The 58,373-nt window shown below is 43.1% G+C and overlaps 1 protein-coding gene across 1 annotated transcript; it reads left to right on the top strand.

Annotated features, from left to right (window-relative positions):
- Nucleotides 1–16,724: 16,724 nt before the first annotated feature.
- On the top strand, nucleotides 16,725–45,587 carry Remo (Remoulade). Its single transcript, XM_080275179.1, has 10 exons — nucleotides 16,725–16,783; nucleotides 27,302–27,465; nucleotides 30,857–31,142; nucleotides 33,084–33,220; nucleotides 35,105–35,244; nucleotides 35,287–35,629; nucleotides 39,259–39,499; nucleotides 39,874–40,121; nucleotides 40,164–43,397; nucleotides 45,496–45,587. Exons 1-10 carry the CDS (start codon nucleotides 16,764–16,766, stop codon nucleotides 45,585–45,587), a joined length of 4,905 nt encoding a protein of 1,634 aa, XP_080131305.1. The 5' UTR covers nucleotides 16,725–16,763.
- Nucleotides 45,588–58,373: the final 12,786 nt, after the last annotated feature.

Below are 58,373 nucleotides of genomic sequence, written 5' to 3'. Positions count from 1 at the left end.
AGGAGATGCAATAAAGGGAGGAAGGAAGAGAAGAGGGTATAGAAGGGAGGAAGGGAGAGGTAGGAAAGATGGAGAGGTTGAGGAGAGAAAGGGAAGAGGTAGGGAGGAAAGATTGAAGAAAAATAAAGAGGGAGAGATGAGTAAGGGGGAAGGAAATGAGGAAGGGAGAAAGGGAGTGATAATAGATGGAGAATGGAAGGGAGAGAGACAGAATGGAGGGAAGGAGGGGGAAGGGGGAAAGAGGTAACTAGAATGTGTTGTGAGAGTGAGGTGTGTGTGTGTGTGTGTGTGTGTGTGTGTGTGTGTGTGTGTGTGTGTGTGTGTGTGTGTGTGAGAAAGAGAGAGAGAAAGAGAGAGGGGGTAGACACACACACACACACACACACACACACACACACACACACACACAGCAGAGAGAGAGAGAGTAATTACGAGAGAAGACATAGAGGGTCAGCTGTAGTGACAACCTCATTCTGGCTGAGGAGGAGAGACGGAGGAAAGTTAGGAGGGAGGGAAGGAGGCAGGGAGGAAAGTTGTGAGGGAGGGGGGAGGGAAAAATTAGGGAGGAGGAGGAGAAAGAGGATGGTGATGATGATGATGATGAAGGTGATGATGATGATGATGAAGGTGATGATGATGATGATGATGACGATGATGATGATGATGATGAGGAGGAGGAGGAGCGAAAATGTGAAGGAAAGAAGGAGGAAGGAAGGAAAAATATGAGGGAGGAGGAGGGAAGGAGGGAGAAAAGGAGGAGGAGTTTTAGGAAGGAGTAGGGAAGGAGGGAGGGAAGAAAGCAAGATGTGAGAGAGGCCGAGGAGGAGGAGGAGGAGGGAACATGACGAGGAAGGAGAAAAGAAGGAGGGAAGAAGGAAAAATGTGGAAGTGGTGCATGGACAAGAGGGAGAAAATTGGAGAGAGAGAGAGAGAGCTAATAGGGATGAAGGTGTCTTGGGGCTAATATTGACCAGAAGGGTGACTGGAGAGAGAGAGAGAGAGAGAGAGAGAGAGAGAGAGAGAGAGAGAGAGAGAGAGAGAGAATTAACTACAAAAGATGCTAATTAAAGGAAGGGGAAAATAATTTTGAAGAAGAAATTTAGAGAGAGAGACAGACAGTCAGAGAGAGAGAGAGAGAGAGAGAGTTAATTAAATTGCGCTTCGTTCGATGTCTGGCCAACGTCATTTGGAGCTATTATTATTATTATTATTATTATTATTATTATTATTAATTTGTGATAGTTGAGGGCGCTCACCATCCACTCACTCGATGTAGTACTGCTCTCGGGTGCCTGCCCTTTCCTTCTTCCTTCCTTCTTTCCTTCCTTCCTTTCCGTCTATCTGTCTTTCATTCTTCTCTGTTCCCTTTGTCTCCGGGTGACTCTACACTGAGTGACAAGCCAAATGGTTTCCTGTACACCAGGAAACCATATACTACGCTGGGTGGTAACCATATAACCAAATAATTGCGCCTGGTGGTTTAGTGGGTCTTGAAGGCGCTCCAGTCGGATTGAGCCGGTGTAGGTGTATATCCAAGGTGTGGATTTGAATGACATTTTGTGGATATGTGGGTCAGTGGCCAAGGAAAGGGTGTTAAGATTTTAGTGGTGATATCAGTTGTCTGGTGTGGGCGGTGGCGGAGGTATGCACTCTGTGAATACTCTAATATTGTTTACTTTGTTATTGTTGTTGTAGGAAAAATTGAGAGAGAGAGAGAGAGAGAGAGAGAGAGAGAGAGAGAGAGGAGGGGCACAACGAAATCAAGAGAGCAAATTGGGAAGGAAGGGAGGGGAAAGGGAGGAGGGGAGAAGAGGGAAAAAGGATAATAAAGAAGTAATGTTTTCTCTCCGTGTCTCGTTAGTCTTAAAGGAGAGAGAGAGAGAGAGAGAGAGAGAGAGAGAGAGAGAGAGAGAGGATGGGAATGGATGGAGAGGTAAGGGAGGTGATGTAAGAGAGAGAGGGGGGGGGATGGGAAAGGATGGAAAGAGAGGTAAGGGAGGTGATGTAAGGGAGAGAGAGAGACAGACAGAGACAGGGAGAGAGAGGATGGAGGGAGAGGGAGGGAGGTGATGAGAGAGAGAGAGAGAGAGAGAGAGAGAGAGAAAGAATGGGAAAGGATGGAAAGAGAGAGGTAAGGAGGTAATGTAAGAGAGAGAGAGAGAGAGAGATTAGGTAACCATTTACGCTCTTCTCTTCAGTTTATACAGCTCACGGCAACCCATCCAACTTTTATACGTAATGGCGCCCTACACATTATATCACAACGAGAGAGAGAGAGAGAGAGAGAGAGAGAGTAAAATAGATAGATAGATAGAAGGAAAGACAGGTATAGCAGGTGTGATTTAGGTAGATAGATGGTAGGTGGATAGATAGATGAAACCTTGGATACTGTAAATAGAGAGAGAGAGAGGGAGGTATGGTATATATAAATGAATAAAAAAAACTGAAGGATATTTGTATGAAAGGGAAATTTGTGTGTGTGTGTGTGTGTGTGTGTGTGTGTGTGTGTGTGTGTGTGTGTGTATGTATGTGTGTGTGTGTGTGTGTGTGTGTGTGTGTGTGTGTGTGTGTGAGAGAGAGAGAGAGAGAGAGAGAGAGAGAGAGAGAGAGAGAGAGAGAAAAAAAAAAGAGAGAGAGAGAGAGAGAGAGAGATTTGACAGGCATTTCCCCTAGTCCACACCAGTTTATTTTTTAACGTGAAAACACTCTGTACATTATGTCAGAACTCGTGTGTGGAGGATTTATATCAAAGTGGTTGAATGGAAGAGGGGGAACGGTGTATGTGTGTGTGTGTGTGTGTGTGTGTGTGTGTGTGTGAGAGAGAGAGAGAGAGAGAGTATTCAGTTTCCCGTAATAGCCTAGATATTTTAAGGTCATTGTGCGGGCAGGAGTTGATAATCTTGGGCAAACTTGTGACCTCTTCGATTTTATAAGTTTGTGACCTCAAGAAGTTTGGGTTTTGTTATCTCTCCCCCTCTCCCCTTCCCCTCCCCCCCCCTCATCTCCTCTCCTTCTCGCTTCTTCCTTCCCTCCTCCTTCTCCCTCATTTCAATCTTTCTCGTCCTCCACTTGTTTCCTCTCCTATTAACACCATTTCACAGGAGCTAAAAATGATGAACCCTGTTAACTACACAAGCCACACACGACACAGAACGCCTAAGATGCACAGGAATTTAGAAATCCATTTTACCCGAAGGTGGAAGATGGGGTCGACCATCGTTCACTCACTTGATGTAGTGCTGCCTCCTCCTTCCTTCATGTCAGTCATTCTTTTTCTGTCTGTCCTCCTCTTTTCCAATAGCTCCCATCCTTCCTGTCAGTTTATACCACTCGTCTTTCCACTCACGGTGGCTCTGCTTTGAGTGGCAAGCCAAATGGCTTCTTGCCATTCAGGAAACTTTTTACAATTGTAACCATAGATTCAAGTACCGGGGTAACATGGAGTCTGTTATGGTGCTCATAGTAAATGGTTGAAGAGACGCAAATGCAGCGTCCACCCATGAACAAAACCACGTCATGGCGAGGCGATTTCAGCCGCATGGGAACATAAGTTCACAGCATGGAATGGCCCTGCAGGGGCGGTTGCTTGCATCTGGTTGTTGGGTCTGCTCGATCAGACAGAGTAGCGTAGGACAACAGCAACTACTACTACTGCTACTACTACTACTACTACTACTGTTGTTTTCAGCTATACCATAAGTGGATTTTATTCGATTAGCGAATGAACTCTGACTAAAGGTATAAAAAACAGCTTCCGCCAGCCTCTTGGATACAGTGGCGTTTGTAATTCTGAATACCGCCACACGATTGTATTCACTCCGATATTATGTGAAACCTTTAGGCTGATTACATTCATAGATATTACCGTGGATAACACTAAAAATATTCCCATCACATTATCCTTAAAACAGACCAGTGCCTTTCGTTAAAACCATCCTCCTCTTACACTTCTGAAAACGAGCCGCGCCGAGCCCTGTCATACCTGCCTGTGGAGTGGGAAAAGAAAAAAAAAAAAAAAAAAAAAGAAAGAAAGAGAGAAAACAGCTTTATGGTGTGAAAGGGATAGATATGGAAGATTTAGTAAACTGTGAGTCTGTAGAGATGCACTGGTGCCGAGGTGACCTAAGAAGCTTCCACCTTGATTGTATCTGTCACACCTGTATATTGCGTACCTCGCAGTGAGACCTAGCATGTCATATCCACTGAGAGAGAGAGAGAGAGAGAGAGAGAGAGAGAGAGAGAGAGCAATGGTGGAGTAATATTAGTGAGGTGTGGTGTTGATGGTTGTGATGACAGTAGTGGTGGTGTGGGTGATGAGTTACGAGGCAGGCTGCTGACACAATTGATACTGTGGATCCTGATGAAATTATGTTCACTATAATTATCTCTGTCTATCTGTGTGTCTGTCTCTATGTATATACAGTATATATATATATATATATATATATATATATATATATATATATATATATATATATATATATATATATATATATATGGTAGTGGGTTGGTGAGGGTAGGAGGGCGTGGCTGAGGGGACTATTTGTGTACCAGTTGGCCCTCTCACCTTTAAACGGTTCCTCCCTCTCTCTCCTCTCCTCTGTCCCACTCTCTCTCTCTCTCTCTCTCTCTCTCTCTCTCTCTCTCTCTCTCTCTCTCTCTCTCAGATTTTCCTTCATTCCATCCTTCCTTCCCCAGACCCACACTTTCCCACTCCCTTTGTCCATCTTTTCCCCCTTCATTTCCTGTCCCTCCTTCAATTTCCACTCCCTTTCAATCCTTTCCCTCCCCTGTCGGCTTTACGTGACCCCTCCTTTCAGTCCTTTCTCACTTCCTCTTTTTCCTATTTTCTTTTCTTTTATTCCTTCTTCCCTTCCTAATTCTTTCCTTTCTCCATTTCATCCTTCTTCCTCGTCTCTTCTCCTGTTTTCCTTCTCCTCTGTTTCTTTCTCCTTTTTCCCTCCTTCCTTTTCTGTTTTCCTATCTAGTTCCTCTTTCACCTTTCTCTCTCTCTCATTTTCCTTCTCATTATATTCTTGTCCTCTTCCCTCCTTTCTCTTCCTGTTTCATTTCCTCGTCTTCACTATTCTTATTCTTTCCTTTGTTTTCCCTCTTCCTTATTTTTCCTTCCTCCTCTCTTCCTCATTTTTCCTTCCTCCTCTCTTCCTCATTTTTCCTTCCTCCTCTCTTCCTTATTTTTCCTTCTTCTTCTCTTCCTTATTTTTCCTTCTTGCTCTTTCTTATTTTTCCTTCTTCCTGTCTTCCTTATTTTTCCTTCCTCCTCTCCTCCTTATTTTTCCTTCTTCCTCTCTTCCTCATTTTTCCTTCCTCCTCTCTTCCTTATTTTTCCTTCCTCCTCTCCTCCTTATTTTTCCTTCCTCCTCTCCTCCTTATTTTTCCTTCTTCCTGTCTTCCTTATTTTTCCTTCCTCCTCTCCTCCTTATTTTTCCTTCCTCCTCCCTTCCTCATTTTTCCTTCCTCCTCTCTTCCTCATTTTTCCTTCCTCCTCCCTTTCTATTTTCCTTCCTCCTCCCTTCCTATTTTCCTTCCTCCTCCCTTCCTATTTTCCTTCCTCCTCTCTTCCTTATTTTTCCTTCTTGCCTTCTTCCTCATTTTTCCTTCCTCCTCCCTTCCTTATTTTTCCTTCCTCCTCCCTTCCTTATTTTTCCTTCCTCCTCCCTTCCTTATTTTTCCTTCCTCCTCCCTTCCTTATTTTTCCTTCATCCTCCCTTCCTTATTTTTCCTTCCTCCTCCCTTCCTTATTTTTCCTTCCTCCTCCCTTCCTCACTTTCCTTCATCCTCCCTTCCTTATTTTTCCTTCCTCCTCTCTTCCTTATTTTTCCTTCCTCCTCCCTTCCTCACTTTCCTTCATCCTCTCTTCCTTATTTTTCCTTCATCCTCTCTTCCTTATTTTTCCTTCCTCCTCTCTTCCTTATTTTTCCTTCATCCTCTCTTCCTTATTTTTCCTTCATCCTCTCTTCCTTATTTTTCCTTCATCCTCCCTTCCTTATTTTTCCTTCATCCTCTCTTCCTTATTTTTCCTTCATCCTCTTCCTTATTTTTCATCCTTCGTCTTCATTTTTCCATCTTCCTCTATCGCTTCAGTTTCCCATATCCCTTTTGTATGGTGCTAGAGGGACGCCTTCACGTGGTGGCACTGATATAACGTGTCGGCTCCACTGCCCGGTTATTCAAACGTCCCTCAACTCCCTATCCGCCGGAGAGGATGATGGTGGACTGCAAGAGGAGGAAAACTTCAGCCTGCAGTCCACTGGGTTCACGATCAGATGAGATTGGGGTTACTACTACAACTACTACTACGACTCTACTACTACCGCTACTACTACCACCACACCACCACCGCCACTACTACTACTACTACTACTATCACAACCACCACCACTATTGTTTCTACTACTACTATCACACAACCACCACCACTATTGCCTCTACTGGTACTACTACTACTACTACTACAGTCGTTAGGTGTATATCTCATCATCTGTCCCTACCCTCACTTACCTTCCTTTTTCGTGTACGTATTAGGCCTACCTGTGTCGGCTTCCCTAACACACACACACACACACACACACACACACACACACACACACACACACTCTCTCTCTCTCTCTCTCTCTCTCTCTCTCTCTCTCTCTCTCTCGTGTGTGTGTGTGTGTGTGTGTGTGTGTGTGTGTGTGTGTGTGTGTGTGTTACCTCCATCCTATTTAATACATTTAACACTCTTCAGGGACATATCTTGTTGTGAAGGGGTTAATGAAGACTATTGCTTGTATTCTCCTCAGTTAAAGAAGCTTCCTAACACCTTTTCCATAGCGATTTATTTTAGGATACGGCTGGATCATATGATTTTGCACGTTATATATATGCAGTGTTGTGATATTAGAACGATACCGTATATATAACGCAGAAGAGGAGAGCAAGGTGTACTAAGCAAAATAAATCGCTTAGGAAAAGGTGTTAGGGAGTCCGTATCTAACCCCTCCAGTTCGAAAAGCCTCTCTTGGGCTGAGTAAAAGCGTCTGATGGTAGTAGAAATAAACAAATAAATAATAAAAACAAGTAATCGTAGTGAAGAGGTTACGTTGGCAATTGTGTTGTTGTTGTTGTTGTTGTTGTTGTTGTTAATGGTGATGTTTACCCGTGGGACAGAGGGCAATGTGTACTGTTTATTTGTTTGTTTGTTTGGCCCGAGTTTGTACACATTTTTGCAGCACCCCTTTTATTCTCTCTCTCTCTCTCTCTCTCTCTCAAAGGAAACTGAAGCAACAAAAGAAGGGAATTGAAACTCGAAATAGCCTCTCTCTCTCTCTCTCTCTCTCTCTCTCTCTCTCTCTCTCTCTCTCTCTCTCTCTCTCTCTCTAAAGAAAGGGGAATTGAAACTCGAAATAGCCCCCCCCCCACCCAGACCTAAGCCGGACCCTCCTTCGCCCACCGATAGAATACTAAGTGGGTGGACGTGGGTGTGGGTGTAGATGGGTGAGTGTGGGTGTGGATGTAAGTGTGGATGTAGATGTAGGTGGAGGTGTGGGTGTGGATGTACGTGAGTGGGGGTGTATGTGAATGTGAGTGTTGTTTTGGATGGACGTGGGTGGGTGTGGATGTGGAAGTGGGTGTGGTTGTAGGTGGGTGTGGATGTGGATCAGGGTTTGTGTGAGTGTATATTAGTTTGGGTGTTGATGTACGTAGGTGTGGGTGTGGGTGTATGTGGGTGTCGGTGGACGTAGGTATAGCTGTGAAGTAGGTGGGTTTGGGTGTAGTTACGGGCGCATGTTTTTAGGTGTAGGTGTGCAAATGTGTGCTTGGACAGGTGTATGTGTGTATTGGTGAAAAGTGTGGCGTTTTTAACATGTGGTCTAAGTCTTTTAAATCTTCGGGGGATAGGGCGACATGGAGGCGATTTGTTTGTGGCCACCCATTACGAGATTAAGGCGTCTGGCAATAGATAGACAGAATTAAGGCACTACAGTTCTTTCACCTTAACCTGGCCTAGGTGTTCGTCCTTTCGTCGCTTATTTCGGTTAAGTTTGTGGCAGAAAAATATACTCTCGAGCTAAGTAGATTTCACGGCACTTCCTCGTGACTAGCATCATATTCTGGCGTTAGTTTTTTCCCACAACTCAGCATTGAAGATGGACTGATAGCAAATTTAGTCCAAGTTAGAGTAAAAGGTGTATAGATTTTGACCAGTTTTTTCAGTACCATTACGACTTATTCTTTTTTTTCTAAGTGTTCTTGTAAATAATCACCCGTTAATTATTTTTTTCTCGGGTTAATTACCGTACTGATAACCTCTTCTAATATTATGCATCGTGTTAATAGTCTGTCTCTTCCGCAGTGACCTAAAGAAGAATGACATCAGTGTGATCGAAACGGGAGCCTTCCTGAACCTCACCAACCTCAGGCGTCTGTAAGTACCTAATATATCACTTCTGTACATCGTCTATCACTTATGTACTATTTCGCCTGTGTACTTTATCACTTCTGTACTATTACACTCTCAGGGTCATTTACTTTCATCAATTCGTTTACATTTAATTTCCACCCATCATCTCTTTAAATTCTACCCTTCATCCCTTTAAATTCCACTTGTCATCCCTTTAAATGCCACCCATCATCCCTTTAAATGCCACCCTTCACCCCTTTCAGTGCCACTTTCATCCCTTTAAACGCCACCCATCATCCCTTTAAATTCCTTCCTCCATCCCTTTAAATTCCACCCTTCATCCCTTTAAATGCCACCCATCATCCCTTTAAATGCCACCCTTCATCCCTTTAAATGCCACCCTTCATCCCTTTAAATGCCACCCTTCATCCCTTTAAGATCCGATCCTAACACCTTTTCCTCAGCGACTTATTTTCTTAACTACCCATTAATATTTTTTTGTATCGCTTTAATATCGACATAGAGTGCATGAATAACACACAAAAATATATTAACGGAGCAGCTACAAAAATAAACCGCCGAGGAAGAGGTGTTAGTATGCTTCCTGACCGCACTACAGCACTTCGATTCTCCTAGGCTTTACCGTCCCCATAGACATCCCTTTCCCGTTCGTACTTCACCAGCATGTGGAAACGATACTACGGTAACACTCTTCCTTTGAGAATATACATACTTGCATTGGGGTTAATATGGATTTTTAGTTTATTTAGAGGTCCTTGTGTTATATGGATAGATAGATAGATAGATAGACAGACAGACAGACAGACAGACAGACAGACGGGGTACAGTGACAGGGAGCGTGGGAGGGTAAGGTAGGGTACACGGAGAGAGAGAGAGAGAGAGAGAGAGAGAGAGAGAGAGAGAGAGGAACAGGAAGGCAGAAAAAAAGGAAAAAGAAAGGGAGAGAAGGAAAAGAGGAGGGAGAGAAGGAAAAGAGAAGGGAGAGATGGAAGAAGACGGAGGGAGGGGAGGTAGGAAGGTAGAGAAGAAAAATGGGGAGAAGAGAGGGAGGGAGGAAGAAAGGAAAGGAAAGAAGGAAAAAATAGGGAGTGAAGGAAGAATGCAGAGGCGGAGGAGGAGGAATGGAGGGAAGAAGAAGGAGGGGGAAGGAAACGAAAGAAAAAAGGGAGGGACGAAGGAGGGAGAGAAGGATGGAGGGAGGGAAGAGAGAGAAGGAAAAAGGGAAGAAAGAGAGAGCAGGAAGAAGGGAGAGAAGGAAAAAAAGGAAGGAAGGAAAAAGGGAGGGAAGAAAGAGGGAGGGAAGGGAGAGAAGGAAGAAGGAAGGGAAGGAAAAACGGAGGGAAGGGAGAAGGTGAGTAATTAACTTTGCCTGACATGAATTAAAAATCCCTCATTGACTAGAAAGCAACCCCACTTCCTTCCTTCCTTCCTTCCTACCTTCCTTCCTTCCTTCCTTCCATCCATCCATCCATCCATCCATCCTTTCTTCCTTCCTTCCTTCCTTCCTTCCTTCCTTCCTTCCGTCCTTCCTTCCTTCCTACCTGCCTACCTACCTACCTATCTGCCTACTCCTACCTACCTACCTACCTACCTACCTACCTACCTTCCTTCCTTCCTTCCTTCCTTCCTACTCTTCTCTCCACCATTCCTTCCGTCCCTCCTTCTCTCTTCTTTCTTCCCCATCTCTCTGAGTTTCTCTTTTCCTCCTTATTTGCCCTTCTTCCTTCAGTCGTTCTTTCTCTCTCTCTTTCCTCTCTTCCTTCGTGTCCCTCTTTACTTCATTCCCCATCCCTCCCTCCCTTCCTTCTCCTTCTCTCCTTCCTCTGTTTCCCTCCCTCTTCCTTTCTTTCTTTCCTTCCATCCTTTCCATCTTGCCCTACTTCTCTTCTCTTCTTTTCTCTCTCTCTCTCTCTCTCTCTCTCTCTCTCTCTCTCTCTCTTTCCTTAGCAGCTGAAGGAGGCAGTTAGGGCGGGTTATGAGTATTGGAGAGAGAGAGAGAGAGAGAGAGAGAGAAGAGAGAGATGAAAGGGAGAAAATTGTGTTTAATAATAGAGGAGGAGGAGACGAGGAAGAAGAGGAGGAGAAGGAGAACGATGATGGGAAAAGTAAAGAAGAATAAGAAAGAAGAGAAGAATAAGAAATGAGGAAAGGGGTCGAGAGAGAGAGAGAGAGAGAGAGAGAGAGAGAGAGGAGCAAAACAAGTCGCTCACATGATTGATCAGCTGATGAAGTGCTGAGAGGATTCCGTCATTCCTCCCTCCCTTCCTTCCTTCCTTCCTTCCTTCCCTTCCTTCCTTCCCTTTCCATCCGTCCTTCCTTCCTTCCTTCCCTTTCCATCCGTCCTTCCTTTCTTCTTTTTCCGTCCATCCTTCCTGTTTTCCTTTCTTTCCTTCATCTTCCTTACCTCCCGTTAGTCTTCCTTTCTTCCTTCCTTTTTACCTTCCTTCTTCCTTCTTTCTTTCGCTTCTTGCGTTTCTTTCCTTCCTTCCCTTTTTTCACTTTTCGTTCCTTCCTTCAACCCTTCCTTCATTTTTTTCGCCTATTTTTTCTCCGTCCATCTTACAGTCTTTCTTCTTTGTCATTCTTCATTCATTCTTTCCCCCTTTCCCTCCCCCCCTCCCTTTCTCTCATTCTCCTCTCTCTTTTTTCTCTCACTCTCCCTCCCTCCCTCCCTCCTCGCCTCCCAATATCTCATTCTCTTTGATATAGGAGGAGCACAAAGCCTCTCTCTCTCTCTCTCTCTCTCTCTCTCTCTCTCTCTCTCTCTCTCTCTCTCTCTCTCTCTCTCTCTCTCTCTCTCTCTCTCTCTCTCTCTCTCTCGCCTACTCTCCCATTTTCCTTCCCTCCTTCCTTCTCTCTTCCTCCATTTTCTTCCCTTCCTTCCTCCCTTCCTTCCTTCCTTCCTTTGATTTCCCTCTTTTTTTCCTTCAATTTCATTTCTCACTTTCTTCTTCCTCCCTCAGATTCATTTCTCTCTTCCTTCTCTCCCCCATATTCTTTCATTTCTCTTTTCTCCCTCCCTTTCTTTCACTTCTCCCTTCTCACCCTCACTCTTGTTTCCCTTCCATCTCTCCTCCCTTTCCCCTTTCTCTCGTCTCTCCCTCCCTCCCTTTCCCATTTTTCTCTTCTCTCCCTCCCTCCCTTTCCCACTTTTCTCTTCTCTCCCTCCCTTCCTTTCATTTCTCTCTTCCTTCCTTTTCCCCTTCCTTCCTCCCTCCCTCTCATTTCTCTTCCATGTCTCCTCCCTTTCTCATTTCTCTCCTCTCCCTTTCCCCTTTCTCTCCCCTCCCTCTCCCATTTCTCTCCTCTCTCCCTCCCTTCCTTTCAGTTCTCTCTTCCTTTCATTCCTCCCTTCCATCTCCCCTCCCTTCCTCCTTCTCTCCCTCCCTCCCTCCTTCCCTCTCTCCCTCCCTCTCCCTCCTCCACACCTACTCAATAGTAATGTTTTTCCGACAACCTTTCGTTTGGGAATGGTGGTAGTTGTGGTGGTCGTTTTGTGGTAGTTGTGGTTGTTGCTGGAGTTCTTGACATCTGGGTGAGGGTGACTTGTGGTGGTGGTGGTGGTAGCTATGGTAGTTGTGGTAGTTATGGTGGTGGTGGTGGTGGTGGTGGTAGCTGTGGTTGTGGTGGTGGTGGTAGCTATGGTAGTTGTGGTAGTTATGGTGGTGGTGGTGGTGGTAGTTGTGGTTGTGGTGGTGGTGGTGGTAGTTGTGGTTATGGTGGTGGTGGTGGTAGTTGTGGTTATGGTGGTGGTGGTTGTGGTAGTTGTGGTTATGACGGTGGTGGTGGTAGTTGTGGTTATGATGGTGGGGATGGTTGTGGTTATGACGGTGGTGATGATGGTGGTTGTGGTAGTTGTGGTTATGCTAGTGGTGATGGTTGTAGGTGTGATAATAATTAGTAGTGGTGGTGAGAGCAGTAGTGTTTGTTATGATTATTATTAACCCCGCCATCGAAGGTAGGGAGGGTTGTGTATTCACCCCTGTCTGTCTGTGTGTCCACACGGAAGGTTAGATGGAGTTATTTTTACCTCATTCGGTACACAACGTCTCCTAAAAACTGAGTATGAACAACTGGAGGTAGTAAGGAGGAGGAGGAGGAAATGAAGATGAGGAGGAGGAGGAGGAGTAGGAAATGAAGAAGAAGAAGACGACGACGTGGAGGAGGAGGAGGAGGGGAAACAAAGGAAATAAGAAAAAGAAAAATTGGAAGAAGGAGGAGGAGGAGGAGGAAGAAGAACAGGAGGAGGAAGACAAAAAAGAACGAGAAGAAAAGAGGAGGAGGAGGAGGAGGAAAGAAGAGATTTAAAAAAGTACATTCAGCCAAGGAGAGACATCGGATAGCGGGGGACGATTTTACTCGTCCAAGGAGAGACATCGGATAGCGGGGGACGATTTTACTCGGCCAAGGAGAGACATCGGATAGCTGGGTACGATTTTATTCAGCTGAGACATCGGATAACGGGGGACGATTTTATTCAGCAGAGGATAGACATCGGATAGAAGGGATTATTTGTAGCCTTCATTAACCAGCTTTGTGTGTGTGTGTGTGTGTGTGTGTGTGTGTGTGTGTGTGTTTCACCATCAGACGGTTTCTTTTTCAGCCCAGGAGAGATTTTTGGACTGAAGGGGTTAAGTATAGTTCTAATTTATTTTATCTTGTGGTTAAAACAGAAATATTACAACGTTACTAAGGTGCGGAAAATTCTCTCTCTCTCTCTCTCTCTCTCTCTGTGGCCGTGGGTTACGCCTCTCTTCCTTCCTTTGCTTAGTTAGGGAGATTTGCATACCCGTGATTGAAGAAGGGAGGGAGGAGGGAGGGAGAGAAGGAGGGAAGGAAGGAAGGGAGGGAAAGAAGGAAGGAAAGGAAGGAGGGTTGATGGGAGAGGAAGGAGAGAAGAGAGATTGGGAACGTGGATGGATGGATGGAGGAAGAGAAGGAGAAAGCAAGGGAGAGAAGGAAGGAAGGAAGAGAGGGAAAGAAGGAAGGAGGGGAGAGAGGGAAGGAAGGAAAGAAGGGAGGGAAGGTCGATGGGAGAGGAGGGGGAGAAAAAAGGGTGAAAACCTGGATGGGACAGAGAGAGGGAGGGAGGGAGGGGAGCAGGAAGGAAGGAATTAAGGGAGGGAGGGAGGGGAGTTGATGGAAGAGGAAGGAGCAAAATAATAGGGATCGTGGATGGAGAGAGATAGAGAGAGAGAGCGAGGCCCGTGGGAGTGAGAGAAAGTTAGGAAAGCGCCCCTAGTTGGTCTAATGAGTTAAGAGAGAGGAGCAAAGTTAGAGAGACAGGGAGCGAGGAGAGGAGGGAGGGAGAGAGAGAGAGAGAGAATCTGAATTACGTTAAATGCAAATAGTATGAGAATTTCGGTGTGTGTGTGTGTGTGTGTGTGTGTGTGTGTGTGTGTGTGTGTGTGTGTGTGTGTGTGTGTGTTTTGAGGGGCTTTTGGAAACCTACATATAACCCCTCCAGCCTGGAAACCCCCTCATAGGCTACAAGGGACGCCGTAGTAGTGAAGGGGTCGATCTCTGGCGGTAGTGAAATTTGGCTTGACCTCACCGTAGACTTTATTTGCATTTATTTCTTTGTTTATTGTTGTATTCAGACGATTTTCTTCAGCTTAGATTCTGTTGTGGTGAAGGGGTTAGGGAAGGCTACATCTTCAGTTTAAAATCTTTCCTATTCTCTCTCTCTCTCTCTCTCTCTCTCTCTGGAGGATAGACTGTGGTGTCCGTTGACGTGGGGTATTATAAGGTCAAAGTGTGAGGGGGATTGGGTTAGAGAGAGAGAGAGAGAGAGAGACAGGAGGGGTGGAGGTATGAAGCTGGAAACTGTAGTTGGAATAGCTGCAACAGAGGACCTCTATTCCTTTTATTTATATTATTGGTTTGCTGGGGGACTGGAAACAACACTCTCTCTCTCTCTCTCTCTCTCTCTCTCTCTCTCTCTCTCTCTCTCTCTCTCTCTCTCTGTATGTATGTATATATGTTATATCTATATCTATCTATCTATCTGTATGTATATATATATATAAGGATATAAATACACACACACACACACACACACACACACACACACACACACACACACACACACACACACACACACACACACACACACACACGTTTTTTGCTCTCATTCTGAATAAACATGGGATTAGACGCCTACCCACAGAATCCGGACCTCTTAAAGTGCCACTAAGCTGTTTACATTTCATACCTCCTCAAGGGTCACTCATGCAACCCCTCGCACACACCCCCGTTCAAGCGCTCACCCACACACACACACACACACACACACACACACACACACACACACACACACACACACACACACATCATCCTTTGATCTGCCTCTGCGTTGATGTGAGTGTGTGTGAGAAGAGAATGAGTGTGAAAGAGTGTGTGAGAGTAGGAGTAGGTGTGTGTTAGGGTAGGAGTGTGTTGAGACGTAGTTGCAGTCTTTTGCAGTGCCGTGTGCTGTGTTGAAAAGAAATGGTGAATGCGCTTGTCACTCACTCCCCCCCCCCCCCGTATTTCTACCTTCCCTCCCACACTACCCCACTCCCTCCACGCTCACCTCCTTCTCTCTCCCTTCACCCCTTGCTTAAACCTTCCCACCCTTCTCACTCCCCATTCACCCCCTTCTCTCTCCCTCCCTGCACCCCTTGCTCAAACCTTCCCACCCTTCTCAATCCCCAATCACCCCCTTCTCTCTCCTTCTCCCTACGTCACATCCCCTCTCTCCTCGTCCCTTATTGACCCCTCCCTCTCCTCCACCCCTCTCCTCCTGCCTCACCCCCTCCACTCTCCCCCCTCTTCCTCCCATTCCCTCTTCTCACTCTCCCCGTCACCTCTCCTCCCCACTCTCTCTCCCTCTTCCTGCCTCACGGATTTTTGTGTTCTTTCAAAGGAAGTAAAAAGCAGAAGTAATGTGAAGAGCGGAGAGAGAGAGAGAGAGAGAGAGAGAGTTTTAAAATCCCTTCAGATCGAAAGGGGGTTAATTTTACGCTGCCTCCAGACGATTTTATTCAACTTAAGGAATTACACCAAATACTGAAGGGATTTGTTGCAGTTCCATCTAACCCTTTTAATTGGAAAAAAAAATCCCCCTAAACTGAAGAAAACCGTCTGAAAGTAGAAAATAAAAAATATATATAGGAAAATAAGAGCAATGTAGTATTCTGTACCGCATTTCTGTAACCTGTACGTAGCGCATTTCTGTAACGCATTTATTCTCCTCTTTCAGGGACCTCAGCAGTAACGCCATCACCAGTCTCAACGCCTCTCAGATGTCCGGCCTTACCAGACTAAAGCGACTGTGAGTACAAACACCCTTTTTTTTTGGTGGTTTAGTGGGATTAGGCGCCCCAGGGTGTTAGTCTGTGTGTGTGTGTGTGTGTGTGTGTGTGTGTGTGTGTGTGTGTGTGGTTTAGTGGGTTTAGGCGCCCCAAGCAATCAATATCAGCCTTTGTTTGTGTGTGTGTGTGTGTGTGTGTGTGTGTGTGTGTGTGTGTGTGGTGGTTTAGTGAGTTTAGGCGCCCCAAGCAACCAATATCAGCCTCTATGTGTGTGTGTGTGTGTGTGTGTACAGTCATGCTGCCTTATGGCCGTTATCAATATCCCATCTATCCCTTATCCAGTCCAGCGGATAGGTCCGGGACTAGACTAATCAGTAAAGAAACCTAGGCAAGTGACCAGTTGTTCGTTCCTGAGCGGCAAAACCTGAAGAAGCCCCAACCACCAATATGACATAGGCCTGTATTCTCGTCGGGTAAGGAAGCTCCGTAGCACCTCTTCCGTAGCGATTTAGTTTTGAATGTGGCTACTTAATATCCCTTTGTACGTTATTTATGCTGAGTATGGCGATATTGGAGGGATTTATTTAAAACAGAATAGGGCAATAAGGTGTAATAAAAATAGATCGCTTAGAAAAAAGTGTTAGGGAGCTTCTTTAACCAACATGGACCCCGGTAGACCACATTATTTGGAGCACCGTGACCCACTAGACCACCAGGCGCTTATAAACTGTATGAGAGAAACGGGACTGAAGCATTACATCAGCACACAGCACGAAGGCCTAACTGTAGGTGAGAATGAGGGTTGGGGTGAAGAGCATTGCAGGTAGTGGCAGTGGTAGTGGTGGTAGTAATAGAAGTGGTGGTGGTGGTAGTGGTAATAGTAGTAGTACCATTTATTATTATTGTTGTTGTTGATGTTGTTGTTGCTGCTGCTGTTGTTGTTGTTATTATTATTATTATTATTATTATTATTATTATTCTTGTCTTACAGGAAGATAGGGCGTAACCCCCTGGCCAGACTACAGGAGGGCCTTCTGCAGGAGATGCCTCAACTTAAATTCATGTGAGTACCATCAGAGTCGCGTGTCTGTGTTAAGGCGCCGCAACACCTACGCCTTTACAGTGTACCTTAGTGTGTGGCGCCTTAACCCTTTCACCACCGTCACATTTTTTTTTTACATATCTCATTCTGTTTTATATATCATTCTGTTATTTAATTCTGTTTTTATATATTTCATTTATTTTTTATTTCATTGTGTTTTATATATTTCATTTTTTTTATATATCATTGTTTTATATTATTCTGTTTTTAATATTTTTCATTTTCTATATATTCCATTCATTTTTATATTTCATTGTGTTTTTTATCACATTCTATTTTTTCATATATTTAATTCTGTACTTGGAGTTTTTTCATCTGAGGGAACTGGACCACTCATATAGCTTCAGTACTTAGTCATGGTGGCGTGAAATTTGATAGGTCTTTAGTTTTGAGAAGTGAATCTCCTTGGTTACTAGTCAAATTTACCCTCCAGTCTGACTACATTTGGCCATAAACGGAGCTGAAAGAGGTTAAGGATCTTTGCCAGGCGAGTGTAAACAGGGTATAGAAATCAGCATACCATTTTAATCTAGAGACATAGTGAAGAAATAAATACTCTGGCTCTCCTTGTTACTCTCTCATAAGCAGGTAATGAAGGCTGTATCTACCTGTCTAGTAAGCCACAGAGAACAAGTAGAAGGCAAAGAGGTGTATTTTAAAACATATAATTTCCATCAGTATTTTCACGTAGAATTTTAAGCTGTTTGTTGTTATGGATTATTAATAGAACACTTAATTGATATGTGAGAGAGAGAGAGAGAGAGAGAGAGAGAGAGAGAGAGAGAGAGAGAGAATATTAATGTGTTAGAGACGAAGGACGATAAGGCAAAAAGAGTAAGATGATAAATGAATTTGAAAGAATACGAGAGAGAGAGAGAGAGAGAGAGATTTAGTGAGAGAGAGAGAGAGAGAGATTTAGTGAGAGAGAGAGAGAGAGAGAGAGAGAGAGAGAGAGAGAGAATAGTAGTAGTGGCAGTAGTAGTAATAGCAGTATAATCACTACCCTATTCAGTGTTATCAATTTTCTTATCATTTCCAGGGCTATTTTCTGTGCTCTGCCTCCCTATCTCCCCAATTATCTCCCCTTCCCCCTCTCTCCCCTCATCACCCCCTCCCCCTCTCTCCCCTCATCACCCCCTCCACCTCTCTCCTCCTCCCTCACCCTCTTCCCCTCTATCCCCTCATCACCCTTCCCTCTCCCCCTCCCTCATCACCCGCTCCCCCCTCCACCCTCATCACCCCCTGCCCCTTTCCCCCCTCATCACCCCCTGCCCCTTTCCCCCCTCATCACCCTCTCCCCCTCTCTCCCTTTCTTCACCCTCTCCCCCCTCATTACCTCCCTCACCCCCCCTTCATCACCCCCTCACCTCCTTTACCCCCCATCCCTCTCTCTCTCTCTCTCTCTCTCTCTCTCTCTCTCTCTCTCTCTCATTCGCGGCACACCACACCGCATAATGGGGAAGGGAAATGGTGATAATGGTGGATGATTGCTGAGGGAAGGGGAGGGGAGAGAGAGAGAGAGAGAGAGAGAGAGAGAGAGAGAGAGAAATTAAAGAGAAAAGAGAAAGGGCAGTACTAAGAAAAAGAGAAATAAAGGAGAGAGAGAGAGAGAGAGAGAGAGAGAGAAAGGACGGTACTAAGAAAATGAGAATTGAAGGAAAATGAATGAAGGAGTGAAGGAAAGGAGAGGAAATGAAGGAAGGCAGGAAAATGAAGGATATAAGTAGAAGGAAGGAAGGAAAGAAGCAGAAGGAAGACATTAAGGAATGAGGAAGGAGAAAACGAATGAAAAAAGGAAGATTGAAGGAGAATAGGAAGCAGAGAAGGAAGGAAGGGAGTGGGGAGAAGTGAATAATTGATGGGAGGAAGGAGGAGGGGAAGTGAAGGAAGGAAGGAAGAGGTGAGAAAGTAGCAGATAAAGGAATTGGGATGGAAGGAAGGAAGGAGAGAGAAAGGAGGAGAGAGTAAATGAAGGAAGGAAGAGAGAAAAGGAAGAGTAAATGATAGAAAGAGATGATTTAATGAAGGCAGTGCAGTGAAAGGAAGAAGAAAATGAAGGAAGGAAGGAACAGGGGGTAAGGTAGTGAAAGTGTAGCCTGAAAGGAAGGAGGGAGGGAAGAGAGTAAATGAAGGAAGGAGTGAGAGATGAGATAGTAAGGATGGAAGGAAGGAATGAGAGAGAGCTAAAATGATAAGGAAGGAAGGTAGGAGTGAGATGGGATGATAAGGAAGGAAGGAAGAAAGAGTGATAGATGAGATAATAAGGAAGGAAGGAAGGAGAGATGGGATGATAAGGAAGGAAGGAAGGAGAGATGAGATGAGAAATGAAGGAAGGAAGTGGGCAGAGAGGAGTAAGGACACTCATCATTGATTTCTTCACTCCATTTACAATTTCACACCACGTCAATTCCTTCCCTCCCTCCCTCCCTCCCTTGTCTACCTCCCTTCCTACTTCTCTACCAGTCTACCCTCCTCCCTCCCTAATTCTCTACCAATCTACTTTCCTCCCTCCCTGTCTGTCTGCCTCCCATCTTCCTTCCCCACCTACCTACGTACCTTCTTACCTGTCAGTCCGGATCTGCTTTCCCTTCTTCCTTCCCCCATTCGTACCTTCCTACCTACGTCCCACGCTTCCTCTCTCGCCATCCACCTACCTACTTACCTACCTACCTTCACTTATGATTTCTTTCCTACCTACGTCCCACGCTGCCTCTCTCTTTACCCACCTACCCACCTACCTACCTACTGTACCTACCTTCCCTTATGATTTTTTTTCCTCCCTGCTTATCTACCTCCCTCTCTCCCTTTGTAATTAATTCAGGCCGCTCTCTCCTCATTCAGCATTTTCTCCCTCCCTGCCTCCCTCCCTCCCTTCATTCCTTCCTTCCCTCCTTCCTTCCCTCCTTCCTTCCCTCCCTCCTTCCTTCCTTCCTTCCTTATTTTACCTCCCTTCCTTTCTTCCTTTACCTTCCTTCCTTCTTTTACCTCCCTTCCTACCTTATTCATTCCCTCTCCCTCTTTTTCTCCCCCTCTTTCATCTCTCTCTCTCTCTCTCTCTCTCTCTCTCTCTCTCTCTCTCTCTCTCTCTCTCAGCACGTAACCTACACCAAAGTAACCAAAATCCGACCAGTCAAAATAAATCGAATGAGAATGAGTAAATGAAATACATAAAATTAATTAAAAAAAAAAATAAAACAAATAAATAAATAAAATCAATAAATAACAAGAGTAGAATTTCTCTGAGACCTGCCGTGGGGTTCATATTTCAAACAGTTTGCTGTAAAAAGTAACTAGCCTTAACAGAGAGATGGCGCTAGATGTGAGCTGATGGCAGATTTGAATTCTCCGTGTCAGATTACCTTTCAATGGTACCATTTTTATGTCTCCGAAGGCCTCCTGTTAACGAATCCGCCGGAAGCAGAAGAACGTTGGCCACTCAACTGACCTGCTGGCTATCTCCGCAGGTGAAAATGAACTTGTCGGTGTAAGTAGAGATGAACCGTCCCAAAACCTTGAGACGAAGACAAGCGTGAACCTCGTGTTGTTATGAAGCCAGGGTGAAGGATGGCCCGTCCTCCCCCACGTACCGTCTCCACAAATCAGTCCACGGAGCTCAGAAAAACAAACTCAGTTATTTCCCCGGCGTAACTTGTTATTCTTTTACCGTAATATGGTCCAGATTTGCGTATTTTGTCTTTATGTATTTTAGTTTTCCTTCTGTCACGTAGCTCAGTGATGGAAAACGATAATGCTTCCACTCTCCCTCCTTTCCGTTCATCATCACCAATTTGACAGGTAAACTTCAGGTATGTAGGGGGGGGGATCCAGAGTAAGCTTCCTGGAACCCATTTGTGGTATGGATTGAAGGGAGAGAGAGAGAGAGAGAGAGAGAGAGAGAGAGAGAAAGCTGCATACACCATACCTCGCATTTTTCAGTTACTTCCTTTTTACTTGTTTACAGGTGAGCATTTTTTTCCTGTTTATTTATTTGGCTACTAAGGGAGAGAGAAGAGAGGAGGAAAAAGAGAAGAGAGAGGGAGGGGAGAGGGGGACGAGGGGAATGGGAAATGGAGAGAAGGGGACGAGGGGAAGGGGAAAGGGAGAGAGGGGGACGAGGGGAAGGGTGAAAGGAAGAGAGGGGGACGAGGGGAAGGGGAAAGGAAGAGAGGGGGACGAGGGAAAGGGGAAAGGGAGCGGGGGGGACGAGGGGAAGGGGAAAGGGAGAGAGGGGGACGAGGGGTAGGGGAAAGGAAGAGAGGGGGACGAGGGGAAGGGGAAAGGGAGAGAGGGGGACGAGGGGAAGGGGAAAGGAAGAGAGGGGGACGAGGGGAAGGGGAAAGGGAGAGAGGGGGACGAGGGGAAGGGGAAAGGGAGAGAGGGGGACGAGGGGAATGGGAAAGGGAGAGAGGGGGACGAGGGGAAGGGGAAAGGGAGCGAGGGGGACGAGGGGAAGGGGAAAGGGAGAGAGGGGGACGAGGGGAAAGGGAGAGAGGGGGGACGAGGGGAAGGGGAAAGGAAGAGAGGGGGACGAGGGGAAGGGGAAAGGGAGCGAGGGGGACGAGGGGAAGGGTGGATGGTCGCTCCCTGCCCCTCGCCATTATAAGGAGGGTGCGGCCCCCCAGGCTTCCCGGCCAATTAGTGCGCCTTTACGACCCCACACCGATACAGCGGCGGGGGTTGTTATCAGGCCCCACCGATAACCACACACACACACACACACACACACACACACACACACACACACACACACACACACACACACACACACACACACACACACACACACACACACACACACACACACACACTTGGATATAATTGGACACGCACACATACATACGCGTGTTTAATCTCACACACACACACACACACACACACACACACACACACACACTTGGATATAATTGGACACGCACATATACATACACATGTTTACTACTCTCTCTCTCTCTCTCTCTCTCTCTCTCTCTCTCTCTCTCTCTCTCAGCACTCCACCCCAATATCGTACCTCCCACTTCACCCACATCCACCACAAGACGCTTTGCCTCATCTCCAGTAAAATCTCTGGCTGTGGAGGGGTTAAGGAGGGTACCATCAAAGCCCCCTCGGTCAGTGGGGTATATTGAGTTGAAGGAAATCGTCTGAATGGAGAAGGGATTTAGATTTCAGTAACGCTTTCACTGCTAATCCTTCCTTGGTTAATTCGTCTGGAGAGAGAGAGAGAGAGAGAGAGAGAGAGAGAGAGAATTGGGAAGAGGAAAGGGCAGTGGAATAATGAACCCAACAGAGAAAGAAAGAGAGAGAGAGAAAGAGAGAGAGAGAATCACTTTCAAGCTTGCTGACTGTGCAATTTGAGAGTCCTTTGGGAATAAGAAAGGGAATGTAAAGGGGAGAGAGAGAGAGAGAGAGAGAGAGAGAGAGAGAGAGGAGAAAAATGGAATTGAGAAAAGAAAAAGTAGTGGAATACTGAACGAGAGAGAGAGAGAGAGAGAGAGAGAGAGAGAGTCAATCAAGAGTCTTTGTGTTAGTTTCCGTAATTTAGGGTTGTTACCAGATGGGGGGGGCGTCTCTCCCTCTTCCTCCCATCCCACCATTTCCTCCAATTCTCCCTCCTCCCATTATTTCTCCCTCCCTCTCCCTCCCCTTTTTTTATTTTCCCTCCCCATCCTCCTCCCTCTCCTCCCTTATTTCCTTTCCCAGTCTCCCTCCCCCTCCCCTTCCCATCCTCCCTTATTTTCCTCCCTCCCCCTTCCCCGTCTTCTCCCATATCCCCCCTTATTTTCCCTCCCCTTCCCTCCCCCCCTTGGATATCTTTTCCTTTTCCCACTTTGCCTCGCTTCTCTCTCTCTCTCTCTCTCTCTCTCTCTCTCTCTCTCTCTCTCTCTCTCTCTCTCTCTCTCATTTTTCAAAAGATCATTACTGTATTTGCTCCCATTCTTTACCTGTAGGAGAGAGAGAGAGAGAGAGAGAGAGAGAGAGAGAGAGAGTTAGCACAAATAATTACAAGCCACTACAGATAATTAATGACACCCACTTAGTCTCTCCACATCACTCCCATTTACCATTTTTTATCATTTATTTTTGTCATAATTTATCTCATCAATCTGTATATGTATCACCATTATCCTTGTTGTCACTGTCTTTTTATCTATCTATCTATCCCTTCACCTATCTATCTGTCTATCTATATTATTCAATTGGCTTTTTATCCATCTCTTTGTTCTTTCATTATTTCAGTTTTATGTCCATCCATTTATTATTCAACTTTCATTTTTATCAGTCTATATTCAATCATTTTACTGTCTGTCCATCAATCTATTCATTCGTTATTGCATTTCTTATATTATTTCACGTTGCCCCACTCCCATTTCTTACTGTATTTCCATTTCATTTCATTTTACTTCCCTTGTTTTTGTCTTTAATCATCCCATTCGTTCACCTTCCCTTACATCTCTGGTTGTTTTAGCTGAGTCATAATTACTATATTCCCTCATTTATCACCCAAACCTGTTTTTCATACTTCTTCCCATTTATTGTTTTTGTTTATCGTGTAATGCATTTTCTTCTGCCTTATTTTCTCACTTTATCAAACTCTGTCACCTCTTATATTCCACCAAATTATTTCCCATCGATCTGTCCATCCATCTCACGTCCAAACACCCTCGCACATCGGCAGTACCTTCTTCCCCTATCCCACCCCAACAAAGTTCCATTTATTCATTGTATTGTTTCTCACTTTCTACTTAGCCATATTTCCTCATTTTATCATATCTCTCACCACGTCTCATGTTTTAGCATCATATTTTCCAGTCTATCCATCAGTCTCACGTCCAAACTCACCCACTGCCTCATCAATACCGTCCCCTCTCCCGTTCTGACATGTTCCCGCCAAGTGAGTTTGTTTACATTGAACGGCCAATCAGCGAGCGCCATACATCTCCTCTCTAGGCTCCCAGGCCAATCAGCATGAGGGTACCATCTCCCCCTCTCCCAGGCCAGCCAATCAGGGGTGTTTACCGCGTCATCCATGTGTGTTCGCGTGTCCATCCCAAGTTTATTGTTGTGTGGATGAAGTTATTGATTACGAGGGGGCCATAAAAAGTGTCGGTATGAAAGGGAAGGCCAGGTGATTACAGGCGGGGATAATGTAATCGGTCGGCGGTTTATGGGAGCATTGTTTTTAATCACCCCGTAGGTGTTTTGAATTTTGTGGGATAATATAGAGAGAGATTAGCCGTTATAGTCACAGTCACTCTTTCGCTGCCACGGACGCGTCATTTTTTTCAGAGAGAGAGACTGAAAGCAGCTCGATCATTTCCATATGTGTACTATGTTTGCAATTACGTCTTCCCTTCTGATAATATTGCCAACGTCGTCTTGTCATAATGGAACTCCTCTTGGTGCGTAATTGGCCCTTCGCACACAGTTTGGTATCTCGTTGCTGTTTGTGATGAGACGCTTGTTGGTAGAAGTTATGTGTGTGTGTGTGTGTGTGTGTGTGTAGTTAATCTCTGTAGCACCCCACACATCGACACCCACGCACTCTCACTTCATTTACTGTGAAGAATATGCTGTGTGACTTTTTATAATTAATGTACTTCAACCAAGCGTCCTCTCTCTCTCTCTCTCTCTCTCTCTCTCTCTCTGGAGGGTTTTCGTCAAAGGATTTTTTCAGTTTTTTCTTTCATTCTTTTTTCATTTTTTCCCCCGTCGTGAGTGGAAGAGGTTCTGGTTGGGTTCGGACCAATGCCTGAATGTTCTTTTGTCTGGCCACCACTTACAGGAGACAGAGAGAGAGAGAGAGAGAGAGACCAGCGGAAGTCTTGGTACCAGAGAATGATTTTAGTGAGCTTGGCAGATTCCTTGAGAGAGAGACAGACAGACAGAGAAGAAAATCTAGAAAATTAAAGAAATGTTGTAGTATAGGAATTAAATAAACTCAAATTTCGGAGCATAAATTCAAGGACACGACTGTAAGGCAACGAAGTGGAATAATGAGTATAATATTCCTAACGCGTATAATATTCCTAACGAGGCACCATTACTAGCTCAGAATGTCATAATTGGTCAGGGATAATATCAAATGCCAATCTTTATAGCGGTATTTAACGCAGCGAGAATATTGTTTTTACTCATTGGCACTTCTTATTAGGCTACTCTTTGTATTGGTGTAAACTCATTCTCCCGCTGTTTCCTGTTTATTGTGCTGTTAGACCAAGGGCTGTAAATCTCTCTCTCTCTCTCTCTCTCTCTCTCTCTCTCTCTCTCTCTCTCTCTCTCTCTCTCTCTCACACACACACACACACACACACACACACACACACACATCTACCAGTACGTGTTGCCTCTCTCTCTCTCTTTCTCTCTCTCACACACACACACACACACACACACACACACACACACACACATCTACCAGTACGTGTTGTCTTATATTCTAACAACCGCCCTGGGATTAATTCAGCGTATGAAAAACCTTCGTTAGTTATTGGGTTCATATTTTACAGCCGTATGAAAAACACAGTCAGCAAAAGATACTGCGATGTTTTGAAAGAACTTATTTGAAACTGTTAACTGTTTAATTACCGGTATTTTCGAGCAGATATTGTTGCAAAATTGAATATTATGTAGAGCTGAGAAGATAGTCTGAAATGGTAAATGGTGTAATTTTTTTTTTAAATAATAATTTTGCAGTAAATCCATAGCACCCTACACCAAGCGAAAAGTTAATAATTATATGTCTTACTTCTTATGTTGATTTCATTTCGATTTTTAAAAACAAGGCAAGTTATCAATACTAAGTAGTGAAAAAAAAAAAATAATAATAATCCGGCACAAAAATCTTACATGCCTGGTGCCGGGGCTCAAAATATTTCACTAAATTTTAAGGAGGATTGGTAATTTAATTTTTCGTGAAAATTACCTGAAAATACAAATTATTCAATAAATTTATTCATTATTTTCTTAAAAATACCCTGCATATACTGACGTTAAGAATATTAAAAGTAATATGGTTTCCCATTTTATTTTATTTTATTTTTTTTTTACCTGAGTGGTTTTGGCTGCGAGTAAATTTCAGAAATACGTGGTCCTCTTGAATCGTATATTTTTCTCTTATCTGCGAGGGTTTTTATCTGCCAGGTTCTTTGCCGTTGGCGCTGCATAATGAGGCTTGCGTGTGTGACTGCGAAATTTTTCCCCTCGTGAATGCCTGTTAATGATATGAGGTGTTTGCGCTGGGCTGAGTTAGGCTTTTCTGTGTATTCAGGATTTTCCACGGTTAAAAGGAATCGTCGTGGGATAGCAAGAATGAAGGAGATTGTTAACTTAGGCTTCCATGTGTCGAGGATTCCCCGTAAGTATATAAAATGGTCCTAAGGCGGCAGGACTAAGATAAAACCACCTTGGAAATTTAATGATAATGTGTGCGCTCCGGTTGTAATGGCTTCCGCGTGTGTTAAGGAAGCCTCGCCGCAGAAATAGAGTTTCTGTGATGTACTTTGAACGGAATAAAAACTATATTCAAGGTTTCTCTGCATTAAAAACCTCCGTAGCTTAATAAAATCGTCCGGAGATAGCAAGAAAAAAATCATCTCACTCGTGTTAGGTGTCTGTATATTAATCATCATCTCTAGGAACAAAGGCGTTTAGAGGTAGCGACAATAAATGCCTCTTCTGGGTTTACTAGGTTTCCCGGGTTTACTAGGCTTCCTCTGCGATTGGTTTAGGCTTCTGTGCATCCAGAGCTGAGTAGGATTGGCTGAGGTTAAAGAGAATCGGATCCCTTGGTGGTGTTAGGGGGGGATTGTGGCGCAGATCTGTTGCGGTTGTGAAGATGGTCCCAGTCGTTCCCAGGGGCCACATACCATAGAGTCAGGGGTCGTGTGTGTGTGTGTGTGTGTGAGAGAGAGAGAGAGAGAGAGAGAGAATCACACAATTTACCATCCTCACTCGTAACATTTTATTCTTTATACGTTTCTCTCAACAGCAAAAAGTTTCCATTCGCTTTCATGCTTGAACTAATACCACGATTCGCCTCTTTCCATTACCGAATAAGCTGGATCTTATTTTTATCGCTGTGAAATGGAAGATTATAATTTTTACCTCTCCCCGAATGAGTTAATTCTTGAGACTGCGGAGTTCTGTGTAGAGTTTTAAGATGATTTGGTTATCAGTAAATGGTGTGTAACTGCTAACGTTATTATTATTATTATTATTATTATTATTATTATTATTTTACACACGTTAATATTACTGTAGGAGACGTAGTTTGTGTGTGTGTGTGTGTGTGTGTGTGTGTGTGTGTGTGTGTGTGTGTGTGTGTGTGACTTTCTCTTCATTAAGTTCTTATTCCTCCCAGAGACGTGGTTCGTGCATTACTGTTATTATGATTATTATTATTATTATTATTTCCCATTGCATTTTAATCAATATCCACCTATACCCATGGCCTGTTATCCTTTGGCCTTCCTCCCGCAGTGACCTGACGCAGACGCAGCTGGTGTGTGACTGCGGGCTGACGTGGCTGGCGAAGGCGGTGGGACGCAAGAGGCTACGTGTCAGCAGTTCATCCCGCTGTTACCGCCCCCGCGCCCTAAACAACACCCAGGTCAAGAAACTCAGGCCCTCACACCTCCTTTGCCGTGAGTACAGTTTAAAAGTTAGTATGTTTGAAATCGGGAAGTGGGATGATGACTCCAAAATTTTGCTGATGGTTTTTGAAGTACGTGACAATAATGGAACGTATTTTTTCCTTCCTTAACTCCTATGCCGTGAGTACAGCTTAAAAGTTAGAAAATATTTTGAAATCGGGAAGTGGGATGAAGACTCCAAAATTTTGATGATGATTTTTGAATTATATGACAATAATGGAACGTATTATTTCCTTCCTCGACGGTGATATTTGAAGTACAGTAGTTGACAATGGCCGAACGTTATTTGGCTTTCCTGTATGGTTGCTGACTGCCTTGTGTTGTATGGGATGCAGGCTAACCATACGTAATAACCACAGTCGTTCCATAAATGACCGTGATTTCTTTCTTTTTCTTTTCTTTTTTTTTAACGCAAAGGATTTCAAGTTTATCAGTCTATGCATAACTATACCGTACTCTTTTTTCTCTAACTTGGCCTAAATTTACCACCTCTCTGCCTTGAATGCTGAGTTGTAGCTATAGATTAACGCTAGAATATGGTGCTAATCACGAAAGTGTTGTGGAAAGGATGTAGAGCTGCATTGCCGTCTTTTCTGCTACAGAGTTACGTCAGATAAATTACAGAATGACGAAAATCTTGGCCAAGTTAGAGTAAAAGGAGTATAGTAGTTCCTTGATAGCTTCATGTATTCCCTCCATCCCTCCACACCCTCCCTGCCTCCCTCCACACACCCTACACTGTCTCCTTCTCACCCTCCCAACCTCTCTCCACATTCTGCTTTCCTCTCCACACTCTCTACCTCCCCCCTCCACACTCTCTACCTCCCCCCTCCACTCTCTACCATTCTCCATGCCTCTCTCCATACTCCCAACCTTCCTTCCACTCTCCATACTCTCTCCATCCCCTCCACGGTGCCATCCCTACTTTCTCTAGTACCTCCCTCCCTCCCTCCTCTCTCCAGTATCTCCCTCTCTCCCTCCTCTTTACTCTTCCCCTCATCGTCCCAACCTCCCTCTCCATTACCTAACTTCCTCCCTCCTGCCCGCCTATTGACTGCGTAAATACCCACATAACAAGTTCGTAAGCTTCACCTCTCAGCCGCGTTGGGTTTCCGGGATGTGAATAATATCGTCTGTATTTAATGGGAAGAAAATGTCAAGTTCTTTATTAACAGGGACCTTTTTATATGTTTATTTATGTATTTATTTTTGTCCTGACTTCGGTTTCTCATGAGGTAAATTACTGACCTTTGTAAGTGACTTGGATTCTCTCTCTCTCTCTCTCTCTCTCTCTCTCTCTCTCTCTCTCTCTCTCTCTCTCTCTCTCTCTCTCTCTCTCTCTCTCTCTCTCTCTCTCTCTCTCTCTCAAGTTCCACAGAGCGTCTTCAAGTTTGCTTATTAAGGTGATCAAATGAACTTCCAACCCTGAGCTCCTTAACGGGAAGGGAGAAGAGGAGGAGCTGGGAGGAGGAGGAGAGGGAGATGGAAATAGTAGGGAGAAGGAGGAGAAGTGGAAATAGTAAGAGTACAAAGAGGAAATAGGAAGGGAGGAAGAAGAGGAAGGAGGGAGGGAAGGAAGATCAGGAATAAGAGAGAGAGAGAAGGCAGGAAGGAAGGAAGATCAGGAATAAGAGAGGAAAGAAGGAGGGAAAAAAGGAGGGAGGAGAGGAAGGAAGAGGAAGTAGGAAAAGAGAGAGGAGACATGGATGGAGGAAGAATGAGAGTTCAGTAGAGAGGAGGAGGAAGAAGGAAGGGGAAGTGGGAAAGGATGGAGAAGAAAAATGAGCAGGTAGGGAGAAGAAGAGGAAGGAGAGGGAAGAGGGAAAGGAGGGAGGAGAAGGTGATGGAGGAGGGAGTAGGGAAGGAGAGAGGATGAAATGAAACTGGGAGAGAATAAGAGGAGGGAGGAAGAAAATGGCAGATGAGGGAGTGAAGTAGAATGTAGATGAAAGATACACAGAGGGAGAAAAGGAAGTGGAATGAGACAAGAATGAAAGAACAGATGAGAAGAGCCGGAAGGTAAGGGTGAGGAAGGAGGAAAAACAATAGGAGAAAGGAAGGAAGAGGCGAGAAGGGAAGGAGAAAGGGAGAAAGGAGGAATAGGAGGAGGAAGCAGAAGAATAATAAGAAGAGATGAATAAACTGGAAAGAATGGGAGGAGGAGGAGGAAGAAGTAAAGGAAGAGCAATGAAGCAGTAGGAAAAAGGAGGGAGAAGAGGATACAAGAAAAGAAATGGGGAAAGGAGAGGAAGAAGGTGAAGGGAGGATGGTGATGATGATGAGGAGGAGGAACAAGGGTAATTATGAGGAGGAATGAGTGAGAAGATGAGAGAGAGAGAGAGAGAGAATTAGGAAAGTAGATATAGTACATTGAAAATCCTACTCTCTCTCTCTCTCTCTCTCTCTCTCTCTCTCTCTCTCTCCCTCCCATGTGTGCCACCCAAGAGACAAAAGTTTTGGGGGTTCAGGTCACGTAAAAAAAAAAAAGAAAAAAGAAAAAGAAAAAAATGTTGAGGACGAATATAAGGGAGAAACTAAAAATAAACAACCAGAAATCACACTAATCCATCCTGTACCAGAGGCCACCCTTGTGCTAAATAAAGACATCTAGGTATTAGCAGGAATGATAAAAGGATGCCATTGTCTTGAAGAAATTGCATGGAGATTATGTCTACCCTTTTACCATGTTATTCCTAATATGGAGAAAGTAATGTGTTGTATGCAGGAATATAATATAATCCATCATGGTAGTGAAGGAATTAACCAGGTTGCTAGTTAGATTCATTGATTAGATTGTCCTTTCCCTAAGACCCAGCAGTTGTCCTAACCCCCCACATTGAGGTGGGGACTCTAGAGCTGAATAAAATAGTCTGGCATTAGCTAGAACAGCAGGATAGATGTACTAGATATGAAATGGTTTTACCCCTTCAAATCAGTTACTTTTTTGTAGTTAATTTTTGCCACTTCCTAGTGATTTTGTTCTACTAGGGAAATTCTTCTCATATTACATGGGAAGATATATAGCTGTATCTGTCATCCTAAGCTAAATATAGTTGTCTAGTGGTAACAAGAGCATGCAAAACAAGACATCAGCATGTCCCATTAACTAAATCAGAGTTTTTGTTAAAGGGCAGTGGTACATTGTTGAAAGAGGTGTCAGTACTGAGTAGAGACAGAAAAGCATGGAATTTCTTTTTTCAAGGCCACTCTTCACAGGATGCAGTGTCGGGCAGTGGACGAATAATTATTTGCGGTTACTGTGCTGCACTACTGACACCTTTGTGGACAATATGGCCATGAGTTGACTGAATATTAACATTTTCCCTGCCATGGACTGACTGGTATTTTACTCAGGGTAACTGTAGATTATTTTATTGAACAGATGGGCCAGGGTTGTCTGTGGTGGAACTGGAGCCGGGGCTGGATCAGGTTGTGTTTGCGGGCGACTCTCTGCGCTTGCGTTGTCGTGTGACAAGCGCAGAGGAGGGTGGACACCGAGTGTGGTGGTCACGGGGGGATGCCCTGCTGCAGCCCCGTCACCCACCACCATCCACCTCACTCAACCACAACCGCACCTCAGCAGCAACCGTCACTGGCTACCTTGACCAGCACCACCAGAGGGAGGGTGCTATTGTTACCTACACCTATATGCCTGAGGCTGTTGAGAGGTGAGGAGTAGCTCATTCACCTTAACTTGGCCAAGATTTATGTCCTTTTGTAGCATATTTCCTGTTGCTCAATGGCAGAATAAAACATTATGGCTGTACATCCTTTCCATAGCACTTCTTTGTGAGTGGCATCATAATCTAGTGCTGTCTCATTTTACAACTCAGTATTCAAGATGGAGAGATGGTAAATTTTAGGTTAAGTTAAAGTGAAAAGAGTCTAGTAGTGCTGATGTAAGAAAGAGGTATAGCAGGGTGAGGTAAACGGACTGCAAGGTGAGGTAGAGGGAGAGCAGAGTAAGGTAGACGGGTATTAAGGAGTGGCAGAAGGATAGCAAGGTGAGGTAGAGGGATGGGAATGTGAGGTAGAAGGATGGGAATGTGAGGTAGAAGGATGGGAATGTGAGGCAGGAGTGTAGTGAGGTGAGGCCAAAGAAGGTGAACCAAAAGTGTTAAGTAAGGCAAGGGTATAGCAAAGCAAGGTAGACAAATAGCAAAGTGAAACAAGGCATAATGAGGTGAGGCCATTGACAGGTGATTCAACAGGAGAAGGAGGTGAGGTAGGCATTTAACAAGGTGAGATGGAGTGATAGCAAGGTGAGGCAGAGTGATTGCAGGGTGAGGTAAAAGGGATAGTTGAGTTAAACATGAAGTATAGCAAGGTAGGCAGCAGTGTAAGGATGTAGGGGATGGAGACATTGAGGTGTGGAAGTAGTGTAGGGGAGTGAAGTAGAGGAAGGACAGTGTGGGGGGAGATAGCAAGGTGAGGAAGAGGAATACAGATACTGAGGTGAGACATGAAGATACCAGGGAGAGGCAGCAGTGTAGGGAATTACTGTAGTTTTTATTATAAGTTGCATTTTTTTTTTAACATTCTTTTAATTGGTATCATTGGAATTAACAGTGTAATACATTTACAGAAAAATTGCTTGTGAAAGTTCCAGTACCCCTCAATTTACAGTACCAGTCATACAAAAGTAAGAAAGAATGTGGAAGGAAACTTATGCCTGAATCAAACAAAAGAAAGCAGTTAAAGCTAAAAAAGAATACTTTGTGACAGAAGCAAATTAGGAAGGTTAAATATTTGTTCCTTTGCTATTGAAAGCACAAGGATGTTTGCAACACAAGTGTTCAGCTGCAGGATTTCTGCATTGCTACACCAGTACTGCAACACTGGTAGAACACAAGAGATTAGTTAACCTCAGGAATTTTGAAGATGTGGTTTTAGTTTATTCTTGTTATTTCCAGATTTTATTCAACTCAAGAAATATTTCTCATATGAAAGGGGTTAATGATTAATCTACCTCACTCCTTCAGTTTGAAAAGCATTTCCTAAGCCAAATAAATGCATCAGAAAGTAGCAGGAATAAAATATGCAAGGTGTCTTTTGAGTGAAATGGTTAAAGGGGTAATTATAATCCCATACTTCAATACCTTAAATTATTTTGCATTTCTGGCTAAAATGGTTACTTTTAAGCTGTACAAGGAAGGTACAATTCTGTCCACTGCAGTGGGTGATGTTACTTCCTGTTCTCTCGGATTTCAATAATCATGTAACTTAACCAGAAGTTACCAATACTGCAGTAAGTCCTCAGTGTAGGTCAGATGCTTTCTAAAATAATTTTTAACAAAAGTTTCACAACTTTTGTCATACGAGTGGTATTATGAACTGGGGGAAAGTGGTAAATGGGCATCATAGGCACCAGTGGAATTTCAACAGGCAGTTTTATTAATTTATTTGTCCGTCCTGGATATAATTCTGTCTCTTTATCAGTCTGTTTGTCAGTGGATATCCCAGAAGGGATGAACACAATCAAATTGTCCATATCACCCTGTCCGCTGTCACCATGTTGCCCTCTCTTCATCTCATAGTCTCCCTCTATCATATACCTCTCCAAAAGGGGCAACTTATAATGAGAACTTACATTGTTTATCTCCATGCAGCATGTTGGAGATCCGTCAGCTGAACGGGAGTCATAGTGGTGACTGGTCGTGTCTGGTGCAGGGGAAGGCCGGCAACCACACCCGTACCGTCAGCATCTACGTCATCAATCATGACACCAAATACTGCCCAATGAACTGTAAGACATAGAAAAAGCTCACTGTAGCTTCTTTGTTCTAACCTGATGAACATCCCTAACCTCTTTTCAGCTTGGCTGATAGCCAGGTACAGTTGGACTTGAGGGTCCCTTTAACTATAGTCTGACAAATCTAAACATAGGGTTTGGGTGGAGTCTGCCACTGCCTACACTATTGCCATGTTTCCTAACCCTACGATGTATAACGCCTGTGGTTTGTGTAGTAGGAATGATACATAAACATAACTCATACTAATATAACTGTAATGAAAGTGCTGACATGTATCAAGGAAGAATAAAACTATTCTGCATACTATATTATACGATAATAGAGAAACGTGGCATAAAAATTTGGCAGTGTTGCTCTAAAAATATTCTAATTATTATTTACTTCCCCAACACTTCTAACATTGCTAATTAATTTAGCAAGTATAATTGCAAGCAAATTTGAAGGGATAAAAGTGGGAAGAGGCGATCCTTTCATAATTAAAATAAATATATCAAACAGCTCTGGGGTGGCAGCACTCACGCGACACATGTTTGTGTGTACGCTATGGGAGGTCACCAATCCCCTACAGGATTTAGGCCTATTGGGGAAACCTCTATAAAAAAAACGCCCCGTGACTTTTACCTCAAGGGTGGTGCGGAAATAAAGTCAAAATTATAATCCATACATAAAAATGGAAGTAAAAAACCATGGATGACACATAACAAAATCTAGAGAGAGAGAGAGAGAGAGAGAGAGAAATAATAATAATAATAATAATAAAACTTTATTTCCACTAAACAGTGGGTATTCTTATACATTATACAGTAGTACAGCATACAGTATGAAAGTTCTATACACAATATAATACAAGTTGATACATATGGTGGAGAATAGTGACAGAGAGGTAAACGGTTTAAAAGGTGTGGGGACACTTAGGTTAAAAATAGATCAATTAAGGGATTTAGGAACGAAGGCAGTGGGAAGGATTAAGACAGATGGGATTGTAAGATTAGGGAGTTTGAGCAATAGGGTAGAATGTATGCTCTCAATAAAATAGCATAGCAATTATCAACGGCTAATTATTATACAGGTGTTGATGGTGGGGGTCTATATTTATAGGAGGTGTTGGAGGTGGAGATATAGCGGGTGTTGTTGATGGGGTTGTTGTTGGGGGTAGGGGTATAGGGGGTGTTGGTGGCAGGGGTATAGGGGGTATTAGAAAAACGGAGATCACAAGAGGGAAACAGTGTCAAGGTCATCGCTGATGGAGAGGTCACTCGGAAACGTGGCAACAGTGCAGGGATGGGCTGACTCCACCAAAACCCTACGTTTAGATTTGTCAGACTATAGTAACCAGAGGGACTCATTACTACCTTATAACTAAGGGCTGTTGATTTACATCCAGCCATGACTTGATATTCAAATTGTGAGAGTTGCCAGTTCCATTAGGTGAAAACCAGCCAACTATAATTATGTCCATGAACACAGTTGTTGTAAATTTTACTGTTACTGCATATAACCTGTATAAAGTTAATTGTAGATGTATTATACTGCATGGTATTAAAGCTAGAGCACTGAACCCCCATAGTCTGTATGCTTCAACCAAAGTTCCAAAATTTATAAACCTGCAATGCAGAAATTGGCCTCTGAATATTTCTAATATATCCAAATTTTTTAAAGAGTTACATAAGGCATTCAAGGTTGAAGCTGTATATGCATGATTGAGCATGTGTGCGTACCCTCATGCACATATGAAACCAGAATCATGCTTTGTCCTAAATGTAATAGTACCGTAAGTTAGTAGTGTAATTGCCCTAATTGCCAAGAAAAGTAAAAGGTTTTATTACTGTACTGCAATTTTTATTCAGTACAACTGTTTGACAATACAAATTTTTCAGCAACCAGTAACAATCGAGGATCATACGTGTGGCCAAGGACAGTGGCAGGGGTAACAGTGCAGCTGGTGTGTGCCGGCCTTATCCCCACACATCACCACACCTACTCCCGTGGCACCCTCAAGATTCCATCCAAATCGGCAGTGTCCACACACCTATACACCCCACTGAACACAGTTGCACAGATACGCTCAGGGAAGGCACGTATGGCCTCACACGTCTGTACCCCTGATGGAGAATGGGAACACCTGGACACTTCAGAATGTCCTTTTGTCTCAGAAACTACCAAGATTCTAGAGCAGTTTGCCTCAACCAACCTGTTAGCCAGAAAGACGAGTTTGGTGGACAGCACACGCAGTCTTCGGAACTTTACTCGGGATGGGAAGGTGCTGCACGATGCAGTGGATATTGTATTCCTGGCCAAAACAGTAGAGCAGTACACAGGGCTGCTGGCTACCCTCTCAGGACCCAAGGAGACAGCAGCCACACTTGTTGATATAATCAGTGCATCCATGGCAGCTGCAAGAGGTCAGTGTATCTTAACCCTTTGAATCTGAGTGACATCTTTTTTTAGTTTATTCATGTTGCTGCCACATGCTTTTATTCTACTTTGAAATGACCTCTGGTATTGATGGAGTTTAGTAAGGCTATATCTAAGGCTATCCAAAGCTATACATAAAAACGTTGAGGGTAGGATTGCGTGAGGCAGACCAAAAAAGATCCGGGATGAGGTCATAGAATGTGATCTCAGAGGTAAGGGACTGAATAGGGAGGCTGCCAGAGATCGAGCAGCACGGAAAGCCACCGTTGGGTGACCAAGGCTGTTGCATGCAGATGTCGGAGCCTTTATAATTGAAATTATATACATATATATATATATATATATATATATATATATATATATATATATATATATATATTTACACTGTAGGGGGGGAGGAGGGGGAGGGATAGGGGTAGGTGATTTTATATATATATATATATATATATATATATATATATATGTATGTATGTATGTAAGGATTCTGGGGGCTTCAGTGGTGATTAAATGAGTGTCTAGCCAATGTCGGTGAGTACACAGTTGGTAGTTCTCCCAGTACTATGTTTCTGCTTTCCATGCTTTCAAGATTCTACCTCATCCTATTTTTCATTTTTTTTTTTCTTCCATTTTTTTTTAAATTTAAATAAAGGCTCCAACATGCTTGCATGCATCTGCCTTGGTCACCAAATGGTGGCTTTCTGTGCGGTTAGATCTCTAACAGTCTCTCCATTCAGTCCCTTATCCCTGAGGTCGCAATGTACGACCCTTCCCCAATGCTTTTTTGGTCTGCCTCTAGGAACTTTATCCTCAGTGTTCATATCTCTCACCTTCCACACTAAATTATCATCCTCTGTCCTCTCCACATGCCCAGACTCACTCAGTCTACTCCTCATCACATTACTAACACTATCTATATAGCTATCCATCTATTGCCAAATGCCTCAATCCCATAAGGAGTGGCCACAAACAAATGGCCTCCATGTCGCCCTGTTCAGTGCCACTTCACTGCCTTGTTCCCCGCTTACTCCCCCCTCTCTCATGCACCTCTCCACTCCATCTCTCCAGCTCATCCTCGGCCTCCCCCCACCCCTACCCCTCCCCCTCCTCCACCTCACTCATGTACACTCTCCTCATTAGTCTGTCGCTCTCCATCCTCAATGGCCAAACCACCTCAGTGTATTTCTTCTAATGCTTTCAAACACATCCACATCCACACCACAGTGCTCCTTCACTTCCTCATTGTCAGAATGTCTCTCCATGTAACTCCACGTGCTCCTTTCAGATAACTCATTTCTGCTGCTCTTACTCTTGACTTGTGTCCTTGCAACAAGGTCCAAGCTTCTCTTCCATACATTAGAGTTGGTATCACAGTACTTCCATGCTCACTTCCCTGTTTCATATCACTGCTTTCAACGAACCAGCAGCCTTTCTTCCCTGTTGTACCCTTTCAAGCACTTCAGCCTCTAAACTTCCATCCTTACTTGTCACACTACCTAAGTACTTAAATGCACTTACATTTTCCATTTACCCCTTATCCAGCTTCACTGTACACTCAGTGACTTCATTTCTCTCAAAGACCATAACTTTCCTCTTTCCTGCATTCACCTTTCGATTCCATTTTTTACACACACTCCCAAACTCATTCATCAAGCCTTTCAATTTCCCTTCGTCTTCACTTAACAACCTCTTCCCTTCCTAAAACCTCCCTTCTCTTCAACTAATTCCGCTGTTATTTCCCTAACTCGGTCAATAAGTATCCTACCATATACTTTTCCTGTTACACTAATAAGGCAAATGCCGCTGTGATTACCGCACACTTCTTTTCCCCTTTTCCATTGTACAGAGAAATAATTATACCTGATTTCCAATCCTCTAGGACTACCTTCCTCCCAGGCCAGTGTGCACATCTTCCATATCCTTTATACTACTATCTCTCCCCCATGCTTCAGCACTTCACGACACACTCCATCAATTCCTGGGGCTTTCCCTATTTTGACTTTCATCATTGCTTCCACTGCTTCCCTGCTACTGATTCCTTCCTCTCTTCTCACCTTCTTTCTCCTTCCAGCCATTCCCCAGCCACTTATACTCACAATACTTTCATTCTCTGTGTTCAGCAATTCCTTAAAGTGTTCTCTCCATCTGCTCACTTTTTCTCCCTTCTCCACTAGCAATATACCATTTTTATCTTTCACTCCCCTATACCATTTTTATCTTTCACTCCCCGACTTACTTCTTTATCGCCCTGTCTAACTCTCTTTTCCTCTTTCCAGAACATTTTCTTACATTTCCTCCACTTTACCCTCAAATTCCCTCCAAAATCCTGATCCACCCTCTTCTTACTCTCTCTAACTAGTCTATTGCTGTACAGTACATTCAGATTCCATCTTTGCTTTTAGCTTTTCATTCACAATCCTAACCCCTCCAGGCCTGTCATTCAAAGATGCACTACACATCCATCTGATCATTCTCATCCCTGCATGGTGGAACCTACAAATATCCTCCTCACAGTTGCACAGCATTATGCTCCTAACACATGCTGCATACAAGGATCCCTTAGCATAGAGGGAGAAGCCCTCTCCATGTCAGTAGGGGCAGCAAACCCCTAAACTTCTTCCAACCACTCCTTATGCTTGCTACCATACTAGCTCCAATCCCACCTTCAGCACATATCATGTCCTTCAAATAACAAAACACCTCCACGCACTCCAGACCCCCCGCAAGATAATAACTTTCTCACCTTTCTGCCTTTGTATGCTCTCTCTTGTATACCACACACTCAGAATCAGCATTATTTTGCAGCCTACCTCCAATACCACCACATCTCTTTTTGCACCCACCTATCTCAAAACACTGCACAAAATTGAGCATTTCCCTCACCTTTGTGACAGACTGTGCATGGCCATACTCTGTCTTCTAAGATAGTACCACCACCTGCCCTGGATAACATCACCTTTGTTTTATCAATATTTACTCTCAAACCCATGTAGCCCATTCCATCTCTGCACTTTGTAAATCTTTTCCTCCACTACTGTCTCTTCTTTGTAATCAGCACTGAGCCATCAACATAAAACACCTCCCATGGGATTCTGTTGGTAGGGGACAAAAGAAAGTCAGGATAGTGATCAGTAAATGGCATATAGGACATATGATACAGTATTTGAAAAACGTTCTTTCTCTCCTGCACAAAAATTATCCTGCTTTTTTTTTTTTCCCCCGTGCAGTAACATGCACCCAAATGGTTCATGGAAAATGGGGTTAGGATAGTGGTGATGATGTGAAAATTTATAAATATTATGGTAATAATGAAATAATGTTAGGATGATGATGATATGTGATTAAGATGATGGTATTAAGTAACACCTCACCTTTTTCCCATACCTCCTATACGAAGGTGAGGTGATGGATGAGTTATGATGATAATGAAGTATGATCAGGATAAGATAATGATGACAGTAATACAGTAGCACCTCTATTTAGCCAGACCTGTACCAGGCAGAGGTGGTGGATGGGTCTTGTCATTATCTGGTGGGGTACCTGTTAATGCTGAGTGATGGAATATGACATGATGAGGATGATGGTGATGACAATACAGTAACACCTTGCCTTTTCCCAGACCTCCTGTACCAAGCTGAGGTGGTGGATGGGTCGTGTGGTCGTCTGGTGGGGTGCCTGTGGACAGTGGCAGACAGTTTCCCGACACTGGGCCGTGCTGCCGCACCACACCTTGAGCTGCACCAGTTCACACAGCAACCTGCAACGTTCTCTGGCCTCACCTGCACCTGGTACCGCCGCAGCCTACATTCCACTGAACGGCACTTCAGATGCAACACCAACAACTACTCCATGCTGTACAGGTACATGATACATGCTTAGTAGTTGTCTAACTCCGATAGTGTCAGGATTTTCTTGCTTTAACAAAACTGTCAAGCTCAACAGGGTCTCCTTTACCAGCCATCTACTGCAGGCCCATTTGTCTGCCTGTGGGTGACAGGAGTAGGTTGGTCTCCTGCCCTTAAATGTTCTGGGCTAGGCCTACCTAGGCTTGGGCCACTATTCTCCATAAGGGGCAAAAGGGGATTGGCAATCAGTGCTTACCATATTATACTTCAGCTTGCAACAGACTATTACAGCGGCTCACATAAACTCACCATGGTTATGAAATGAAACAGATTTCATAAGACCATGATGTACTCCAGACTAACCTCATACCTTTTTATGCTTGCAGCAGTGAGGATGAGATTATGGATGCCCAGATTCAAGTACCATCCAGCCTGTTTTCCCACCCAATGCTTCACTACACCAACGCTTCTGAAGACACCACTGCCACCCCCACCCCCATGCCTCCTCCGGTGCTCCTACAGTTCTTTGTGTACGATACTGCCAACTTGTTCCCACGAGTCCTGCCAGGGGGTCTGACTTCTGATACCTGGGAAGTCACCAGTCCTGTCATTGGTGCCCGGGTCAGCAAGAGCCAGAGTGAGGAGGAGGAAGAAGAGGAGAGTGAAAGTGAATGGGCAGGTGAAGTACTAGTGACAGATGGGGTGTATGTGACATTACGATCTGCCATCTACAGCCACAGCATTATGCCAGTGTGGTGGCGTACCAATACCTCTGCTGGTCGTGGCAACTGGACCAGTGAGGGCTGCAAGATTGTAAGGATGCTCAACTCATTGGTAGTGTTTCGCTGTAACCGTCTGGCACACTTTGGACTGCTGCAAGACATGGCGGCACTGCAGCGAGGCAGGGCAGGAGTACAGGGAGCTGCCTTTCGCCCTAGTGCCCCAGGAGTGTATGTGGGCAGTGCAGTGTGTGCACTGTTTCTGATGGCGTCTATCACAACCTGGGCAGCACACCACCACCGCATCACCACCACAGATAAAAACAAACATTCACTGGTGAACACGTGGGTGGCATTGTTGCTACTTGTGGCACTGTTTACAGCAGGTGTGCACCAGACGGAGCAGCGACGGTTGTGTGAAGGTGTAGGTGTAGCACTACACTATCTCACCACATGTGTGCTGCTCTGGATTATTGTCACAGTCACCAACCTTTACAAAAAAGTGACCAAGGCACTGCGACCACCACCTCCAACAGATGAGGCTCCACCAGACCTTCCTTTGCCACCCAAACCAATGTTACGCTTCTACCTTGTGGGGTGGGGTATTGCTCTCATCCTCTGTGGCATCTCAGCAGCAGTCAATTTACACCAGTATGCTGGATACAGTTACTGTTTTCTGGCCTGGGGACCTAGCTTAGCTGCTGTTTATGCACCTGCTGCAGCCTTGGTCTTTATATTAGCCACCTTTTTCTTGTTAACTCATTGTACTCTGAGAGGTGCAAGAGGAACTACAGGTGCAGCTGTGGCAGAAACCACAGAATTGGAGCTATTAGATGCAGGTTCACCTAGCTCTGAGGTGGCAGGAGTAGCAGCACCAGCAGTGGCTGATGAAGGCAGCATAGCCTCACATGATACTGCTATCAGTCTTAGTGATGGACAGCACAGTCCACTGACACAGCTGAGGGCACATGTCGTCACACTTTTGCTGTTTGTGTTGACCTGGGCAGCTGGGGCCATTACCACAGCAGCACCCTTTGCTGCAGTCATCCCACACCACACTACAATTTTCAGTGTTGTATATGCTGTGTGTGCCAGCAGCCTTGGTATATTCATCTTCATTTTCTTCTGTGCAAGCCGTGGTGATGTGTGTGAGGCGTGGCGCAGCTGCTCCTGTCTGATGAAGCACAGTGGTAAACAAGAGGAAGAGACACGCTTGACAACACCTGCCAACAACACCCAGGTGTGTGGCGGTGGTGCTGGCAATCGTGGTGTGGGTGGAGCTCCAAGCACACACAGTCTGGACTCCTCCCAAACTCACCACACAAATAAATCATCATCAGTCTCACAGAGTGTAGGGACAGCAGGGAAAGACAAGAATGCTCCTAGCTTACACTTACTGGCTTTGCCGACAATGACAAATGACCTCCAATTTGCCCCTGAAGTTTTCTACAATCCCAAACAAGCTGGTGTGGCAAAACGATTCTTCCAGAAACAGCGAATGCGGCAGCTGGTGAAACAAAATAATCTAGAGGCAGCTCGTACAGACAGTGACGGCAACTCCACTGTGTACAAGCCAAAGCTTCCTCGTTCTGAACCTACAACTGGAGGTTTTGACCCCTCCTGCTTAGGTGGTTCTGCAAAGGTCAATAATACCAATATTCATGTAGATAATATGTACTCCTACAATGTAGCAGGTTATCCACCCCCTGCCAAACATACACACAAGGATCCCACACCAGAAGTATTATGTGTACTGGGCCCAGCAGCACCTCAGTTATATGGGGAAGGAGAAACAGGGCGAGGCTGGTCCACCATCCCTCGCAAGCCACGCGCCTTTCTAGAGGAGCCCCTGAGTCCCCTGCGACGTGGTGGTTCTTTTCCCAGTGTTGCAGAGGAGCAAGCCCTTGCCTCCTGTGCCTCCAGCCGTTCATCTGCCCTTGACCAGCCCTCATTCATGTCCTCAGACCCACCTCATCCCCGCCTCTACAGTTATCCACCTCCTGGTCAGGTTCCCTCTGGCCACACCAACCGTGGTTCAGTCGGTTCTGACCATACAGAGGGAACAGTCATCCCTCCCCCAGACCCACCCCGAGCCATACGTCATCGCTACAGAGCAGGCAGAGAACGGGCCAGACCAGGCAGAACCAAACGAAGACCTGGTAGGATACGGGGAGGTAGTGGAGGGATCTTAGTGGGTCAAGAAGGGCGTGACGATTGGACGGATGAAAATGCCCCTCCCATCATCATCAACCACCACCTGCCATCTGGTGCCACAGCTGCATCCTCTGGGTCTGACAAGGACACAGGACCACCACTCTTACCCTTCCCTCATGCTGCTGCTTCTGACCATCCACCTGACTTAATATGTGCTGACCTCACCTGGCCTCATGTCCTGCGCGGTGAACAGTCATCCCGAGCCCACCAAGGTTCACCCTGCCACTGCCTAGCTGGCCCTACTGCACACCACCCTGCTCTGCCTCTCTGCTGTAGTGAAGGTATGAGCATGAGCTTAGGATGGGACAGCGAAGGCGGAGAAGGGTATTGGTGTGAGGGTGGAGGTGAGGAGCGCATTAGTGAATGTGAGGTTGGGGGCTGTGAAGGGTCGGGAGGATTGAGTGGGAGCCAGAGCAGTGAGGGTGCCACCAGTCTAGATCCGGCTGTTGGTACCTCACCCCCTGGGAGTGTAAATGACTCTCCGTATGACTCCCCTCTACATCGACTCCACCAGAACACACCAGACTCTGCCTCACTGGACTCTGGTACCCTCCCTTCCCCTACTCTGGCTGGTCATCCCACACCCTTACACACGCACAACACACCTGCACACACCATACCAAATCACACATACTCCCCTCCCAGTTATAACACTTACAGCAGCAGTCCACCACACCACCTCAACAATCAGCCATACCAGAATAACATTCAGACCAACCACACCGACACTAGTCAGCCACACCACAGCAACCACATCCAACCGCACCACAACTCCTACACCAATTCGTTTTTCCCAAGTCAGTCCTCACCATCTCCTGCCTCCTCCCCAGCTCCCCCATCCTCCCCAGCCGCTTCTTCCTCTCCCATGCCTCCGTGCTCCTCCTCCCCTGCACCCACCAGTACTCATGAAGACACCAGCAACTCTGTGTTCTACCTCACAAACAGCTCGGCTGAAACGGTGCTCAGAAACGGAGACAAAAGTAGTGGAGAAAGTGAAAGTGATGATAATACAAAGGCAAACAGAGCTGAAAAGAGAGGGAGGAAGGTGAGATTAGGAGGAGGAGAGGCTGCAGCAGAGAGAGAAGAGGTGAAAGAGGAAGAGGAGGGAGAAGAAGACAGTGATGGAAGGACAGACTCAAGTTCCAAGAGAGAAACTTGTGTATAACAGTGTTTTAGTGATGTAGACATTGTTCAGTGCAGGTTTATTAGAAATCTCTTGAAAGCATAACTATAGTTCCTGTGTGTGTGACTTTTTTTGTTTGTTCATCTTTTTAACTAACCTATTTGTATCAATTAGCCCCCCCCCCCCTTTTTTTTTACCTCATGTGTTCAGTAAAATTTGTTTTATGGGTGTTTCATAAAATGCATAATGATTCATACAATATATAATATATGCACAACTGCTCAGTATATTTATGCATATCAGCCCATAATTTTTATAATTTGTGCAAGCATATGCAACAGAGACTGATTGCATAGAAAATGTAGATGGTTTCTTTAATGTATACTGACATTTAATTAATACTGAATTATAGTATGCAAGAAAAAGGCATCACCTTTTTTCAGTGTTCTGAAAATAGACCTACAGAAAATGTATTTATGAGGTGTTCAGTATGTGTGATATTTTGGATGACATGGTATGTGTATTGAGGATTTTTCTTTTTCTTTTTCATGCAATATAAGTTTCCCAATCTAGTCTTCTGAATTGTAGGTCTTTATTCATTGATTGCTGATAAATGCAGCAATAACCAAATACTGTATTTATTAATTCTGAAACCTTATATACTGCAACTGCACCAATGGGCTTCCTGTGTTGAATGTTTTACGCACATTAGCATTTTGTTACACTTTTTTTTTTTTTTTACCACTTTGGTCAGATGTAGTTTTTATGCATTTGCTACCTTCAGATAGTTTTATTCTGTTCTGGAGAGTTTTTGAATGGGTGAAGGCTGACATAATCTTCATTAACCCCTTTGCTGCAAGAAGTTTCTCCAAAACTTAATAAAATAGTCTGGTAGGAGCAAGAATTAAAAAAAAAAATAAAATATGTATCATCATAGTGAAGATGTTTGTTTGAGCATCAGCATTTGAGTTTTGTGGCCAGGGTATGCATATCATTTTAGTGTGCTTGAGGGTGAAGATGGGCTGTAGGTGCAATTAACACTATACTACTACATATTATATCTTTTAACCGTCAGAAAAACTGTGTAGTGAATTTTAACGTTCAACATTATCAAGTATTAAATGTGAAGTAACATATATATATATATATATACTGTATACAGCTTTACCATCTCAGTATTACAACTGTATATTTTCAAGTGATGATTGTAGTGTTACATTATTCCCCACTTATATACCGAGGGTATCTCTCGAATTACCAGACACTCTACTTAAATGACCCCCTCCCCCCCTTTTTTTTTTTTTAATGAAATACAGTATAAAGGCAGATTCTTCCTGAGGTAATGAATTCGCTTCTTCTAACAAGAATGTTCTTATGCAGTATCACTCTTATTACCAAGAATTTCTGTAGCTATGGTTCAGAGAGAAATATATTATGGTATGCTTAATGTGGTCTGGGAAACACAGGTGTCACTGTCAAGTAGCTGTGTAGCTTAAATGAGTAGACAAACTTATGTGTACAATAATATGAAACAAACTCAACTTCATGTCTTATTTTAATCATGGATCTTGTGCATAACAGCCATAATCAGGTTACTTTCAGTATGATGATGCTTAACATTGTCCCACATCCAAAAGTTGCCCAGTTTTTTGTTAAGATGTACTTACTTCATTGAGATTGCCAGATGTCCCATAGTTCAGTAACTTCCACATTTATCACATCAAGGTTTGTTGGGATGCATAATTTCAGTGTTCCATTTTTGAATGACCAACTTGCAAAACAACAAACCATGCAAGCTTACAGCCTCCATAATGTTTGCACTGGCCAGCTAATAACAAGCTTGAAAATAGGGCAGCTCCCAATTAAAAGCACAGTATAGTCAGCTCGCCTATAATGCAGCTAATTCATCGGTATCTTCAACAGTGTAATGGAAATCCATTTAATTGGAGATACAGAACCCATGGGAAAGGTGGCTTATGGTCAGAACCCCCCTAAAGGCACCTCTAATAGTTTCCAAGCCTGCCCTGATCACCTTAAACTGGCATAACTGTACCAAACAATGGCCACAATATTACCCAGACAGCATCATCGCTCCACATCATTATCCCACACCATCACCCAAACCATCATCTTGCACCATGACCCAGACCATCACTCCACACCATCACTTAGATTGTCATCCCATACCACCACCATTATCCAGACTACACCATCACCTACACCTTCACACTGCACAATCATCTACATCATCACACCATTGCCCAACACCAATGAGCCTCTTAGCAGTTATGTGGCCCATGCTGTGGGAGCTATGATACCTGCAGTGGCAGATAATGCCATATTTGAGCCTGTGGCCTGCACTGTGGTGGATATAACTGCATTGCGGTAGCTCTGAGTATGTAAGTGCCTACCGCATTACGTACAGTAAGTATTATGGGAAACTGTTGTAGGCAAGCTGACTAGGCTGTACTGTAATATGTAATTAGCATTTACAGTACTTGTTGCCTCTTTAGCAGAATTTCATCAGTTGCAGGTGACAAAGTGGGCAGTGTAACTTTTTTTTTTTTTTTTACTCCCTCTCTCCCCAGAAGTAGTGTCCTGTATTTAGATATCAAAATCTGGCATTTCTAGTACTTTACTCTGTGGTGTAGCTCATCTCAGAGTCAGATGTAAAAGTCAGGGCACAGAATGTTACTGTAACACAGAACAGTGAGTGAGGTACTGTACTTCATTCTACAAACTGGCCAAAAATCAGGACACAGCTGAAGTATTAAGACATTTTCAGTGTGTCTGACATTTGGCTCACTCTGTACAGTACAATATATCACTACAACTTAAGAGTTTGATGAATGATATGAGTAACAATTTTTTTCTCTGGCCAGAGTGGAAACAGAAGTGCAGCTCTCTTTGGTAGATGCAAATAAAGACATAGACATAAGCAGTCATGGCAGCTAATAAATGATAAGTAAGTTGGTTTTCTGATGGCATTTCTGACAGCTTAATGCTATTATTCCTATAAGAGCATAGCATTAATGTAGATAGATAAAACAGAAGTAATTTACAGACTGTCTACCTGAATGTTTGAACTATTATATGATGGAAAATATAATATAGTTATGTATGTGAAATATGACAGGTACCAGGTGCTGACCTGCCTTTGTACAAAAAAGATCCTAGCATTTTAGATATCAGATAATGGTCTGGAAAAAAATGACAAGTGTAGCATAATGATGATAATTTTGGCATTTTCATAAGTACATGTACACCTTGTTAATCATTTGTGTTCATAATTATCTAGTAAACATGCATAGTGCAGTGAAGTAAGCCTGTACTGTATAGTAGTTTCATCTTTGTTAACTCTGCCCCTCTTCAAAGCTAAATATTATCATATGGTATTAAGCATTACACTATAAAGGAAACATCATTTGGTTGAAGAAGTTAAACTTCTGAATGTTGCATCAAGCCACATCTGATTTTCCTGCCAGAAATTTGAAATTCCCCAACTTTACAATAGTTTTGTATACTGTATATATGCATAAGATGCTGTTATAAGGATTCTGTGAAGGATTTTTTCCATATCTGTTAAGCTTTTATAACTACCCCAATGGCAGGTAGGTAATGTTATTGGTCAGTCATGTCTGTTGTCTCTCTTTTCATCTGCTTGGACACTCAACTTTTGAAGCCTTGTTCTTGAAACTTGTAGGCTGGTATCTGTTGACTATATCTAGGTCGCTCGAATATGAAGTTTGTGGTTCATACAGGGTAAGTCAAGGTTACTGGACAGTTGACCCCTGTCTCAGAACCATTCCAGGTGAAATTTCATTGAAGTGTATGGCAACTGTAATAATTCACATTTTTGGTGGGAAAATAGGGTAAAATTCAACTATGCTCAAGGATTAAGGGTTAAGAAAGATAAGTGCACAAAGTGCCAACAGTGATCATGTTACTTCTAGATAAAGAGCAGATGTGTCATTGTTGAGGTAATACAATAGCAGCAGCAGTAAATAGTAAATGCTGTTTCTGCCAGTTACTGTTAACTGACTGAGTCTCTCCTCTCTCTTGATGCAGATAATACCAGGTTTGCTCAGAGATGTATGTCCTGGTAAGAAAATAGAAAAGATAGTTAAAGTTTCAGTAGACCTTACCATAACTGAAGGGCTACAGGAACTGTTAATTAACATACTGTTGCAAAATCTGTCAATATATATGAAGTTAATATACTTTTTCATTTATTTGTATATGTTCTATATGCATTGCTGATAGATGTAAATGAATTGTGATAATACGAGTCTATACCCCTGAGTTTTTTATCACTGTTTATTCCTAGGCATTAACTGAACTTTTCCTGTTCATTGATCATATCCTTTTCAGTATCACACCAAAATAATTCTCTATTGTACATAAATGACAAGGAAGCGAATTCATTGGTAAAACACTAAAAATAACCCCAAGTGAAATTATGTCACTGACTTAATTAGAGAAACACTAATTATGCATTTATGTGTAGCTACTAATAGTAACAATCACCCCATTAGGAAACACAACCAAGAAAAATAATTTGTATGTATATTGTAATCTCAGGATTGTCTTTGCCTGTCTGACAAGTTGAAGATTGTTTGGTCTGTCCTTAGATAAGAATGGTGGCAGAGGGAGGCCGAAGATTTAATACTTTCAGCATTTCAGCTGCTGTTGTCTTAGGAGAATATACAATAATTATTGCAGCACAGAGAATATTAATTTTAACCCCTTCAGCCCAGTTACTTAATTTTATTCAGACTATTACCAGGTGATTTTATTCAGGTTAGGCAGGATTTGTATAAATGATGGGTTTCATGAGTGCAATATTTAATTCTTCTAAGTTGAAAAGTTTCTCAAAAGCTGAATATAATAATCTAGAAATAGCAAGATTAGAACAAAAAATATGTATATATCATTGGATTCTGGCATCTCCCTTTGCCATCATTCTTACCTAAGTGTCGTTATGCATCACAGTATATTTACTGGTCTGTCTTTGCTGCTTGGATGATATTACTTTGTGCAATTTTATATGTAAAGTGAGTATTTTATTGTCTAATGCAGTGCCGAGTTGAATGATAATAAGTAAGGTAGGAATTGTATACTTACCATTTTGGGCATTAGGCTAGGTTAGGGAAGATGTTTCAAGATTATCCTATTATCAGAAATGTTTTTAAAACATTTATTATTGAATTTTATTTATTTAAATTTTTTTTTTTCCTCACTGTCCCAAAGACTGTTCTGTTTTATGACATTTTGTAGCAGAGATCTGTAGTTTTACCTCTGCTCAAAATCACCCGCTGTAAATATAACGCTGTACAAGTTTGATTAATATGTAAATTAAATGTGAATTTTTGCCAATAGCCTCCTCTTAACCTCATTTTGAAGTTAGAGTTAGTTATTTTTCTTAGCTAGTGATTTTGCATTAGTAAATATGCCTGAAGAACGGTAAGCGCTTTCCCAATATACTAGAAAACATTTTATTGTTCTCAGAAACCTGCTTCATTCTTGAACTTTTTTATGCCAGCTGTCATAGAACCACTTTAACACACTCAGACTTCTGTGACTCACTGTCAGCTACATAAAATAATGGAGCATTAGTTGGAGTAAAACACTAGAGCTGTCTTGGCCATGAGAGGTTTAAAATGTAGCCTGTCTTTACAGACTACCGTAATCACATTATACTGTACTTTTCCCACCTGTACATTGCACCTATATTATTACTCATGTGTACAGTTAGTCTTTGAGATACTGTACTGTACTGTATTCTAACGTACAGCCATAAGTAAGGTTTGCCAACACTTCCTTGCCAGCTGTGACAATGGAAGTGTTATATGAAATGTGTTTATTTGACAACAATATGAAGCACACATTGAAAGAGTATGAGAAGGGAGATTACCTTTTGACTTTCAGGGAGGAAGGAGAAATATGGAAAGTAGGGCACAATGCACGCAGCAGGACTGTAGGCAAATGTTTGCTCATGGTTGTACATAGACCAAACCATTTAAGAACCATAAGTAAGCTGACTGAGGCCTTTTCAGTATTATTAGCATAAAAACCTGTCTCTGTCTACACCCTCCAGGTGTTAGCCCACACCCGCTTATATTCCTCATGGGGCCTATTTTCCCCCACAGACCTACTTCCTTCTATGGACATGTTTTCCCTCCATGGATCTAATTTTCCCATATGGATCTATTTTCCCTCCACAGACATATTTTCTCTGGGCCATAGGGAAACACCAAATCCCATGGACCTACAGACATTTTACGTTATGGATCTATTCCCTCCATGGACTTATTTCCCTTATGGACCAGTTTTTACCCACTGAATCTAAGTTCCTGTTTGGGCCCATTTTCCAAGGAATATACCGTATTCCCTGAGGACTTATTTTCCCCAAAATACCTATTGCCACCCTGGATCTACTCACTCAGTGGACGTATTTTCCCCCTGCCCACCGACCAACACACACGGACACATGTTCACCCAGTCTAGTACGTCAGAAGTAGGATGATGGGTCAGCAACTCCCCCTCACACACACACACACACACACACACACACACACACAGCAGATTTAACAGTGCAGAGATGAGACAATCTAACCTTGACTGTCACACATTGATGATATAGTTTTGTTTATTTTTGCTTTTCCCTGATGGTTTATTCAATTTAGGAAGGATTTTTAATAGTGGAGGGGTTACAATTAACCCCCTCAGCTCAAAAACTATCCTAAGCTGCATAAAACTGTCTGGTGGTGGACTGATTAACGAAAAGTATATTATCAGACTGAAGGGGTTAAAGTGTCCAAACCAACCAATTTTCCTGATACACTCAACAGCCTCATAACACAGTTTTAGTTTCCAGCCTCATAGCTGCCAGCCCAAATACTGATGGCCAATTTGTTTAGAAATGAGAGCAATTATCAGTATCCTCCACTCCCCAAGCAGACAAAGCCACAAGCCATTTATATTTATCACCTTCACTGTCTTTCCCATCATCTCATTGCGAACTCATCTTTGCTCTCATCTTCTTTTGTCACTTGCTTTGCCTTAGAGAGAATGGGTATTTCACTGGCCCTGGCTTTATCTGCTGAGGGACAACTTATTATTTCTTTCAAGTAAATGTAACAGCCATCTATGCCTAGTGCTGATAATCACCGAGGCTAAATATTTTAATAACTGAGCAACATTCCAGATTGCTGGGTTAAATCAATATATATATATATATATATATATATATATATATATATATATTATATAGGGGCCAAATTTTCCCTTCCCAACAACCCATCTAAATTAATACAGCCAAGTACAGCGAGTACATACTGTACTGTGGCATGATCAACAATTGGAGCATGTGAAATTATTAGAGTATACTAGATATAAAGAATACATTTTTTTAAAGCACTGTAGCAAATTGATTACAGATGTTTGAGTAGTTCTCAGTGACAACTAGAAACAGTTGCAAGAATGGTAGATTAGAGAAAGCCAATAGTTATACACTGAAACTGCATCTTAACACAAGCACAGAGACAGTGTAATGGAAATCTGTGGACCAAATTCTATAAACTTAAATGTTTCTACAGTCTATCTGCATATAGTATCCTGTATACGATGTCACCCAAATATTCACTCCGAAGAAGATACACCTTAGGATCAATAAGTATAATAAGCAGTTACTTTCCAAATAACTGACCATCCCCATCATTGCTCACTGTAACTACTGTACATGTATATGTCCAAATATATTTTTGTACATGTTTTCGGTATCAATACCTAATAACAATACAGGTGCAATACCCTTTGTAATGTACAGCATCCCATAAATCATATACTATATGTAAATTGTCCTTATTAAAAGTCAAGGATATTTTAAAACATCAACTTTTTTCATACTGTAAAAAGGGGGGACTGGCAAATCACCTTGACATGTAGGAATGGAACATTAATGGGTACTATTTCTGTAAATTACAGTGGATCTTGTGTTTAAAAAAAAAATGAAAATTGGTGACAATGAAGAACTACTGAATAATGTATGCATTAGCTCCAACCTCCAGAAGATCAAAGTTTACACTTTCATCACCATTATTCTTATATCGTTTTTCCATGTGAGAACGACATACAATAATATGAAGCAGGGGCCGAAAAAAAAAAAAAACACAAACCATGAATGAGGAAGAACTATCAACTGCATACCCAATCAGTATACCCAGACTGAAAGGGTTAATACCAATAATTAATTTTCCTATATCATAATGAGCATTTAAAAAAACAGCTTATAATGAGGATCCAGCGTATACACAGACTGGACACTCAGGAATGATTATTTGGTGCTGGAGACATCTTCATGTGGTGGCACCAATATAACCAGGTGATTCCACTGCCCAGAGACACAAACGTCACTCAGCTCCCTTCTTAACCCCTGAAAGGAGAATGGTGGATTGCAGGAGTAGGGCAACTTAACCCAGGTTCACATTTCAGATAAACCTATGGCCACATCAAGTGGTTCTCATCAGATACTGCACCTATCACTGAATTTCCCTGACCAACATACCAAGTAACCTTTTCGCCAGTGACATGTAACTGATTATTGCTACTACTAATTTATTCAGATTATTGTCTAACCCATTTCTAACAAGGAAACTCTGCTAAACTAAATAAAAACTGGTAGTGACAAAAATAAACTCCCTGGGGTTCAAGTTATTAAATGTTTAAAATCACTGAACATAGAAGGCTTGCATCTAAACAGAAAACAGCCCATTTGCATTGGTATGTATGGCATCTAAAGATCTTTTGTGTTGTGCCCTGTAATACCTCATCTCCCTCTCCCCCTCTCACTCGCTGTCACCCATTCTCTCTCTCTCTCTCTCCCACACAGATATGTGTGTGAGTGTGTGCCTGTGTGTGTTCTTTGTGTATGTATGTACATGTTTTTATGTATGCATGCATGTATATGTATAAATGCATGTACAGTATGTGGGTAGTCTTATTGGAAAGGTGGTGGGCAGGTCGACAGAGGCGGTCTTCAATACTAATGGACGCGAGTTTGATTGCTGGCTGGGGCAAAGAACGGTAAAAAATTGAATCTCCTAAAACAAGACTTTACTTATCTACCATAAGACCCACCGACATGACGTTAAGAACATCCCTGCTAATACCAATACACCAGGCCTGTATAAGAAACCATTAGCATGGATTTGGCAGGGACAGTGAGTGTTAACGCCAAAAGTAACGCGAGGAGGTGTAGCCGATGGTATGCATAGGAGGATTACCGTGACTCTGGGATCGGGTTGTTCAACCCTCTGTCTAGAGTCAGACATAGGAAAAAATATGGTTATTTGAGTGTGTCATTTTACACAAGTTCACATAAGGACGAGCACACACATGCCCTGAGAATGTGGTCCGTTAAGAGGAAACGAGACGACCCCATCCAAGGTTGAGTCGAAGTAGAGCAGGAGTGACCGTTTTTAGTTTCCTCTCGTCGCTCACATACTTCAAGCCACTGCGTGTCCTTGCTCTGCGGCCCTGAGACATCACTCACTATTCCGCGGAGCATCACAATTCTGACGCGGCTTTGGCCTTAACTGCCATGTCAAAGTCTTGAATACTGAGCTGTAACAATAAACTAACACTATAATATGGTGCTAGTCAGGAACATGAGATGTGAAAAAGATGTAGTAACATTGTTTTTTCTTGTCATTGAGCTGTGTGGAATATTTATCTGGTAATGGACGAAAATCTAGCGAAGTTAAGACGGATATGAAGTCTCCCTTGCGCCTTATAACTCCCTTTTATATTATGTTTCTTTAATAACGATATAGGTTGCAAAAGTAACGTGTGCGGTATTACTACCGCTGTTTTGGCAAAAATGAAACGGTGGAGAAATGAAATAGTAGACTTACAGGCAGCGGAGGAACACACCAGCAGCCGCTTGACTCACTCCTTGCGGGTGTAGTTATTACGTCGTATTTGGTGCTTTTCTGCTTGAATTCGTCGAGTCTTTTGCCTTTACATAATTTACGGACGTTAGAGAGTGAGTCAGTGTTTGTGAATATGTGGTTAGTAGACAGTTATGTATTTTGATTATGTTTACCAAGGCATTTAAACTACATTGGGCCTGCTTACGTAAGAGTACCTTTCTCTTACCCATTTGTTATTGTTAGTGGCATTTTTGCATTACCATGTATAGTATCAATGGAATTAATATCGCTAAAGAAATATTTAAGTTATATACTGGAGAACAACAAGCCGTAATAAGCAAAATAGCAAAGGAAGAGGTACTACTTTTGAGTCGCGGAGGAATACACTCCTTCTTCAGGTGTATGTTTATGGTGTGTGAGTTGGTAGCGACTGCTCCATAAATTCATGTACCCATCTTCATCTGAATAATCTACGGCTGTTGGAAGTAAGTATGGATATTTATGGATATGTGGAGAGTTGATTGAGTGATTATTTAATGATGGCTTGAGTACCGTATTTGTCAACTCTTTAACTGGCCTTTTAAACCACCCCTGCCTGAGCTTGCATAAGAGCCGTACTCAACGAGGTATCAAGATCCTTCATAGCACATATTTCTGAGCGAGTTATAATGTCTGTTGTACAATTTAACATTCTCCACCTTGTGGTTGTTGTTCGGTATATATACGGTTTAGTGTAAGCAGGAAAAATACCTATCAATTCACGCCTTGTCAAAGTTTATTTTACATATTTTTCATCAATATTATGGTGGTAAGTGATTACTTCATGGTGATTTTTTTCCCTCATGTTTTTGTTCATGTTTTGGTGCCTTGACCTAAGCAGCATTTTCGCGACATTTTCTAGTCAAGATTATCTTCATAGCAATTTTGAATGATCATTGAGTTTTAAGCGAGCGTCGCGAAAACGGTTCGGCAAGATTATATTGCCTTTACCTCAACGCCATACTTTACGGTAGTTCGTGGGACATATGGCTGCCTTATGGGAGGTTTTCTGGAAGTAGAGGAATTAAATTATTTTATTTGTCATGTGACCGACCAGACGGGGCTTTTGCTTGAAATTTTGGATCAGATGAAAGGGCAGCTGTAACATTTGTTGGACACAAGGTAAAATTGTCAAAAGCCTGAAGACCCTACCTTGTGGTAGCATACGGGAAAAACCAAGCAGAATTGCTCTGCATGGGACCTGCAGTGAGGTTCATGTTTCACACAGTGTGCTGTAAAAAGTAACTAATTATGTCAAATAACTTTATATGGGACAACTTTTAGCCTCGATGAACTTAAATGAAGAACTAATACTAAAGCTGCTGCAAGATGGCGCAACCACAATTGTCAGCGTGCCATAAATTTGGATTCTCCATGTCAAGCAAACATATGGGACCAGTTTTATGTCACAGTTGGCCATAAGCACGTTTCTCTATCGAGTTTTGCTCGACCTCGGTTGCACAGGGTTTGTTTACCGAACGGAAAGTCAATATCAGTCAAAATACCTGGGGAGGAACATTACCAGTCTTGGCTAGTCATGCTTAAAATTCAAAATAATTTTGACAGTGTTCTCAAAAACGGGTATCAGCACAATAGTCAATGTACGATATCAAGATTGGTCAAAATACTGTACTTTTTTTTTTTTTTTTTTTTTTTTTCATGTGGTCTGGGTGGCTGGGTTGCTTAGAATAGTCTACACATACACACACCTCCAGTTTGTGTCATCAGGGTGTTCCAAGAGAACCCACAACAGCACGTAGCCTAAGGTGAAGATGAGCTGTCACAGAGGGGGGATGTTCGGCCATCACATGCACTCGGCCCATGCGTGTGACAATGACGTGGTTGCTGTTTTTTTTTTTTTTTTTTTCCTATTGAATAATGTCCTTGGATGTCATATTTTATTATTTTTATCCAGAATGTTTATTAGATGCCGTGTGGGTGTTGGATGTATCTGAGAGGACACTTTCGAGGCCCAGTGCTGGGGTTGCAACAAGCAGCTAGTCTGGACCGATGTGTTGCTCGAAATTAGGTCACCAACACATATCTGAATGTCACACGTGGTATGCTGATACATATTTCACATCCTCTGTCTTCACGTTTCGATGCATCATTGGGCCAGAAAGCTCAACCACCCGTCATGATTTAGATATGTTTCACCCGCAACCACATAGGGCACCAGAATATCCTATAGAATTAACTAGGAAGCTGAAAGGCATTTTTTTTTTTTCCTGTTTACATAAGTAGGATGTTACCAGGGTGCCTCCAGTTTATTAGATTTCCAAAATAGATTTTTTTTTCTATACAGTTTATAAAAGTAGGATGTCACTAGGCTATTAGGTTTTCAAATTGGACGAATTTTTCTGTATCATAAATTTAAAAGTAGGATGTCACCAAGCTGTTAGGTTTCAAAGTGGACAAACTTTTATATATTATAAAAGGATGATGTAACCAGAATGTCACCATGCTACACCTTAACAAAAGTATCCGCGCAAAGCTGCAGCCTGTGGTATGGCTGCCTTCTTTTGTTTAGTTGAAAACTTTCAATGTAGATTAGTTGCGTGCGCGACTGGAAATTTGCGGCTGGCGTTCTGTTCCGGAATCAACTGATCCTGTTCTCGGTGTGAGCTCACCATTTCACACACACCACTTCCTGTTCTTGGTGTGCTTTCTCATACACACCATTTCCTGTTCTTGGTGTGTTTTCTCTTTCTCACACACCATTTCCAGTTCTTGGTGTTTTCTCTCACACACCATTTCCTGTTCTTGGTGTGTTTTCTTCTTTTTACACACACACACACACACACACACACACACACACACACACACACACACACCATTTCCTGTTCATGGTGTATTTTGTCTCAGGCACACCAGTTCCAGTTCCAGTGTGTTCTAAAGAAGACGAAAATCAAGATCAAGATCATGACCAAGAAAAGGGTAAAGATCAAGAAGACGAAATTGAAGGCCATATAATGCTTCCAGTTTGAGACGTGTCTCTTAAAGTCAAACGTCTACTACTGTCATTCAACACAGACTCCAGTATGTAAAAATTCAAATCATATGCAGTGATGACGGCAGCATGTCCAGTGGTAGGGTGGTTGGGAAGGGCATGGTGTGGGTCCCAGCAGCTTACCTCCTCGTGGTGGACCTGGGTAGAGTGATCATTTATATACTGACGTTGTTGTGGTCCCAGGTTCATTTGATATATGAACCCTGTGCAGAGCAGCCTGAAATTGCCCTCCTGCAGCCCACAGCCCCTCTTTGGGAGATAAGAAGAGTTGAGGGATGTTTGTACTGTATAGCTGGGCAGCAGAAGCATCCAGTTATATCAGTGCCACCACATGAAGGTGTCCCTCTTCAGGACCGCATAGAAGGGCAAAGTGCAGGAATGATCGCTCGGACTAAAAGCTGCAGTTTTACTTCGTGGCATTAGAAACATACATTATGGCATTATTATTGGTGGAATTCAAATATATATCTGGTGACATGATTAATATATGCTTGGTGACATGAAAGTACTGTGTATGTTTGGTGACATGAAAGTATATGCATGGTGACATGAAAGTATCTGTTTGGTGATATGAAAGTATATACTTAGTGACATGATAATTTATGCTTGGTGACAAAAATGTATGCTTGGTGACCTGATAATACCGTATGTGCCTGGTGACATGAAAATACCTCGTATATGCTTGGTGACATGAAATGTATGCTTGGTGACATGAAAGTATATGCTTGGTGACATAATAATGTGCATGGTGATGATACTACGTACATGGTGACTTGAAAATATATGCTTGGTGACAGGGAGGTACTTAGTAGAGGGAGAGAGATGTTTGGTGGTAAAAATGCTTGATGTTACTTAGAGGTTTGGTGACACAAACGTTAATTCCTGGTGGCATTATTTAAAAGTATGGTGACATTGAATGGTACATGGTATTTCTTAGTTGTTTGGTGACATGTTATAAATACCTACTGATGTTATGTAGTTGGTGACATGTAAAGCTCGGTGACATGTAAAATTCGGTGACATTTAAAGGCTTGGTGACATCTATAGACACATCCTAAAGCGAAGGAATAGGAATGAAATTTTAAGGTTTCCCCGTTACTTAACAGAAAATACACTGTCACTGAATCAAATTTGATAGAAAAAAAATCACCCCACTGTACTGGGGAGGGTGAGGGCGGGGGGAGAATACTTCCGTAATATCTCTGATTGTCGTAAGGGGTGACGAAAAGGGGCCTTGTTGTCTCCAGTCTTTCTCTTACTGTCCTATTCTGCTTTTCTGTCCTGCCTCTCTTCTTGATGTTAGTGTTTTTTCCAGTTTTTATTTTCCCTCTACTCCTACACTGCCATATGGTCATATTATGGCTTGGATCTAATTCTTCATTATTCCTTCCTTCCACCATGCTGCATAGCACACTGTAGTAATGTATTTTATATGAACATTTTTTATAGGTAAATATGAAGCTGCCTGTGAACAACTTTACCTATCAGTTGGTGCCAGCATTCCAGAGCCTTGAATGGTGCCAGGATTGCAGGGTCTTGAGGGGTATGTGCATGGGTATGATGCTCATTCCATTAAGCATGCTGTTGAAACTATATGCTTGGTGACATAAAGGTATGTGCTTGGTGACATGTAAGTTCATACTGGATGATATGAAAGTATATGATTGGTGACATGATAATATACTGTATGCTCAGTGACAAAAATATATGCTTAGTGATATGAAAGTAGGCCTACTGTATATGCTTAGTGACGTGATACCATAATATATGCTTGGTCACAAAAATATGTGCTTGGTGACCTGGTAATATTTGTTTGGTGACATGAAATATGTTTGAGTATATGAAAATATAG

This window comes from Coenobita brevimanus, chromosome 60 (assembly GCF_032717465.1).
Source record: "Coenobita brevimanus isolate Jiangsu-jjx chromosome 60, ASM3271746v2, whole genome shotgun sequence".
NCBI lineage: Eukaryota > Metazoa > Arthropoda > Malacostraca > Decapoda > Coenobitidae > Coenobita > Coenobita brevimanus.
The sequence above is the reverse complement of the archived record's forward strand: the minus strand, read 5'-3'. Positions and strand labels throughout refer to the sequence as shown.

Bases quoted from the DNA above. Each gene is read 5' to 3' on its own strand.
- Remo (XM_080275179.1), top strand. From the start codon at position 16,764: ATGCCTCAACTTAAATTCAT. The intron at 33,221-35,104 runs GTAAGACATAGA...CAAATTTTTCAG, and splicing joins CAAATACTGCCCAATGAACT to CAACCAGTAACAATCGAGGA. The intron at 40,122-40,163 runs GTGAGGAGGAGG...GTGAATGGGCAG, and splicing joins CCGGGTCAGCAAGAGCCAGA to GTGAAGTACTAGTGACAGAT.